This window comes from Sciurus vulgaris (assembly GCF_902686455.1).
Source record: "Sciurus vulgaris genome assembly, chromosome: 6".
In the NCBI taxonomy this organism is placed as follows: domain Eukaryota; kingdom Metazoa; phylum Chordata; class Mammalia; order Rodentia; family Sciuridae; genus Sciurus; species Sciurus vulgaris.
Window position 1 is genome coordinate 6,627,243 of NC_136466.1, and position 70,569 is coordinate 6,697,811.

General features: G+C 51.5%; 1 protein-coding gene across 6 annotated transcripts; it reads right to left on the reverse strand.

Moving 5' to 3' along the window:
* Positions 1 to 9,465: 9,465 nt before the first annotated feature.
* On the reverse strand, positions 9,466 to 45,963 carry SFXN1 (sideroflexin 1). Of its 6 annotated transcripts, XM_079143639.1 has the most exons (13): positions 45,759 to 45,953; positions 38,362 to 38,485; positions 33,610 to 33,782; positions 25,136 to 25,306; positions 24,068 to 24,166; positions 22,946 to 23,021; positions 22,344 to 22,429; positions 21,304 to 21,431; positions 18,999 to 19,048; positions 13,644 to 13,716; positions 12,827 to 12,876; positions 12,254 to 12,301; positions 9,466 to 10,193 (listed from the first exon to the last, which is right to left on the reverse strand). In XM_079143639.1, exons 3-13 carry the CDS (start codon positions 33,771 to 33,773, stop codon positions 10,131 to 10,133), a joined length of 1,008 nt encoding a protein of 335 aa, XP_078999765.1. In that variant the 5' UTR covers positions 33,774 to 33,782; positions 38,362 to 38,485; positions 45,759 to 45,953; the 3' UTR covers positions 9,466 to 10,130. The 6 variants fall into 6 exon arrangements, with proteins under 6 accessions (XP_078999765.1, XP_078999768.1, XP_078999767.1 ...); XM_079143642.1 differs by lacking the exon at positions 38,362 to 38,485 and having other exon boundaries at positions 45,760 to 45,963; XM_079143641.1 differs by lacking the exon at positions 38,362 to 38,485 and having other exon boundaries at positions 45,767 to 45,955.
* Between the last annotated feature and the right edge of the window lie 24,606 nt (positions 45,964 to 70,569).

The window sequence follows — 70,569 nt, forward strand, 5'->3', positions numbered from 1 at the left end:
GGAGGACTCTAATGGTAGGTTAAGGAGCTAGGAGTTTCTTTCAGAGGCGGTGGGGTGAGAGCAAGGCCTTCAGGAACGGAGTGCTCAGGCAGCACAGGGGGGTGGGCTTCAGAAGCGGAGTGCTTGGGCAGCAGGGAGGTGGACCAGAAGGGGGCGTGCAGGAGCAGAAGCCAGCAGAGGTGCCAGTGCAGATGACAGATGCTCAGCCCCAAGGGACCAGAAAGCAGACCAAGAAAGAGGTGATTTAGGTTCTCAGTTCTTACTGGAGAGTGCGAGGGGATGGGCCTGATGCTGGCGTGAACGTGGGTGCCTGCAGGAGACAGCGCAGTCCCCAGGTGTGTGACTGCGATGGGGAGGTGAACTCCAGGCCTCATTCCACTGACGGAGATGCAGATGGTGGCAGAGTCCACCCACCGTGTGGGGCAGTTGATTGGTTAAGTGGGGAATGAATGTGAGACCCCTCAACACCTGGTCGTCAGAGAACGCCAAATACAGTCAGCTGTGTCGCCGTCAGCGTCAGCATCGAAATGCCAATGCTTGGGTCCGCGACCTCTAGGAACCTGCTGTACAAGCGACACGATACGCCATACAAAGTGCACCTGGGGTTTTAGTACAGCAGCAGAAACATGGAAATAACCACGTGCCTGTCCAGTGAACACTGAAATGTCTGCATGCGTACGCAGGGGCAGGGATGGCCGCAAGAGTCACCCCAGTGACCTCTGCGAGATGGGGCGTGGGGCGGGACACTGTTACTTTACTTCTGTGTTCTCCTACTCTTTTTTCCCCTCTCTTTTTGGCACTGGGAACGGAACCCGGGGCCCCCACATGCCAGGAGGAGCTCCACCACCTCCAACCTTAGGAGTCTTCCAGGCCAGGGAGGGTGAAGCGCAAGGGCAGGCAGAGAGAGGATCCTGCTGAGCGGGGAGCGGGTGCCAGCCCAGAGCAGAGCGCGCGCTCCAGACACCGTTCCTCACTGCAGACTCCCTTCACGCCGGAGTCTTTTCCAAGCCACATTCGGCAGTGGCAGGGGAGTTGCCGTCTTGGGGACATCTGCTGCTGCATTCACTGAGCTGCTGTTCCTCTGCCCGGGCTGCTGACTGGAGTCTCAGTGTGTGAACTTGGGGACAGAAGCCAGCTCCGCCCGTCCCTGCTGTGGGAGGTGGCTGAGAGGCTCTGGACCCTGACAGCCAGCTGGTCCTTCGGCCAGAAGCAGTAGAGCTGGATGCCCCAGCTCAGTTCCGCCTCTGGCTGATCTTGAGCAACTTCGTCTGTGAAACAGGGATGACCAGAGCAGCTGATTCCTGGGATTGTGGTGAGGTTAAATGAGGTGCTGTCCAGGGCAAATGGCTCCTCCAGGGACGTCAGTCCCCTCTCTTAAACCGGGGCCCCTGGAGGCGGAATGGACTTAAATGAGATAATACAAGTCAATACGCTTAGCTCTCCAGGCTGGACACTCATATCACTGTGGTGCATTTTAAAACACCACCTGGTTGGTCCCAGCAGCTCCAGAGGCTGAGGCAGGAGGATCCCAAGTTCAAAGCCAGCCTCAGCAACAGCGAGGTGCTAAGCAACTCAGTGAGACCCTGTCTCTAAATAAAATACAAAATAGGGCTGGGGAGGTGGCTCAGTGGTCAAATGTCCCTGAGTTCAATCCCTGATACAAAAAAAAAAAAAAAAAAAAGCAAATAAACAAACAAGCAAAAAACAATAAACCAATGAAAAACAAAAAAACAAAACAAAACAAAAAAACCCACCAGCGGGCACTCCCAAAGTCATTAAAACATGTCGAAGTAGGTTTCTATCACGGGAACAGAAGCGCTCAGCCGTGGCTGTGCCTTGCAACAGGCCTGGGGAGCTAACATGCTGATGCCCAGCATTCAGACACAGCTGGTTGGATGACCCCGAGCCTCATCCTGGTCCTGAGTGAAGTGGTGACAGGAGAACTCACTGCACACCCAGCAGGGGCTCCTGCTCACCTGAAGTGACGCTTTCCTTCCCAGTGCTGCCCGTCTGGGCGCCCCTCCCTCCGTCTCCGCTCCCCACGCCAGGCCAGGGTGCTCTCTGCTCTCCACTCTGCTCTGTGGTTGGGAGCCTTCCTGGGTTTGCCCGGTGCCCAGTGTTTGCCTCTTGAAGGAGCGTGGGGAGGCTGTGGGTCCAGTGTGGGGCAGTCCCAGCTCCTCCTCCCCGCAGCCTCCTCACCTCTTCCCAGATGGACTCCTTGGACTGTCCTTCCCGCCTGGCCCTGGCCCACGCCACTGGGTGCCACCGGTAAGCAAGTCCTTCACCTCCACGAAGCCCTTCTCTCTGCTCTAGAAGTGGATTCCCAGAATCCCCCTCCCCCCAGTTTTGGACCAAAAGTCCTATTCCAAGTTTGTATTCCAAGGTTGATTTTTTCCTATTTCAACAGAGTTGGTGTTTTCTACTCTATTTTTAGTTTTTTTTTTTTTTTTTTTTTTTTTTTTTTAATTGTTCCCTGCATGTTACCATCTTTTCTGGAGATGTTATTTTTGTAATCAGAATAAAATACATTTTGTTACAACTGGGAAGGACAGGGCAGAACTTGATTGCAATCAATGTGAGGAAGCTGACTCCTGACTCTGGACACTGCTGGGCAGTCCTCCTAGACCCCAGAAGGTTGCTGAGCTGAGCCTGCAGCTACATGGCAGTGACCTGCCTGGCTGTCTTCCCACGTGGGTGTCATTACAGAGAAACGGAGGGACGAGACAAGGAAACCCACAAACTGGACACTGACTTAGGATCCTCCACTCATGGCTCTGAGCCTCCCAAGGTGGTAGCTTGGATTCTATTGTCCCAACTTTACACCTGAGGAAACCAGGCTCACAGAGGGGAACGGGCTTGTCCCCTGTCAAAAGCAGTAAGTGACAGAGCTAGGATTTGACTTATGCTTCTCCCATGCACAAAGCCCTTCAGAATGAGCCTCAACTTGAGGCTGACACCCACGCTCCTTTGGGGTGTTGTGGGGCACAATTTAAGAACAGACCGATCACCACTGAGAAGTCCAAATCTGAGAGTCTGTATTAGCCAGCCGGCTGACTGTCACACAGCACCCAAAATGGCTACTGGGAGAACAGCCTGGAGTACGGGGTGCAGGGGTTTGTAAAGGTAAAACCACAAGAACAATTGAGGCCCATGTAGGTCAGAAAAGACCTTGTTGAGGCAGATACTTTGATTACGAGAGAAAGTTTTGATCACACATTTTTTAGTTATTTGTGTTATACATCAGGGCCACAGTCAGGGACGGGGAAGGTCCCCCTGTCCTGTCAACACAGACACAGCTCCAGGAGGCTGAAAGGAACACATCGCCTGCAAGCATGCAATGGAGGCAGGTCAGAACAAGATGGCGTTACCTTGGTTCTTTTCCGTTTCCAGGGTTCACTGTGGGAGCCTCAAGACCTGCCCGCTGGTGGCACCTTGTGGCCCTGGAGGTGTCCTCCTGCCCACATCTCCAGGCCTCAGGGAAGACCTCCTGCAGGAACCTCGCTGCCGGCCTCCGGCTGAGAAGTGGCCCGAGGCACCCCCGGTGCCGCAGCCCTGGGCACCCGGCTCCCGGTAGGGCCAGGCTCATCTGTACTGCTGCAGCGCCTGGCGTGCCACCTGTGTTGCTGCCCAGATGGCAGCGAGGGCAAGGGCCGGGTCTGGTCCCAGGCATCCTGTGCAAAGTCCCCAGAAAAACGCACAGGGAAGGGGAGGGGACGGTCGGTTCCGTCCGTGGACGCCCAGCTCTCGCGCAGCGCGGGGATAATGTTCTGTCCCGCTCGCCTACTCGGCCTGGGAGCCCCTGAGTGCGCGTTCGCGGCGGGGCGGCGGCAGTGGTCGCGGGGCCACCTGCGGGCGACGCTGCGCCCTGGCGTCCCGGCCCAGCGCCCGGGCTCTGCCCCCTGCAGCGCGGAGGCCAAAGCCGGGTGCTACCTGGAAAGGACCCAAGAGGTACTGGCTGCTTCCACCGTTCCCGGGGGGCAGCTGGGATCGCGAGGGGCCGCGATGCCTCGGTTTCCCCAGGACGTTTGGGGTGGGGGCTGAGTTCACCCAGGGCGCTGAGCCCAAGCCGGGGTGCGATCGCTGCCCACCCCTGGGAGCAGGGGAGACAGGGGCCTGCCTCAACTTGGGCCCGACTGGGAGCCCTTCACCTAATGTTTTCTGTTCAAAGCCAGCCTCAGCAACTTGGCCAGGCCCTAAGCTGTTTAGTGAGCCCCTGTCTCTAAATGAAATACAAAAATGGGCTGGGGATGTGGCTCAGTGGTTAAGTGCTCCTGGGCTCAATCCCTGGGGCCCCCGCCCCACAAAAAAAAAAAAAAAAAAAAAAAAAAAAAAAAAAGGATGAAAAAAAATGGATTCCAGGAAAAGCTGAGAAACGCAAACTGCAGCAGATAAAGATCACCTGGAAGCTCAGAGACACCAACTGATAACCAGGCTGGCCTGCATTCTTCTAACTGGCCTTTTATAATGCCCCTGCATTTATTGTAACAGTGGGATTATGCTGTCCTAGGGATTTTAAAAACTAGCAGTTCCTATGTCGAGCTCAGAAACAACAGAAACTAAGTAACATTAGATAAGAAGGAAGGAGAGAATTTAAAACCACAGCTGACATTCCGGCCTAAGAGCCTTTCTCCCCAACTTAGTTCATATTTGTGTCAATCAACTGCAATGTGTGTGTGTGTGTGTGTGTGTGTGTGTGTGTGTGTAGCAGAATCCAAATTAAAAACTTGTAACATTGTAAAGGAAAAATTTATTCTTATATTTTCAATTGATCAATGTAGTATATTCACTTTCTTTTTCCTGGCTGGAAATTTCTCACCTCTTCCAACTTCCCTTCCTCCACCGCCCTCCATGCCCCCAAGCCCCTCCTCCACATGGCCGCCATGGGGGCCGCCATGCTCCAGCAATAAAAGCGTCTACTCTGTGGGGCAACTTCTCAGGGTGAGGCTGCTTTAAGAGGACACCTGGCTTTTTTTTTTTTTTTTAAGAACACTGCAGTTATACATAGTAGCTGGGTAAGTGCTGACAAAACCATACACATGTGGAATTCCATTTCGGTCTTCCTCCCCCTTTCCCTCCCCTCCTGCCTCCCCCACTCTCCTTCTTTACTCTCTTGGTCTTTCTTTCCCTCGTCTCTTTATTTTTGACTGGTTCTTCCTGCTTGTACATACAGGTGAAATTCCCTGTGCTATGTTCGCATAGGCACATACCATGCATGCCCCTCCCTCCTCCCTCCCTCTCCCTCTCCTCCTCTACGCTCCCTGCCCATCTTCCTTTTATCTCCATGATATCTGACACGCCCCTCCTTTTCCCCTTTTACTCTAGCTTCCACTTATGACAGAAAACATTCAACCTTTGATTTTTCGACTGTCTTATTTCACTTGGTGTGATGTTCTCCATTTCTGTCCATTCTCCAGTAAAGGGCATGTGCTTTTATAAATCTTGATAGACACTGCCAAACTCTTGCTGAGAAATGTCAGTTTGCATGGCAGCGGTCATGAGAGTGCCTGTTTCCCAGGAGGGTCACCAATGGAATGTTGTCAAACCTGTGGCCCCTGGAATGACACAGCTCCGGCTTAGACCAAGTGCACTGAGGGTGCTCTTGGGTCCGGGCAAAGTGCTGCCTGCTATTCACACTCACAGACTCCGCGCCATCCTGTGAGGGGGGACGTGGTATTGTCACCTCATGGATGAGAAGCTGGAGATTGGGGAGGGCAGCCCTCTTGGGAGGTCCTCCCAGCCATGTCTTTGAAGCTTGAATATCCTTTAGAATCCTCAAATGGCTTGTGAAAAGTAGGTGGGCCCCACCTCCAGAGTTCCAGATGGAGAAGGTGTGGGATGGGCCCTGGGATGGGGAGTTCTAGGTTCTCAGAGGAGAACTAGGGTGCTGATGCCGTTGTCCAGGGACCACTTTGAGAACCACTGTCCCTACTATCTTCATATGGGACCCTACCTGGACACGACCTTGCTGACCTGCCCTGGCCCTTGGTTGGGTGATCGTTGGAACTTTGTATGTTTATAAACCGTATGCACATGTGTAACTGGAACTTCCATGGTCTTCTGAATGTCCCAACCAAGGTTTGTGACCAATGATGTACTTCTCCAAGGCTGCTCCCTCAGGTCCTTATTGGAGATGATGCTCAGAAGACACCACAAAGTTGTCGCAGGAATGGAGGATGTAAACCACACTTGGAGGAAGATTGTAAAAGCTGTGCCAAGCTAGTGGAATTGTTCCTACTGATGGAGAAGCCATGAGGCGTGGTAGAAAGCACTCTGCAGTTGGGCAGACTGACTAAGATTGTGGTTCAGTCACTGTGTGACACTAGAGAAAATCCACTTCTCTGAGCCTCAAATGTATGTCAATTTTGACCCAGTACTTCCCTGGGATCCAGTGACGGGCAAACACTTGAATTCATGGAAAATCCCAAGTTGATCTCAAATCAACTTAATGAGCTCGCTGACTTCTGAGAACACCTGAAACATAGCTGTCACCAGAACTTCTCAAGCCCATGATGGGTACAGAGATCACCTAGGGCCCTTGCCACCTGATAATTCTGGCTTAGTGAGTCTGGGGTCCACCCAATAGTTTGCATGTCTAACAAGCTTAGCTGGTGCTGGTCCACAGAGGCCACCCCGATGGTCAGGGATTAAATGCCAAAGGTGGCTTGCTTTCTCTTCGATGTGAGTAAAATTCTGAACCTGCAGAGGAATATTAATTTTGTTAGGACCTCCCAGTTGCCCACACTTGCAGACAGGGCTGCAGATTTGGGTGGAGGATCCAGGCTCCCAGGACCTCCTTGAGCACAGCCTTCTCCCCTGTGAGCAGAGACCCTCCCGCCTCTCACTGAGGTGAACCCTCAGTGGTTAGACATCGTCAGGCTGGACTTGAGTGTCTCCATTTGACCACTTTAAAGTGACACTTAGTTAAGCAGAGTCGTGTCTGACCAAGCTGAAATCTTCCTCTCCCAGGGCTGCATGGCCATTCTGCATGTAGCCTGGGGCCATTCACTGTCTGCCACGTGGCAGACAGTGTGGCTGCTGGGCAGGTCCTCTGCCATCCTCAGGATCTGGAATGTCCCTCCCTAAAGGTCCATGGGCTAGGGCTTGGTCCCCAGGGGGTGCAGCTGGGAGGTGGCGGAGCCATCAAGAGGTGGCAAGGGGCACCGGCCATGAAGGCAGCCGCTGGCCCAGACTGTTCCCCTTCTCCGTGCACGTCCCCATCCACAGGGCAGTGGCCTCGCTCTGCCCTGTGGGCCCACCACTGCCATCTGACGCCACCAGAGGCAACAAGCAAGGACTCCCCTGACCATGGGCCTCCGACACCACGAGCCACAGCAGGCCCTTTGCTTTCACAAGCTGACCACTGCGGGGCTTCACGCAGTGTGGGGAAGCTGGCCGACGGGCACACGGGGACGCCGGAGCCCAAGGGCACTTGTCCCAGCAGCCGGTAGGGCACAGCCGGCCGGGGCTCTCCAACAGGCCTACGTGGCTTCAGTGAGAGCAGACGTAGCCCAGGAGGCTGAAGATGCTTGGCCCCTCACCTGCACTCCCAAATTCAGGTTAGACTTTCTCTGCTAACACAGCCCCCGCCAGGCCTGCGTGAGAGTCTGACTGCCAACGTGCCTCCACGCCTGGTGACGTCGGGCAGCAGTGTGAGTCATGGGGCCTGGAGGGACATCACTGCCCAGGCCCACCCTGACTGTGGCTGGAGTTCCATGGCTGCGGGGCTGGGCCCTGGCATGCGGTCCTTCTCAGCCTCGCTCTGGCTTTGCAGTTCCACTTATCCATGGTGCACCGCAGTTCAGAACTATTACAAGGAAAATCCCAGAAATAAACAACTCATAGGTTTTGAATAACTCGTCTCATGATATTTTGTTGTGATCATTGTTATTAGTCATGGCTGCTCATTTCTTACTGGGCCTGATTTACAGACTCATAGGCATGTTAGGGAAAACCAGCCTACACGGAACTCGGAGCCACCGATGGTTTCAGGCACCCCCAGGGGGTCCTGAAAATCGTGGCCCGAGGATAAGAGGTTGATAGTAGATGGGGTTCAAGAAGGCGGGACACTGGCAGCCCAAAACAGAAAGGCGTTTCTCTTGAGGGGATAATAGGAATATTTTTTCACTGGGAGTCACTGAGGGTACCACACTAGCAAGTCTGCCCGGAAGGTACCAGTGCCCACAACAAGCTGTTCTGTCCTCTGCGTGCAAATAAAAGACAGAATTCATTTTCATTCTGAGTTTATTTGACATTTCAACTGGTTGAACTGAAACAACACATCGACTCCAACACTGGCAAGAGCTGTGCTAATACTGAAATAGTAACTGCCAGTCAGTAACTGCTGACAAGGATGATTCTCTATACCACGTCCTCAGAAACAGTGACAAGATGTGCCATCGTGAGCCTACTGCACTTCATGTGGATTGTTTTCTTTAGAAAAGGTATTCCTAAAAGATGGGTTCATTTGTTCTTCTTTTATAAAACATGATCACACCAGACAGTTCATACTCCTACATGGAGGCACAGAGTCTGAAGCCTCGTAACAGGTTAAAAGGACACCCTCACCTCAGGTTCTCCACGCCTTTTGCAACTGGCTTTGGTCACGTCTTCCCAGTGTGGGCGACGTTCTGGGGACCCAGCTGGCTTCCAGTCAGTGCCCGGACTGTCCCAGAAGGTGCAGGCTCGCCAGAGCCCGGGCAGAGCTGGGTGTGGCGGGGAGGACCCGGCTTCTGACCAGCATGCTCTCGAGCACCTCACCCAGCTCTGCCGGGACTCTCAGGCTTTTTGCCGAGCTTGAGAGAGAAGGATTGATGGCTGCAAAACCTGCCCACGGCCGGGACGCCATGGGGAAGCCACTCTGCTGTGACAGCAGATCTAGCAGATTCCTGCAGTACCGGGAGACTCAGAGCTTCAGATCTCCTAACCCTTTCAGAGAAGAGAGACTCAGACACAAGGCACCACAGCTCTGCTCTATCAGGAAATTCAATCTGGACACCGTCAGGGAAAAGGAGCTATCAAAAGTAAATAGTGTCTGAATGTGTTATGCTTACAGGTCTCTGAATTACAATGACAGCGACGTACACTCAATCAAACAAGCGCCCTGTTGAACAGCTACAGACCGGAGGTCCTCTGCTACGTTAAGTATTCTACGTGAAATCACGACCGCGGTGTCAACGGCGGCCTGTGGTCCAGCCTTCACACAGGACGGAATGTAACGCACCACATCTGGCTGACTCACACGCGTGTCGACTCTGTATCCTTCGGAGAGCCACCGCGCTCTACGAGGGTGGCAGGGGGAGCCACACAGGGAGGGGGACTGTCACTTCTAGAAAATGCAGCCAACCAGATTCATGCCTGTCACGTAGCCCTGGCACAGAATGCACTTCCAAACGGTGGCACTGGTTATATTTAAGCTACTTGATTACTGGATGGAAGTCACCGAATATAAAGCCAACAACTGCAAAGTAAGATCAACATGTTTATAAGAATAAAAGTCAATCAAGAAAATGCACCGACGATACGAATGTGCCCACCGTCGGCCGCGGGGTGAGATGCCCTGGCCTGCGGCTGTGCTTCCGGAGGTCTGTGAAGGCGCCTTACCTACAATTCCAGAGTCTGCGCCACCACGTCAGGCCTGCCCACTGCCCGCACAGGAAGCAGCGCCCCTCAGCACCGGGAGCGAATGCCTGCACTGCCAGCTCGTGGCTGAGGTGGCCTTGTCGGAAGCACAAGTGGGACGGGGACTGGACTGGTCATCTGCAAGTATTCACCAAGCCCATCCTGAGCTCCCACTCAATGCCCACGGGACCTTTCTGAAACCCTTGGCACAGGCTGGGGTATCATGTTTGAAAAGCAGTCTCTGAAAGCTACGGGAAGGGTGCTCTCTAAGTTGAACGTGATTCAAACGTGAGGGGCCAACGGGTGTCAGGCGCTGGCCCGGGCCAGGGGCAGCGTTGTCACAGCAGGTTTACTCTAAAAGGCTAACGTGGAGCTTGGAGAAGCCGGGAGAAGCCAGGCTGACCAGGGCCTTCCTCACCGACAGGGCTACGGCGGGCTTGCAGCTGGCGGGATCAGCGGGCGAGGGTTCTGTCCCGCCTCACAGCCCCTTGTTGAAGTACACGCGCTGCAGTTCAGGATGGCTCTCCTGGATCCTGGCTTGCAGTTCGGCCTCCAAGCTTGTCACAGACATGGAACTGGGGAGGGAGAAAGGACAGGGTCGATGTGGGCAAAGCGGGAGCCCGAAGTAGAAGGAGGGGGAGCGGATACAGGTCTGGAAACCACGCTGGGTGGTGAAAACAGCCCTCGGGGGACGCCTCCCAGGGCTGCAGAACTACAGTCCTGCGCCTTCCACCAGCTCCACGGTCAGGAACAATCCCAGACACGCAAGCCAGCGCCACCCGCCTTGACCTCTCCTACCGCCGAGGGCCAGCCGTCTCCCCTGCTGGATCACAGCGATGGCACTCAGGCCCGCTGGTGCCGGGGAAGCAACGGGTGGCCGTGCCCCTCCCCAGGGAAATGACGACATTCACCACGGAGAAGAGGCATGAGCATGCAGCGGGGTGTCTGGCACCACACACGTGTACACTGCATAACACACGCTCCCACAAAACTGCAGGAAATTCCAAAGTGCACCAGAAGAAGAGGAAAGAAAAGATGGGGGAGAAAAGGAAAGGAAAAACCACACTGTGGCTGCACGGCCACTCCTGGGACCCCAGGCATGGGGACCTGGGACAGGAGAAGCGCAAGTTCAAGGCCGCCTCAGCAACTGAGCCAAGACCCTGTCTCAATGTAGAACAAAAAAGGGGGGTCTGGGGGTGCGGGCGGTGGTAGAGCACTTGCCGAGCATGCGCCAGGCCCTGGGTTCAATGCCCGGTCCGGGGTCGGGGGCAGAGGGGACTTGAATGCATTACAGCAGCAAATACATTAAACTTTATTTATTTCACATGTATGTATTTGAGATATGGTAACATGCGAGCTGAGAAGTCGGCATATAAATTTGAAAATATGCAAAACGAATAAAAGAAAAATTGTGAATATAGAAAAGGATAGAAAAAATATTTGGTAGAAACCCTACAGAGGCTGTTTTCCACCAGTGGGACTGTGAGTGCTCTAACACGCTGACAATGACGTGATTCCAGGCGAGGACGGCACTCCTGGAGAGCCCGCCCTGCCTCCCACGTCCGCAGCACCGGCGGTGCGGAGGAACACTGGAACAACCGAGGCTGGCTGGGGGTTCAGACCTGAGACCCCTCGACCTCAGGAGCAGACACCGTCTGCTTGGGGCTCCTGGTGGGAGGCACCCTTCCTCGGTATTCACGCGCACTCTGGCCCAGCCCGAGCGCGAGGGCAGCTGCTGGCCACGGGTGTGCTGGGCCGTCTCCCAGAGAAAGGAAAGACTCAAGCTGAGCCAGAGATTCTGGGGTCTGTGCAACTGGCTGGGCATGAGCCTTCCACCTAGAGACGAGGACCATCATCTGCTCTGGTTTCCAGAACAGTCGAAGGCACCCTCTCCAAAGGGTGCCTCTCTGTGGCTATCAAGGTGACGAGTGCTTCCCTGTAAGAATTAAACCTCTACCCACAGGCAGGTCAACGACAGAGGGCAGCAGAGGAACGGTGGCATCTGACAGGGGAGGGCTGAGGAAGTTCCTCCTAGAACAGAAGAGCTGGCCCGAGGCTGCCTTGCAAGGCCAGGGCAGGAGGACCCGCTGGCCACGAGGGAAAGAACAAGGCCAGGGCATGGGGCACAGCAGCTGGCCTGGTGCCCTGGTGGGGGCGAAGAGGAGGCCCAGGCGCAGACCGTGCTGACCTGTGCCAGCCAGTCCTGATTTGCCCCAAAGCAGATCTGAGTGGCCTGTGGCGAAGGCGTGGGCACCGCAAGCCTTTAAAGAGGCACTAAGCGGAAGCCCAGGAACTCCCCAGCCAAGCGCACACACCTGGGTCGGGGCTGGAGTCCAGCGTCTGGGCAGCGGCTGCCCAGCCAGCGGGCAGACCGCAGTGAACTGCACTTGTATTTGATGAAAGCCTTAGGCTGGCTCTCAGAACACGTGAACGCAGCCTCGGACCTAACACGAGAGGGAGGAAGGGAGCTGGCGGGGGCTCCGGGGACAGGCAAGGTCCCTTGCTTCCCGAGGCCCTGGCCTCACTGTCTCCTGGAGTCTCCGCTTCCTCATCTGCGAAACGGAACAACTGCCCCTTGTCTTCCCCTGGTCTTTAGGATCAAAACTCACCATCGTTCTCGACAACAAATACAGACCTTTTCTGAGGAAACAGGGCACAGCACAGGGGCGTGGCGAACACCAAGCTTAAAAAAAGAAAAAGAAGAAATCAGTGTTCTGAAATGGCCAGCTTCTCAGATTCTTGATTTTACTTTTGTAACGATCCCCTTTCTTACAAAAAATGTCCTGTTCGTGTATATTTTATTACCTAAATTGCCAAAATAATGAAGCAGAATGAACCAAACCAAATCAAACTAAAACCCAAAGAGATAACAGGAGTTTAAGAAGGTGTCCCACAAATTGCCCCAGAGGTTGCGGGTTTCTCTAGAAGCTGTTTACTCCTCTCTGATTATTGGGGTCATGAGCTCCTGAGGTTCTGGGTGGTCTCTTCTCCAAAGATCTGTGCCCCGTGTCCACCCTTCCTCTCGCCCTTCATAGGTGAGGTTTTGGGGTTTTATTTTTTTAAGAAATCAATGATCTAAAAGAAATCTCTATGCTAACCACCCTGGCTGCACTTCACACACGGTGTGTGCCGAGTGATCACACTGTTCCCCGCAGACACACCCACGATTAAAAACCGAATCTGTGTTTTACAAGCAACGCCCACTCACCAGAAGCCCACGAGGCTGACTTGGATGGGCGCGCTCAGCCACGGGAACCTCTGTGGAGAAACACAGGGCTGTGAGCTCTTCTGAAGGGCCGGTTAGCCGGAGGAAGCGCGCACAGCTCCAGAGCCAGGTGCACTGCGGTTAGTCGGCTGGGCCACGCGAGCATTAGTGCTGACTTCCGGGGCCAAGTCTGCAGGTGAGCACACGTGCACAGGGCCAGGGGCTGGCGGCTCCTTCCCGGCACACGCAGCCAAGTGCTGCTTCCTGCACCCAGAGGCAGATGCACAGGCCGCCTGATGGTGACTCATCTCCTGGCGGGGAGGCTACAGCCCGAGGCCGGGGTTAGAAGGCAAAGGATGCGCACTCAAGCCGGCTCCCTTCCAGCTGCTTCCTGATGGTGGGTGGGGAAAGGGGAGGCAGCTCCGGGTCCCCCTGAGCTTCCTTGTCCTTGCCAGGGTGAAAAACAAGTGTCCTAACGTTTCTCAAAGTGTGTGGACGCAGAGGCGCGGAGGACCCTCTGGGAGCACCTAGCAAGTCCTGGGTGGGGCAGACGCCCGCGAGCTCGCTGCCCCGCGCACCATGGTTCTTGGTTTTAGTTGCTGTCAGTATGGCTAGAACTCTTCCTGGCACAAACTTCCTTAGCTGCTCACTTCCTTTTGAGTGAAATACAAATGCGGTTAGATCTTTAGTTTTAAAAAAGGAGTGGCACCAAGTACACAGGCAGAGAGCAATGGGACTCAGTTAGCTCAGGAGGCTGGGTGCTGCGGCCACGCCTGAGGGGCCAGGGCGAGCCACAGCAATGCGTGCAGGGGAGGCATACCCTGGTCCCCACGGAGACTCCTCCAGGGAAGAGGAACAGCAGGAGGGTCGAGGTAAAGGGAGAAGGGCAGGGGCTGGAGAGAAAGGCAGAAGCGTCATGGAGGGAGCGGACCCACTGGAGGAGAGCAGTCCCTGCCACTGAAGATGGACGTCCTGGGCAACGCGTCCTCAGGCAATCCCGCCCGTACACCAACGTCACAGCAAGCTAACCCGGAGGGCTGTGACACCACTAGGGAACGTGACCCTGGGGACTGCCACCATTCACGCCCACTGTGGACCGGAAGGCCCTACTACCGCCCGGGAAGGGCCGGCTCAGGCAGCTGGCTGTCTGACGGAGGGCTCCCCGAGGAGGTGGTGGCTCTCACCCAGATGTCCCTGGACACTGACAGCTGGGCAGGCACATAGCCTTGGCCATGGGCAACCCTGGCAGTGGGCGTCTCCTGGTGGCTCATGTGGTTTTAATTTAATTTCTGCAATGACGAAAAGTACTGAGCGTCTCTTCTTTCTTTCCTTTTTGCTGGTGGTTGACCCTGGGGTACTTTTCCACTGAGCCTTACCCCCAGGCCCCCACCCTTTTCTTTGAAACACAGCCTCACCAAGTTGCCCAAGTTGGCCTTGAATTTATGATCCTCCTGCCTCAGCCTCCTAGGCTGCTGGGATTATAGGCATGCACGCCCCTGCGCCTGGCTGCCGGTTGTTTTCCTGAATGAGTACTGACAGAGTTTTTCACGCATTTAGATGCAAGTCCTTTTTTCAAAACAACTTGCTTTGCAAAAATTTCTTCCTCATCTGTTTCTTATTTCTTCATTTTCTGTAGAGTTTTTGAAGAAGAAAATTTTAAAGGTTTGACAAAGGCCAAAATTATCATTTTTTTCTCGGCTGGACTTGAAATTTGAGTGTTGTTTAAGAAGAAATGTTTGCTAACCTAAAGTGTTCCACATTTTCTCCTAGTAGTTTTACGATCACAACTTTTACATTTAGATTCTGTGAGCACTGAGGGCTTATTTTTGTTTGTGGGTCTAGTCCCCATATATTGCCCATCTCTTTGCCAAGCTAAAAAGTCACAGCTCTCCTAACACATCATGCTGTGCTCTCGGTAAGCCTGCGTAGACCACATGTCTTGGCTGGTCCTGTCCAGGTGACTGCCCAGCTGCCTCGGTAACACCCCCTCTGTGCTCCAGGTCACCGTGCATGGAGACCATTTGTCCTGGGCCCCTCTCGGCTACCACACTGCTCCCTGGGAGTGGGGCCTGTGCCCTGCTTCTGTGACTCAGGTCCCTCCCAGTTGCTTGGCATAGGACGGGCACGTGGGAACGGGCTGGAGGATAAACAGTGACTGAGTGAAAAATAAACGCTGTGTTCAACCAGCAGACAGCCCTGAAAAGCCACCTGGCAGGCTAGCTGTCAATTTTTGTTAAAGGGAAAAGAAAAGAACCAGATTTAAAAGGAACGAGAGCTGTCACAGGACGCATACCCTATCAGCTTCGTCCCCAGAGTGTCAGTGAGACGGCCCTACATTAAAAGTGACCACAGGGCCCGTCTTTAGGGAAACCATTTACGGAAGCACCACGTTTAGGCAGTGGACTCTGTGGTAGCTGCAAAATTTTCCATGAGTCACCTGCCCCATCGCGGGAGCCTTTTCCCAGTGCTCCACTTGGGGAAGATGAAGCGTGGGGAGGATGATTCACGCAGCCGCCCCCACGCACTGCCATTTAGAAAGCCCAGAATGCTCAGTTAGTTCGCGTCTGCAGGGGAGTTGGCCATGTGCACACGAGGTGAAAGCCCAGATGGGTGCCCTCTGAGGAGGAGGGCAGCAGGCCCAGGAGCCGGGCCTGGGCACCGTGTGCTGCTGCGGGAATCAGCTCTCCAGTCTTTGTGAAAGGGGCGCAGGAAAGGACGGAGCCATCTCTGCAAATGTTCCAGAACAGGCTGCTGTCCAGGGAGTCCAAGCCGCACCTCTACCTGGGCAAGACACAGCGTTCACCTGCCATGCGGCACGGACCCCGGCAGTGCTGGGCCATTATTTTTTCAAAGTCACTTCTTCCACTGAAATCTGAAGTATGGTGGCCACCAGACCCCCTGCCTCCAGGGAGGGGCTTGGGCAGACCCGGGGGCTGTTGGGAAGGCCTCTCTCCACCGTGCCACAGGGCTGCAACATCAGTGGCCCCTGGCAGGGTGCTCCGAGGGAAGAGGGAGCGAGGCGCCCCTTCCAGTCACTGAGGGTACAAAGCTCCGTGACGGCCACGGATTACAAGGTGGGGAGAACACCGTGTTACTCTTTCCAGTTCTGTGAAGGTCGAACAGTGTGGCCGTGGTGGCGGGCCCAGGATGCGGGTTTCATTCAATAGTTCCTTTCACGTGAGAAAACACCGGGACGCGTCCACAGCGACTCCGCCTGTCACAGAGAGTCCAGAAGCTGCAGGCTTCCCCACATGAAGGCCCCAGCGGCGCGAAGGTGAGGCCGTGCTGGCAGGAGTCCAACGGGAGACTCGCTGCTCGGCCTTAGTGTAGGCAGAAATGCAGACCGCAGGACTTCTGGACTTCTCAGCATGGTCAGGACACATGTTGGCAGCCGGAGGGCACCGAGGGTCCACTGGCTGGAGCCAGACAGCTGAATAATGTCCACCTGGCAGTGGCAGGTGTAAGATTCTCAGCCTCAACTCTACAGTCAAGCCGCTAAGATCCTTTGGCCAGCTGAGGTTGGGTGGTACCTGAGAGGCTGAGAAAAAGGAGCAGGGACGCTGAAGAGCTGAGGGTGCTGACACCGCAGATGGCTCCCAGCTGGCCTCCCAGTCACCCGCAAACCAGGACCAGAACCTGGAAAGTCCAGGTGAAAGATGCCTTCTCCACTCTGGTCTTGCAAAGGCTGTCACTTTAACGCCACACAAGCTACATAAGTGGGAGTTTCCGAGTTCTGCACACTCCTGGAAATCCGGCCCAGCTTTTAAAGTCTGATTTACGTGTGGCAGGAGGGGAGCTCTGCTTCATTAAGCATGCCTTTGGTTCCCTGCTGCTTCCAGAGCCGTCTGAGCTGAAACCTGATGGGTTAACGGGCCAGAGGGCTCCCTGGGTGACCGTGCAATCAGAGGGCTCCCTGGGTGACCGTGCGATCAGAGGGCTCCCTGGGTCATTGGGTGATAACTGGGTGGAAGTACTGCAGACCTGAGAACTTCTGGGATCCAGAGGGCAGAGAACGGCCCAGGCATTAGGCTTAGGACCGTCAGTCGCGTCACCTGTGACTCCAGTGCTGTGAAGAGCAATGTCAATGGCCCCAGTCTGCACTTACTTTAAGCTCTTCTCCCTCGGAGCCTGAATCACCTCTTATAAGTCAAGCAAAGATGGACAGATGGACTTTTTTTCTGGTCTCTTAAATCATGGGATGTCAAACCTGGTGGATGCCACAGTGTGGGTCCCTCCAGGACATAAATGAATCCTCTAGGAGCTTTAAACCACTGATCTTTACTAATCTTGGCACCAGAAAGAGATTTCGGCAAATCCTTTTTATGAATCCTCAAAATAAAGTTTTACTGAAGTAGAATGTGACATGAGCCTGCAGCTACCATCTGGTGCACACAGCGGTCCCCCTTGCCCAGGGAAATTCTGACCCCACGGGCACCTGCAACGCCGGGTGGGATGAAGCCCCCCCCCATGCGCTACGCTTCTCCTGTTCCTACGCACCCATGGCACAGCTTGATTCCAAAGTCAGGCACAGTGAGAGACTGACGGTAATAACTACCAACAAAACAGAACAATTGTAACAACACGCTGTCATAAAATGGCCAGTGTCACTGCTCTGTGCTTTGGGGCATGAAATAAATTAAGGAGCACTTAATGCAACCACTGTGGTACCATGTTGATCTGACGACGGCTGCTGAGCATGCTGGGTGGGCCGTGAGGGCAGAGTGGGTGCGCTGGACACAGGGCTGAGCCTCCTTTGGGGCAGGATGGAGTAGGACTTCTTCACACTGCTCAGAAGGGCGCATACTTCAAAACTCACCAATCGTCTACATCTGGAGTTTTCCAGTTAGTGTTTCTGGACCGTGGTGGACCACAGGTAGCTAAAACCAGGGAAAATGACCCCGGGGACCAGGGGCCTGCTGTTGCGGGAGACTGCTGCTTGGGCACACACGCAGCTGTTCGCGGTCCGCCTGCCTTGTGACTACGGCTGTCAGGAACCTACAGAGGAGACGGATGGACTCGGCTTTTGCGGGTCAGCTTCCCGGCAGGGCAGGGCCTGTGGACTTCCACTGGGAGCCGTCCAAGGAGCAGAGACGGTGTTGTCCCTGCAGGGTGACAGTGCTCTGGCACGCAGTGCACACTGACACGCAAGACTGCCGGGGTGGTGGTTCCCGAAACGACAGCGCGGGATCCGAGGTTCTCCCAGGTCTCCGAGGCTCTCGGGAACAGGAGAGGCGAGCTGGAGACCGGGTCCCTCCCGTAGGCGGGCATCCACAGGCAACGGTCCGAGTGTGTCCATCAGCTGAGGTGCTCTGGAGCACGGTTCTTCCACGGCAGTGTTTTCTAGCTTATTTTCCAAAGCATGCACTTGAGGAGAAAGTGCTCACCAAGTGCTCCCCTAGCACTGGCCTCGGTTTCCCCCCGGGCCCCCCGGGGTGAGACCCAGGGACATGCCTGCAGGTGTTCAGAGCTCCACTTGCCCCTGGCCTCACACAGGGGGGTTTGGGCTGTCGGTGGCCTTTCTGAAGCTTCACCGTGCCCCTGGCAGGTGCAGGTCTGCTGCTAAGACTCGGAACAGTTCACCCGGGGACCCGCCTCGCTCCCCGCGGCCCCGCTGCCCTTGCAGGGAGGACCCAGGCCACTGCTCCAGACACAACGTGCCCTACTCACTCGAGGACTTGGGACCGAGGGGCACCACAGTGCTGCTCCTCCCGCAGGGCACAGAGCGCAATCCGGAAAGGACCCTGCAGCGAGCGGGGACGTCTGGGCTACAGTGTCAGGCCCTCAGGGCCGACAGCTGAGAGACAGCGGGCCACCAGATACCACCACTTAACAATGCACACCAGGGCTCCGCGTCCAGTGTCCCGTGAGCTGCCATCCCAGGCTCGCTCTTCACTCCCGAGACTGAGGATAGCGAGCTACGAGCGGAATCCAACTCACGCCGCCTTCTCACGTGACCTAGCTGGGGTGCGATGGGGACCCTGCCTGCGGCTGTGAGGCACCTCTCAACAGAGGCGCTCTTCATTTATGAACGCTGCCCCAGACACCGAGATTGGGGTGCAAGGTCCTCGGCAACGTCACCACACTCACCGGCCTTCCCATTCCGTGCCTGCTGTGTACCCAGGAAGCACTCTGCACGGAGGGAAGGGGACCGAGGACTGGCAGGCGTGGGACTCACCTTCAGGAAGGCCTTCTTCTCCAGAGTGTTCATGATGAACGGAGGGATGGCTGGGAGAGAGCACAGAACAGGAGACTTCTGTTTAGAGACTGTGTGCAGCTCAGGGTTTCTCAACAGGTCAGCAGGAGGCCCATGTCGTTCGGGCTGCTTTTACTGTGGCAGGGTGAGAACTACTTGTAGCGATTCTTTATTAAACTTATTGATGATGACACAGCGTATGTGCATCACATGGTAACAGGGTGTCTCATGCATTTGTCCAATTAAACCAGTAAATATAAAATGAATTTAAACTCATTACACTGAACACTGTTTCCATTCTCCAGAAGTCTACAAAAATGACATAATGCTGTCAGCTGAACAGGTCTATAACCTTGAAAAGAATTCCAACTGAACTTTAAAAAGGCAACAGCACGTGATGTTCTCCCACAGCCTTCCTTGAGCGTCCACTGTGCATGCAGGACAGCTGGAGGATCCTGCCTGGAATCAGGCAGAAGTCGCCTGAGTACAGGCTGGAACACCTATGAGCTGGATGATCCTGGAAAGGTTGCCTGACTTCTCTGGGCCTTCAATTTCTGTTCTCTGGTCTATGAAATGGTGGGCACTATGCTAAGCTGGTGATCACAATGGGACCGAGGAGCAGGGGCTACATCTGGGACCTGGGCAGCAGCACTGGCTCATTAGCTCACAGCCATTGTCAGACTTAAGGCCATACCAGCTACATGGATGTGTCAACTACCCTGACAAATCCCCCTGGGACGGAAAGCCGGAGTTCTTCTCTGGAGACCAGTGTTTGGAGTACTCGAGTCACTGGAGATGGCCTGCATGGGGGCTGACGCCAGGCAGAGGCCAGAGCCGCCACTCGGTCCCCACAAACGTGGGCCAGGGCTCAGCAGGCTTGTCCGTGCGGCCCTGCGGCCTCCTGGTCTGGTTCTGGGCTGTGGGCACACTGGCCTAAGTTCAGGACGATGGCTTCCTGGAGGTCCCACAGAACACTCTGGCATCCCCACGGGGCCCAGAGGTGCCTGCGCTGAATCAGACAATGCTGACCCTGTCCCTGGGGACCTGGGGCGGACCCCTGAGGGTGCCCAGACCCTGGATGTGCAGGTCCCCGTACAGAGGGCCCGGTCTTTGTGGTGACCTTCTCAGCTCCTCCTGGGTGCTTCAGGCCATCTGGAGATTACATGTGCTGCCTGATGCCACGGAAATCTACGGGAGCGGCTGTCACGCTACGTGCTCAGGAAGAACCACAAAGGAAAAGGCTGCCATGATGCCTGCAGACGCCTCCTTCTGCATTTCCCCCCATGGCTCTGACGAGGGCGCAGGGTGCCAGCAGGGTGCCCCTCAAGGCTGCCCTCACCCGCTTTCCCTGACCTCTGCGGCCTAGTCCTTCCCGGCTGCTGAAGGGCATCCATGGTGACAGACGGGATTTAGAAGCAGCGGCAGGCGTGGTGGGGAACCTGACAGTGGCTGATCAGGGCCACTTCATTTGGGAGCGAGCTCTTAGAGCCACGTGCTCTTTGCATGTGGCTGAAGTGAGACACTGAGACACTCTAATATCTGTTCCTTGCAAAGACTGAGAGAGTCCGGGAACCTCCACCAGTGCTTGTCTGAAGGTAGTGTCCAGCCACCTTACGATGGGCAAGCCAAGAGCACCAAATGCAGGGCCTGCTGTGTTTCTGGTCACACTGACTGCAAGCCCTAAAGAGAAAGCAGTCGCTTGGCAACACTAACCAATGGCTGCTCTACGTGCTCCCTTTACTGTGTTCCAAGGGTTTCCAATTGATACGGATGAATCTTCAGGAGAAGCTATCTGTCTTAAGTTTTGGAAATTTTAAGATTTATACAGATCAAATACCTTCTCTGTAAATCTTTCTCACCAAGCAACCTTAAGGGAAGAAAGATGCTTCCAAGTGCAACACAACTTTGATGCACAAAATTATTAAAAATGTCGCACGAAATTACCTTTAGACCATGTGCATAAGGTGTATATGAAACGTCAATAAATTTCGTGTTTAGATGTATGTCTCATCCCCAAGATGGCTCGTCATACGCTCATTATATATATGCAAATATTTCCCCAATTCAAAGAAACCCTACATCTGGAACGTATTTGGCCCCAAGCCTTTGGGATAAGGTTACCCCTGCACTAGGTGTTTATTTACTTGTCTCTTTCTGCAGCCCCTGCCAGAGGCGACTTTCCTCAGGGTAATGGTTGCCCCCTGCCTCCCTGTGGCTGGGACGTAAAGGCCTGCCCAACCTCTAGTGCGGGTGAATGAACGGACAACGGAGACGGAGTGCCACTAACCCATGCCCGGGGCCGCCATGAGGATCCTGGAGACGACCACCTGGGAGATGGCCTGCTGGGCAGCGTGCGTCGACTCACCCAAGCGGGTCCCACTGTCGTCGGTGACCGGAATGCCAGCTTTGAGCTCCCTGCAGAGCAAACACAGGCCAAGGCACCACGTGAGCCTCCTCAGCGCCCGGGACAGCGCTCGCTGGCTCCATCAGGCCCGCTGCCCCCGGAGCCCACTCGGGTGTCACCTCTGGCACTGCCAAGTGCATTTGTAAATGCCATGAGCAAGTTCAATCCCCTCTGATAGACATAGAGGGAACATAACACCAGCACGCTTTAAAAAGGGTGAACCTTTCCCAGTAACAGTGTGATCCGAAGGCTGGGGGTGCTGACTTAGGGATGCGGCTGATTCCTATGCCCACATACAAACTGGAGCGACCCTCTAAAGCAGAAGCAAAAGAGACACGGGAGGAAGCCGGCCAGCGGCACCCACGGTCACTAGGCCACAGCTGCTGCAGAGGTATTAGCCAGGCACTACACCAGAACGCCTGTTGTTACCCTGTTTCTCGTTTTCTATTCCAAAATGCTTTTCCTTTTCTCCTTCTTTCTTCTCCTTTAATTTTTTTTTTTTTTGCCAATTCTAAAAAAATACTTTCAGAAGTAGAGATTAATATTACTTTAAGCCCCCCTCAAAAAACAAAAAAAAAAAACAGGGGAATAAAGGGAACCTAATTTGGAGCCGTCGTCCCCTGCGTAGACCTTCTCTGTCTCACCCGGGCTCAGCCCTGAGACCCTGGTTAGGCGGAGTGGGGAGCCACCCTGGACCGGCTCTCACCAATGGCAGGTGCGACCAGCAGCCCACCGCCAGGCCCTGCGCACCCATGCGCCTACCCTCACCCCAAGCCGGGATTACTCTGAAGCACATCCCAGGTCTCACTTAATTTCATCCCTACATGTGAAAACAGATTTCGGGGCATTTCCACGAAGCCCGAAGCTCATTACAAGAGACCCTCGGCCAGCCCAGTCCTGCTGGGAGCGAAGGCCCGCCTTACCTTTGCCGCATCAGCGGAATGTTAATGCAATTGGCGGCGGCGACAGCCGCGAAGGGCACGAAGCGTCCAATGAGCGGAGACACGCGCTGCAGGGAAGGTGATTGGCAGCGTCAGCTCCCCGCCCACGGCCAGCGGCTCCCCGCCCCGCCCCGTCCAGCCACGCTGCCAGCCTGCGGGCAGGAACTCGGCCACCAGCACCTTACACTGGTCTCCTCAGGGCCCTTTTATTTTCCTGGCGTCAAGGCACACCCAAGTCACATCAGCAGCTTGGTGTCCCTGCAGGCAGGAGGCTCTGGAGTGAGTCCCAGAGTCCCCACATGTGAGTTCAGATGCCGCCTCTTCCAGCTCTTCGGAGGCCATGGCCGCCTCGCTGCCCAGGGGCTGCCAGGACCGGGGCGCTCGGTGCTCAGCACGGAGCCAGGCACAGGGGCGGTCCTGGTGAGGCCACGGGTGATGGCCCTTCCCGCACTCAGAGCGGATATAACTAAAGCATGCGGCTGCACCCGAGGGTGTAACAACAAAGGCACGGGACCAGGTCACTCCTGAGCAGCGCCGGGCCTGGGAGCGACAGGTGCTCTGCCACCAGGTGGCAAGCCGCGTACCTTGGTGAGCGCGTTCAGCCCCAGCGCGGTGGCCACAGCGCCAGTTGTCGCAGAAACGTAAGCTGTTCCCAGTTCGCTGAAAAGGAAAAGGGAGAGCGCATAAGAGACAAGCGCTGCCAAGAAACCGGCGCTTCATCTGAAGACATGGGAGCGAGCATGATCAAAAACGGGGCGTCCACGACGATGCTCTTCACCACCCTAAGAGCGGAGGAGCCAGAGGGCAGAGGGGACCCCAAGAAAGGGCTCCTTCACGCACAGAGGCACAACCCCGGAGGGCGGCCCACGCTGAGCCTCAGGGTGCGACAGCGGGGAGCCCCAGGTGGGCAGCCAAGCATCTGAGGCCCGCACGCAAGGCGGAGGCTCCTCCAGGTTAACTCGCTAGGGAAACCAGGAGGGCATGCCAACAATGGCGCCCCGGTGGATAAATACACACGGCACAAGGCTCACCCTAAAAGGCAACGAGGACAAGCGCTGGCTCTCCCTCCTGACAAATACCGCTGGGTGGCAGATTTCAATACTCTTTGTTCCATCTGATGAGAGCGGAATGGAACTGTGGTCTCTCAAAGGCAATTCTCAATGATCAAAAGAAGAACATTTTTTTTCAAGTGTTACACACATTACACTGACATATTTTTCAACCTGTCTTCTGTTCATCTCTCTTGTTTTAACAGGAGGCAAACTTGTGAACTCACTGCTTTCTATTGGGCTCCAGAGACAGAGCAGGCGTAGGGTCACACCACCATGCCCTTGTGATCTCTGCAGAGACCACACTGCTGACTTCTCCTTCTTGATTGTGGGGGCTTTGTTGTATGCATGCTCAGGGGATGACATCATGTCACTTATGAGTGATCAGACCTGAGGACTTCCCAGACTCTGCTGTGCAGGGGCCCTGAGCTCCAGGGAGCGGGAGAGAAGTGCCACTAGCAGCAGAAGAGACAGACGGCTGGGTGGAAGGAGGGGCTGTCTTGACCCAGAGGGAGGAGAACCTCTACCCTAAAAGATGCCACACAGATTTCTGCGGCATAAACAATTCGAACAAACACACCTTCTGAACAGGAGAGTATTACCACTCAATCTAAAGGGCACTGGGGAAGAGGGAGGAGGCTGAACCGGCCAGCTTACTTCACAGTGAGAGGGGCATCTCCGCTTCTGTTGGTGTAGTTGACGACGGCGTTGAAGGACTGGTTAATCCACTGCCAGAACAGCACGGCTGGCGTGGTCCTGAAACAGAGCAACCGTCTCATACCCACCACCTGGGACCCAGCCCAGTCCCGGAACAATGTGTGCACGCGACCACCAGGAGGCGGGGGCTGCAGGAGAAGGCTGGGGCAGAGGCGCCGGGGCCACAGGCTGGGGACCCATGATGGGCTTTCCCGTTGTCGACTCAGAGGACCACCGTGATGATGGAGACAGACTGGAGGCTGGCGCAGAGCAGATAATAAATGGCAGGCTCCCTCTCTGAGGCTCAGCAGTCCTGGACCTCCCAGCTGCAGTCCCGGTCGAGACCTGCGCCTGTGCTCATACCCCTACGTAGATGTGCCCGCACATCAACAGGTTAAAAGGAGGATTTGCTCTTAGACTATTTTGGGTTTAAGTTTTAGGGAAAACTTTCACCTCCCTTGAACAACAAAGAAAATGCTAATTAGCAAGGGAGAAGGTACTGAATCTTTAAAGTGTTTATTTAAAGGCATCAGACAGTTCTGCTGCGGAGCAGAGGTCAAATATTTACACAAAATAGAACTAAAAGTGAAATGACATTTTTTTCTCCCCAAAACAACAATATTGTTTTAATTTTTAATTCTGAGACAGGGCCTTGCCTAAGTTGCTGAAGCTGACTTTGATCTTGCCATCCTCCTGCCTCAGCCTCCTGAGCTACTAGGATTACAGGTGTGCACCACTGTGCCCAGCTCCCCTATTTCATTTTTAATCATTTTAAATGTTATTTTTGTTGAATATGTTCATAGGGTAAAACATGATGTTTGATATCCTTTTGAATAATTAAATCAAACTCACTGACATACCCATTATCTAGTATACTTGGGAAACAGCATTGTTTTAAAAACTTAACTAAACACATAAAAACATACTTTGGAAAAAAAAAAAAGAAGACAGGAGGGTGTACAGCCGTGCCACTGCAAAGCCACTGCTGCGTGTAACTGAAACGCGCCGGTCGGCAGGGGCCCAGCTCACCTGTAGAAGGTCATCATGCAGCCGGTGATGGTCATGTTCATGGGCACCTGGGCCGACATCCGCCCGATCAGGACCATCTTTTCTCCGGTGTCCGGGTGGAAGGCAGACTCGTACACGTACTTGGCTCTCCACAGCTCGTTCTCTGTAAGACCCGGAGGGACAACTCCTTGTCTAGGGACAGGACCACAAACAACACGGTGGCTCACTTCAGGTCCCCACAGGTGCCCTGCACGGGCGCCCTGCATGCATGCCTGCCTGGCACGCCGTGTGGGGGTCAGCGGCCAGCTTTGCTTCTCAGTGGGCACTTACGTACTTGTGTGCTTATTTACATATTTATGCATTGTTGATGCTGGGGATTGAACCCAGGGCCTTGGGTGTGTGAACACACTCCACCACCGAGCTACATCCCAGCCCCTGTCAGTAAAAACGTAAAATGCACAAAGGATAATAAGTGCTTAAAACGAACACTTCAAACCTATTCATCTCAAATTATCTGTAATTTGAATTTTTTTTTTTTAAAACTTGTATACCAAAGAAGTATTCAACTTGGAAATATTCTTTGTTTTAAATGACATTAAAAACTGTAGTTTGAACTTTGCAAACTCTAAAATATTTTAACCAATTAGACAAAAGCTATGGCAATCAAGAATAGTAATTGATTTTAAACCTATAATTTGCAACCTAGATTAGGAAGACTCTTTGAGTGAAAAAGAAATGTCAGGTACATCAATTATTATTTCTTCTCTCTGTCAAAGAAATACCTGTTCATTGCCAGAAATTCGGAAAATGTACAAATTCATTAGAGCGATTAAAATCACCCCAGCCTTAATGCAGCCGTTGCCCCTAGCAAAGCTGGGGAACAGCTTTAGTCTCACGTCTAGGGCCCATATAGAAAATATTCATTTAAAGGAAGTACACCAGACCTGCTGCTTCAAAACCACCTTTGAAATCCAACAATATTTTGTGAATGTTTCTGTGCCTACAGATATTCTTCTAAGTCACTTCCACTGAGTGGGACAGTATTTTCCCCACCTGGAACAACAGAATGTGACCTTATTTGGAAATGAGGTCTCTGTGGATGCGACTGGTTAGGACGAATCCAACTGGATTAGAGCGCTTGCTCAGTCCAGTGATGAGCTCCTTATAGGATCGCCTTGCCAACGCACTGGAAGACTGGAGGGGGTGGAGCTCGGAGCACACGCCCTCGGCCCCAAGGCACGCTGGAGCCAGCGGGGTCTGAGGGGATGCCAGGCCCTGTCTCCCCTCTAGTCTTCAGAGGGTGTGGGGCCTGCTGGCATCTGGATTTCAGACTTCCAGCCTCCAGAAACCAGAGGCTGAGTTTCTGTATCTGAAGCCACTTAGCTGGTGGTTAAGTTGTGGCAGTCTCAGGAACCAAAGACACCACCTTTTAAATGCGCTTGGCATATCCTGACTAATTTTAATACAACGTATGACTCCAGCCTGGCGTGGGCATCTGAATGGATAAAGAGAACTTTCCCCCTCTGTGAAGGATGAGGAAGTACAGATAGCTCCCTGGCAAGTAAGTCTCCCCACACGCAAGACTGCCTAGCAAGGGGTGTGCAAATTTTCATACTCAGAAGCTATGCAAAATGTTAAGCCTCAGACAGCTCTGTCTTGGCCATCAGCATTGCTGTTTAAGTAACTTGTGAGTGTGCTGTATACACTGGGGATCACGAACCTGAATTCTACTTGCTAGTGTGTTTTCTGCCATCCTGGATGATTCTCTTTCCTATGTGGCTGCGGGGCAGGTGAGGCTCTTGCCTTAAAGTCCTGCAAACATTCACTGGTGCTTCCGGCACTTTCGGAACACTGGTTTCCTTTCTGTGGTTTGTGTTTTTCATTCGTTTGGAATGTGTCTGGAGATGTGACAATGTGAACCTTGTCAACCCTCATCTCCCAGGTGGCTGCTTGCTCTGGCTTGAGATTTTGTGAAGACCACCTTGCCTCCTAGACCTTCCACTGTGTTCCCATTTATCTGCAAACCCTGACACCAACACCCACAACTTAAACTTAACAGTCCATCTTCATTCTTGCTAAAGCAATTGTCACTCTGATGGGGGACAAAAAGATGTCAGTGGTGGGAACACGAGGTTAAGGGAATAATTCTATAAAATGGGCCCCCTGTGCTGACCCCACATGCTTTCTCTTCCGAGAAGCAATTTACTCACAGCCCTGCCTGGCCTAAGTTGGACAGGATGCGTTAACATCTCGACAAACCACCTGTTGTCTGCAGGAGACGTGCAGGCCCAAAACAACACTGGCAAGAGGAACCCAAGTCACCCTGAAGGGGAGACCTTGGTGATTCCTTTCATAGACCGAATCCCAGGACTCAGGGAGATGAGGCTGATTTCTCGCAACCATAACATCTGTAAGAACTTACAGTTAAGAATCCCATTAGAACTGGTCAGCGTGGACCAAAGTGACCTAGAGTTGTCATGGTGGTGGGGACTTGAAAGTCTGATGTCATCCTGCTGTCAAAAGTCAAGCAGTAGACCTGAGCAGACTCTGGAAAGTTCTCTGGGATCCCCAATAAAACTGGAGTGCAGGAGAAACACACTGTCCCTCTCCTCCCTGAGACTGTCCCCTTTTCCATCCTTTCAGTAAATTCACTGCCTGTCATTCTGAGCAACACATCTGAAATCTTCCTGACTGGATCACAAGAGTCAGGGTTGAGGGGGGTCTTCGTGCGCCTGTTTCCCAGAAGGTCCAGCTCTGTAACTCACTCCGTTGTTCTTTTTTTTTTTTTTTAAATGCCTTAATTACACTCCTTATTTATTCTTCCAGAAAAACCTTACGAATTTCTTGTACATTTTATAGGTGTCACGCCATGGCATACCCTGACAGTCCCCGTCGGCTGGAGAGCCGGCAGGCCCAGCACTGCTTCTAGACTAAGAAGGATGCGGGCGCAGGGCCTGCTCCCCAGCTCCAGGGCGAGCACCTCTGGGCGCCCTCCGGGTCGTGAGTGGGTGTTACGAGGAAGGCAGGAAGACCTGTGCTCGAGTTTGGGAAAAGAAATCAAACAGCTTCTTCACTCCTCGACTTTCTGGAAACTTTAAGAAGTTATGGGATGTGACACCCTCGGGGACGGAATGTGAACTTCTCCAAATCCAACTACAGAAGCCACCTTCCTTCCCCTCTTCTCCTCCCGCGCCACGTTCTGCAAAGCCACTTTGGGAAGTTCTCTGGCGGCTCGCTCCCTGCGGTGGTGCAGCGGTGGGCGTGGGCTGCGTGCCCTTTGCCGCCTCCTCTTGGGTGGTGCTCTCGTGCATGCTGGGCGAGCGCCCCGCCCCGGGGCTACACCCACAGCCTACTTTAGAGAGGCGCTCTACAGCATCCCTAGCTGCGGCCTGCAGTACCTTCTTTGGGTGCCATGGGGATGGGGCTTTGTTTTGAGACACTGACAAGGAGTCCTGCGGGGGCCTGCGCCTGTGACTCACGCTTGCATCTGCGTTTCTCTGGCCACTCCCAGCCCTGAACGTCTTCCCCAGGACCGCTTGCTACTCCTGGCGTTTCTTTGGTGAAGTGTTGCTAGTCTGCTCAAATCTGTCGCCCATCCTTAAAAATTGCGTTGTCTTATTATTATGTTCAAAGAGGTTTTTTTTTTTTTTTTAAATTTTATTTTCTGGATACAAACCCTTTGTGAGATAAGTTTTGCAAATACTTTCTTCTGGTCTGCGGAGTGCATTTTTGCTTTCTAAACAGAGTCATCTGCAGTGGAAAGTCTTTGACGTATGAGGAAGTTCAATTTATCAATGGTTATGTTCCTTTTACTGTTTTCCAGGATCATGATCCCCCTCCCCCCCAAAAATCTTGGCGTTTCCCAAAGTCACAAAGAATTTCTCCTGTTTCTTTCTAGACATTTTACAATGTCAGCTTGGACGTTTAGGTCATTGTCCACTGGAACCTCCAGAACCATGGGCCAAATTAAACCCTTTCTCCTTCTAAGTTGATTATCTCAGGTATTTTGTTATAGTAACAGAAAGCTGCATGATAGTCTACACGTCTGCCTTTTTACCAGGGCTAGCTTGTCTTCACTACTGGTGCATCAGGTCTTGAGATCAGGTAGTGCAAGTTCTTCGACTTTGCTCTTTCTCAAAAGTGCATTTAATAATCTAGGTCCCCTGATTTCCATGTAAAAATTTAAAATTAGCTTGTCAATTTCTATAAAAACCCTGCTGGAATTCTGCTGCTACACTGAATCAACACCAATTTGGGAAGAAATGACATTTTTGGGGTCTTCTGAACCATGAACACAGTATTCTCTTTCCAAGTAAACAACCAACCAACCAACAGATCCCTCTCTGTAATTCTGGTGTGGTATGTTTTGGTATGTATTTTACATTTTACATGTGTTGTTAAAGCCATCTTGAGCATTTTATATTCTTGTTGTTTTGGAAAGTGACATCATTTTGATTATTTCCAGTTCACACTGTTAACTGCCGCTGGACAGAATGAAATTGATTCTGAACACCCATCTTGCCGTGTGACCTTGACACGCTCACTTCTAGTGTTCACATGCTTGTATTTCCTGTGGATTCTCTCCACATGGATGGCTCTCTGCTGTCTGATTCTGCTGCTGCTCTTCTAGTCCTCTCTGTGGCCCTGGCTGGTGGCACAGTGCTGAGCCCTGGGGCTGGACACCTGCCTGCTCCCAGCCTGGGGGCTGCTCTCATTCACCACCAGGGACGTTGCTCGCCTCCCCTGCTCTCATTCACCACCAGGGACGTTGCTCGCCTCCCCTGCCCCTGGCTTGAGTCTTACCACAGAAGCCTGCTGGCGGGCTCTGTCAGCGTCACGGGCCTGCTGCACCTGGCTTTCTGCTCTGTGGTCCCTGACGGGGACTGCAGATGTGGGGCCAGCATTGCTCATGGGCAGCGTGGGCACTGGTCTGGGAGCTGTGGCCAGCTGTCACCCGGGCTGTCTGAGGGATGCCATCCAGAACTGCGGCTTGTGACCCCCGTGTGTCAGGGACCTGCAGCTTCATCCCATGGCAGAGGACGAGCTTGCCCCCCTGTTTCCTGACATAATTTGAGGGCTATTAACTGCTATTCTTCCTGTTAAAACGTTTTCACCTGCAAAGCCCAGCAGCCTTGGAGATTTCTGAGAAAGACTTTTGATGGTTGTGCTTTTTATTTTTCTATTTATTTTGTCTCATCTCCTGCTTATCCTTTCCCCCTCTTTCCCTGCCTTCTTCTGGATTGAAAGAATTCTGGTTGTTTATACACTCTTAGAAAGTTAGATACTGCACTATGATTTTCAAACTTTTTAGCAAAAAAGCTCCATAATAGGTTTTATTTATTTTGGTGCCAGAGATTGAACTGAGGGTGCTTAACCACTGAGCCATCCTCAGGTCCTCTGATATTTTATTTTGAAACAAAGTCTTGCTAGGTTGCTTACGGCCTCACTAAGTTGCAGAGGCTGGCTTTGAACTTGTGATCCTCCTGTCTCAGCCTCCCAAGTTGCAAGTTACAGGCATGCGCCTCTGCACCCTGCAGTAGGCTATATTTTAATATCTCCATTTCTTCCTTGGGTAACTTTCTTTTTCTCTTGTATACTTGGAGTTCTCTTTGGCTGCTTTATGTTGATTAGACTTGCCAGAGGCTCAGCCTTCTCTTACTCCTCGAGGAACTGATTCTCCCACTTACTTTTTGGACCCTATTAGTTGATTTCTGACTAGGACAACTAAGTCCCCTCCATCGTCTTTGCAAGCCTGTGTGCATGGCTGTGCACTGCAGGGACGCTGTGGCGCGCCCCCGAGGTTCCTGGCCTGGCTCTGGAGGAGCTGCAGTTTGTGCCTTTGCTCCTCCACCTGAGGCGCAGGAGGACGCCGCGTCTGCCTTTCCCACTGCTGAGCTGTGGCGGGCAGCGGGAAGGGCGTTGCGGAACCGGCCGCAGGCGCCGCTCTGCTGAGGTTGGGTTTCCAGGCTGAGGGCTCAGCCCTTCGCTGTCGGCTGATGCGGGACGCGGGACGGAAGCCTCGGCGCAGCGCACTCAGGCGGTTCCTCCAGGTTTCCCGGGAACTTCTCGCCGGTCTCGCCTGGTCATTCTACCCTTGTAAGGAGAGTTCCACGTGCACACTCGTCAATGCCGCCTTTTGCTGACCTCCTGGATCGCGTGGCATCCGACCTCCTGCAGAACGTCTCTCCTCTCACTCGCCTTGCCTTCCGTCTCTGGCGCGCCTGCGCTTCGGTCTCCTCTGGGACCAAGCCTGCTGTGGACCTGGCGCCCGCACGGAGGAGCCGCGGCCACGCTGCTCTCTAAGGCCCGTCCTCCCCCGCTTCGCGGACGCCCGCAGCACCTCGGGTTTGCTACAGGTGCCGTAAGCACCGCCACGCGGGGTCCGCAGGCCTCCGGGATCCCAGACCTGTCCTTTCGAGGACCCGGGGTTCCTTCCGCAGCGCGTCGCGGCCGCCGCCCCTCCTGTCCTTACTCCCCTCTGCGATCTCCTCCCCACTCCCCTTCCCGCTCCGCCGGCAGGGCAGCCACGGCCCAGCCTGGCCTGCGAGCGGGGTGGGCTCGCCTTTCAGGGGTGGCAGGAAGCCGGCAGACTGAGCCGGCTGCGGCCTGAGACCCTCTCCCCCGCGCCGCAGGCCGGGGAGGGCCCGGTCACTCCCGCCTGCGGTCCACCGTCCACAGCGCCGCTCCTGCCGCTACACCGTCCCTGGCGCGCTCGGGTCCTGGCAATCCTCCGGACGCCTTCTCTTCCGCCCACACGGGTCTTGGCATCTCCATCTTTCCTTACGGCTCCCGCTCCGGGTTCTCCGACAACAGAGACTGTTCCCCGACTCTGAAACGCGCCTCTGCGAGGTCACCCTTACCTCCTTGTTCACAGGGCCGGCTGTTCTGCGGCCCTGTTGGCCACGTCCGACCCCCAGCCTGAGGCCGACCGCCTGCCTCGGCGGTGACTTAGGACATTTGGGTGCAGGGCTTCCCACGGCCCAGTCCCCAGCCGCTGGTGCCTTTTCCTAGAGCAGGGGCGGCACCACTCCCCCGGCCAGTGTGCCCTGCTGGACCAGGAGACTTTCATATGTTTAAAGAGAATTGTTTTAAAAAAAAGGGGGGGGGGGGTGCTAAGATTAGCTCAGGGGCAACGTGTTCACCTCACAAAGCCCTGGGTTCCATCCCCAGTTCCGAAAAGAAAGGAAAGAAAGGAAAGAAAGGAAAGAAAGGAAAGGAAGGAAGGAAGGAAGGAAGGAAGAGAAAAGAAAGGAGTAAGTAATAAAAAAAAATTAATAATATGCAACAATGTGTTAACTTTCTGTCACTGTGACAAAATACCTGAAAGAAGCAACTTAATTGAGGAAAGACATATTTTGGCTCAAGGTTTCAGAGGTTTTGGTTCATGGTCACTTGGTCCCCTTGCTTTGGGCCTGTGGTGACAGAGGCCATCATGGTAGGAGGCTGCTTACCTCAGGGCAGCTGGGAAACAGAGAGGAAGTGGGTGGGGCCCAAAGCCCTCTTCAGGGGCACCCAGCTTCCTATCCTAGCACCTCCTGAGCAGAGGCGCCAGCTGGGGACCAAGCCTGGAACACATGAGCCTGTGGGGACACTCCAGAGTCAGAGCAGAGCGGAGACCCACTCGGTCCACAAAGCCTGAACTCTTCGTCATCTAGTCTTCTGGGAAAAACTGCCAACTGCTGCATGAGAGCAGATCATCCCTGGGAACCCATGGGGACTGGTTCCAAGACCCCCTACTGATGTCGGCTCTGTGATCTTGAGCCCCTGATGTAAGGGGACTGTGTTCACTTGCAGCCACACCCCCCCAGGTGCTTCAGGTTCCCTAACACCTGCGATCCTAACGTGATACATGTGCCTCGTGAGCAGCTGTTACACTGCAGTGTGCAGGGAACATGGACAGAGCGCAGGTCTGCATGTGCTCGTACGGACACAGGATTCTGCCTGTTGTTTTTAATACCTTCGGCCTGTGGCTGGCTGGATCAGTGGCTCAGAATGGGTGTCCTGAGGATGGACTGTGTCCACCCAGGTGCTACTCTCACCTCACACCTGGAGCACATCCCAAGTCCACCCTGAACCCTGCTCTGTGCTCCCTGACACCTCCCTACAAACTCCTATTTGCTGGGCTGTATTTCAGAAGCAACCACCCTGACCCTAATTCTTGGTAACATGTTTTTTGCATGATGCTGTTTCTGTCCAGAAATGGAAGAAAGCATGGGGTGGTTATGGTCCCAGGGGTGACAGTGACAGAGGCTGGGTGGGTGGGGGCTCACACACTGATACCAGGGCATAGGGTCTCACTATAGCTGCTGAGTCCTGGCGAAGAGCTCAGGGGGCCAATGAGCTAAGGCTGAGCAACAGACCTCCCACTTTTTTTTGGTAAAGATTTCATTGCAAAAAAAAACAATGTTGCAAGATCACTAAGTGAAGGTTTAAAAACCACCAATATGACAATCAGTTTAAACATTAGGCCAATAAAACATAGTCGCTGACGTTACCTGTAGTCATGTACTATTTTCTTTGCATTCTCCAGTTGTTCATTTGTTAACAGAATGTTCCTGGGATCCGTCACGGTGAAGAAGTGATTGGCTCGTCCGACAAAAGTGCTCTGATCCCATCGAGGTTCCCGGATGTTGATGTTCAGTGGCAATTCCCCAGACATCGTCCCGAGCTAGAGGCAGAAGACAGACCAGTGAGGCCCACCGCCACTGCACAGACTCCAGACCAGCAGCTCGGTCTTCACGGTGTCCTAGATCTTTCTGCTCACGAACATCATTCTGGCACAAGCGGCAGACAGGCCACCTCAACCAGAGTCGTCACTGCCCATGGTCCTGAGGCATCTTAACCAAACGCCAACCATTCTCCACACACTTCTCTCTATAGGTACACGGCACTACGTATTCCTAACTTGATGGGAAACCTGAACTACTTCAGGGAAAACAGAAATACCAAAGGGTCTCACGTGACATCCACAGCAACAAGGTCCGAGTGGGAAGCCCTTCTCCTGAGGGAAACGCCCCACGCCCGGCTCCGCCTGCCTTCTGCCCCAACGGGTGCCATTCCCCCACATGTGACTCCGGATGCAGAGGGCGTAGGACCTCAGGGGGTCCAGCCAGGAGGCAGGTTCTCGCCTGATCAGCACACCAGCCGCTAAGAGGAGCCCACACACCTGGGCACGGTGAGGAGAGCACCCGCCTCAGCCCCAGATGCCCATGAACATCTCTCCTTTTATAGCAAAACGGTGTTTATACACAGAGCCTCGTGAGCTTTACTCTTCCCCACGGTAATTGACCCTTTCTCTGGGTAACATACGCTAACTTTAGAACTGCACTGTGGTGCTGTAGTACATGCTTACTGTTCTGAGAAGTACAAGCTTGTTTTAGAAAATAAAGTCTCCCATGACTGAGTCCCTGGGAAGTAAGCACCACAGATGTTCCCATTTGTTTCCCTGCAGACGTCATCTAGATACGTAGTCATGTGGTTTGAAAAAAAATTAAATGTAATACCCTACTTTAATATCATTTATGCCATGACATCTTCTACGCCACTGAATCATCATCTGAGGTATAAAATAATGTTCACGTTGTCTGTTTTCCACCATCATATAGAACACTGCATCCTTGTCTGAGAATTTCTTCACCCAACTGACGATTTTCTTGAACTTGACCTTGCTGCCTGACGTTAAGAGTCAAAGGACCTAACCTCTACGAGGGCTGGGAACCACGGCTTTCCTGTACCCATCTCTCTTCCGGGTCTAACGCCTGTTCTGGTGGAGCTCTCTCTCCGGGTCACCGTGACTTACTTCTTCAGTGCCTCCTAAGCCCTTCCGTGTGTTAAGACGTCAGGTGCACGCCAGGCACGGGGACATGTCAGTGGTCCCGGTGACCCAGGAGGCTGAAGCAGGAGGACACAAGTTTGAAGTCAGCCTGGGCGACTGAGAGAAACACTGTCTTGACAACAAAAAGGCTGGGGATGCAGCTGAGCGGGAGAGCAGCCCTGGGTTCCATCCCCATTATCTCAGGAAGAAGGAAAAAGGGCCGATGTAAACACCAGCCACCGTGTGATCTGCACTCGGTCAAAATCTCCATGAAACGCGGCAGAACTGAGCCTGTAGGTTAGGGCCACGGCTGGAGGGATCTAGAGTGCGTGAAGCAGCGCGGGCCTTACAGCAGCAGCGGTGACGGTGACAGAGAAGTCGGGCCTGCCACTCTCCAGACGGCTGGTGACAGACCAGACAAAGCCACTAAATGCTGTTGGGAACACTTCCTCCAAGGTCATGAGGTACCTAAGCAGTGCCACACGGCTCCCTCTGCCGAGTGACCACTGCTTCGTCCTCTGGTGGAGAAACCTCGTTCTGTGACCCCGGGATCACACACTTGGCTACCTGGAATCTCAATGAGGAGGTGGGAGTCTCCGCCCCGGCATGGAGGGGGCAGGCTCTGCAGCCCAGGAGCAGCTCTGGATCGGGGCTGGTGGCCCCAGCATTCCAAGGCCACCTTCGCTCAACAGTTTCCAAGGACACAGGGATGTGGGACCACACTGTGATCCCTCTCTGAGCCCCTCAAGATACTGCCTCACTCAACTCCACACAAACCTGGCAAGGGCACAGGCTCCAGCACGCCGCTCTCCGCTGCGGCCAGCCAGCGAGAAGGGTCTGTGGCCCGCGGCTTTCTCCTGCTGGTCTGGGCAGGCCAGGTGGTGAGCAGAAACCCAGGGACACACGGACTCAGGGGAGCAGGTCACTGCCCTCCACCCCCGTGTCTTCTCACAGGGCTCTCTGCAAAGCGGTCTCTACTGCTGGGGAAATCGAGAAGAACGCTCCTTAGCAGAAGACGACCCTAGGACCGGGGACGTCCAGGAATGTCTGGAGGGCCTCGTGACCCTCGGGTCCTCCTCTCGGCTTCCTAAGTTAGCCCTGGCGTCCACCTGACGAGGACATCATTAGTGTGGGGAGGACCGCGTGCCTTTTCTAATCCCCAACCCCATCAGAGCCCCGATTTTTATGATTAGAGTCGGCAGATTTCCAGCGACTCGGTCAAACTCTTGTCTGGCGTTCTCAAAGCTAATTTCAGCAGCTGGACCTCATGATGGACCTGTGGCGACTCAGACTCGCCCTTCAGGCCACACTTTGAACTTACTGTCACGTGTAGACTGAAAGTTGTCCATCCTGAAGGATCACTGAATAGAGGCCGATCACACGGCTGAAGCAAACCAGAAACCAGCACGGCTCCCTCCCATTTTCTCATGGCCCAGGAGGCATGATTCCCTCCCCTCCGTAGACCGTAGTTTAAATAAAGAACAGAAGAAATTCTTTGCAGGAAGTCTTGTGCCTTGTTTTTCTAAAGGTCTACCGAGCCCTGTCATCTCTGGGATCACTGATGGCACAAGGACTCCGTGAGGGATTCTTCAGCTACGTCAGTAAATGAGGAAGACACTTCCTGCCCCGGAGTTGCCACTGGGGAAAGGTAACGAGAGGCACAGACAGAAGCAGACCGCTCGTCCCACTGGAAGGTGACATGGTTTGGGCAGAACCAGAGTGGACATGAAGGATCATGAGTACGGCAGATTGCATGTCCAACAGGCGGCCTGAGCAGGCCTCGGTGGGAAGCCAACGCTGCAGCAAGACCAGAGAGCCATGAGGGGTTAGGTCCTGTGGGAATCTGGGTGAAGAGCCTTCCAGGAAGGGGGAAGGGACCGTGCAAAGGCCCTGAGGCAGGCACATGTCCCGAGTCTTCAAAGAACAGCAAGAAGGCTTACCCTGGGGGAGGTGAAGAAGAGGAAAGTGACGAGAGGGAGAGAAAGGGAGAGAGGGAGAGGGAGAGGGAGAGAGGAGAGAGGGAGGAGGGAGAGAGGAGAGAGGGAGAGGGAGAGGGGGAGGGGGGAGAGGGGGAGAGAGGGAGAGAGGGAGAGAGGGAGAGGGGGAGAGGGAGAGGGAGAGGGAGGGGAGAGGGAGAGGAAGAGGGAGGGGGAGAGAGGGAGGGGGAGAGAGGGAGGGGGACAGAGGGAGGGGGAGGAAGTTGGAGGGGGAGGGAGGGGGAGGGGGAGGGAGGGGGAGGGGGAGAGGCTCCACAGGAGGGATCTGGGCTGGGTCAGACTGCGGGGTCCTGTAGCTGCTGACCGCCTTTGCCTTCTGATCAGAGGAATGAGGTCATCTGACTTAGAATTTAGGGCATCTCTGGTGTCCCATGGGGACAGTGGGGAAGTCAGAAAGGGAACAGGGGAGGTGACAGCCACCAGGGGAGCCAAGGCAGGCAGCGCGGGCTGGAGTGCAGCAGGGAAGTCCCGGGCAGTGCTGGCTGCTGGGCGCCCTGTCCACGGAGCCAACAGGCCTTCCCGACAGCTCCAGGGTGGGCTGTGGCAGCAGGACTTCCGAGGATTCCGGTGGAACGACTGGAGGATGGTGAGCCTTAGAGGGAAAATGGGAAGCTCCGACACGGACGTGTCAAAGGTGAGATGCCGAAGGGCACCCAAGGCAGGGGAATACTGAGCGGAGATGTGGAAGTGGTCAGCGGGAGCGGGCAGCAAAGGCAGAGAGCCAAGGGACCCAAGGGCTGGACGGGAAGGTCAGGAAGGCAGTCTGAGCAAAGGAGGCTGGGGCGGGCTGGGTGGGAGGTCAGGAGGGTGCGTTCTGCAAGGCAGGAGAGGCGAGCGCTCGGTAGCCTGGTGTCCTGGCAACTGTCACCTTGGTTTTGGGTAGTGAGGCGGGGCCACACCTCCCGGGGTCAGTCTGGCAGACAGGACACTCTGAAGACAGCTGCCCTGCCTTAGGATTCTAAGCAGCGGGGGCAGCAATCGTGGAGAGACCCTGGCGTCATCCGAGTCCCTGCCCGGGCCTGACAGGAACTGGGCCTTCCTGCAAAGCCTCTGGCACAGACCAGCGGTTCTGGACACACCAGAAATCACCCGGACAGCTTCCCGAAGACAAGCCGTACCCCTCCTGGCAGCGATTCTGACCCTGGAGCCCTGGCACAGGCTGGGCGTGGGCCTCCGGCTGATGGGGTCTGCAAAGCTGTGAGCGTCCCACGTCCTGGTGCCCCACCTGGGCCCTCACCCAGCCTTGAGCCAGCTGTGATGCCCGCCAGGGGCAGCTGATCCCTAGTTTCCCAGAAAATCAAGCACGTGATCTTCTTTCCAACTGAAAGTCTCAGTGCACACACTGTGTAGAAGAGGGAAGCAGGAGTTGAAGCGCCCAGCAAGGGAGGAGCAGAGGGCCTGCGCGATCGCTGCCTTCAGACTCCTGGTTAACCCACCTTAGTGCAGACGCTGGAAAGTCCTGTCGATGACCTTGCACTTGTGATGGGCAGAATAATGCCTGGGAACTGAGAAAATGCCACCGCACACCTCGAGGGACTTGGGTTGTGGTCAGGCGAGGACCTTGAGGTGAAGAGATCACCCTGAGTGCTCGGGCAGGACCAGTGCCATCGCAGAGCCACATAGGCAGAGGGCGGACAAGGGGGCTGGCGCCCCACCAGGTCACGGGCCAAGCAGTGCGGGTGGCCCCTGGAGCCAGAGAAGGCAGAAAGGGACTCTCCTGAGGGCGTAAGCAGGCCTGCCCAGTCTGGACAGCTGGCTCCAGGGCAGTAAGAGGCAATTTTGTCATGAATTTGTGGTCATTTGTAAAAACAGCACTAGGAGACAAATACAGCACCCTTTCGCCGACTTGAAAGGATTCCAAGCCAGGTGTGGTACAATCCCTGGGGTCTGAAGCAGGAGATCCCAAGTTCAAGGCCAGCCTGGCAACTCCGCCAGACCCTGTCTGGGAACACAGCTCAGGGGCACAGCAGCCTGGGTTCAATCCCAGCAACGCAAACAAACAAAACGGGATTCCAGTGGCACCATACTGGCACGAGACATACCAGCTAGACTCGACTACTGCATTCCCAGCCTTGGAACTTAAAACCTGCAGAACAATCAGAAACGCCAGGCTACTGTTCCTACAGAAACAGCTGCTCTCAAACCAGATAAAGTCTCAATTGACTACGACCTCTCGCTCCAATTACACAGGCCTTTTCCACTCACAGCTACGCCCATGAGCACACGAACAGCTTTCCCTTTCTCCGTGCCAAATGAATCGTCTTCATCACCAGTACGCCTGCCTTTTTAACTTGCCCTATTTCACGTGAGTCAGCAGGCACAGCAGGGCAGGGAGGGCTGTCAGGCTTAGGACCAGGCACAAAGCAGAGCAGAGGAGAGGGCCCCAAAGTGAGTCTGGGGTCTCCCTTGGCAGGGCCCCGGCAGCTCCACTTTGCGTCAGATGCTGATGGGGGACAGGGAGCGGCACTGGCTGCCCCGAGGTGGTGGAACATACCCACCTCCTCCTGCCCATCTGGTCAGGAGGCAGCATCCTAGGCACCCGCTGGCTGCTGGTGGGTCTGGGCACGGAGGCTGACCCAGGAGATCAAATGCCTTCGTAGAGAAGTGCATTAAGTGCCGGCTTGGGGGTTCTGACATATTCATGGCAACACAAGCTGAGGGTCCACAGCAGCTACATCTTGACTAGGAATAGAGCGAGCCTTCGGGTGGCACACCCTCACGGGCACAGCGGACGGCGGGAACTACCAGGCTGCTCTCTGCCGCTGGACCGCCGGCGTGTGGAAACAGAAAGCTGGTAGTAAGGAACCAGGTCTGGCACAGGGGAGGCTCTGAATGAGATGGAGGGGTCTCCTCAAAGGCCCGTCGGGAGGCAGGGGGTGCAGGGCTCTCATAGGAAGGAGCGGAGGAGCAGGCGGGCAGGCTGCAGGCTGAGCGGGGCCTCTGTCGTCCAGGACACGTGCTCTCCTCTCTTCTGGGAACACAGCAAGGGACCACGCCTCCCAGCTAGTTCCTGTGGCTCTTCTTAGGCAGACGGAGCTTTTACAAGTTGAACTACAGGCCAGTTCACGTGCTGCCTGTTAGCTGACGCCCGGAACTACCTACCTACCGTGGGAGGGAGTCCACAGGCCACCCGGGGCTCTGGGTTCTAAGATGGAGAGAGTTAGCACCCTAACGAACCATCAGAGCAGGTGGGCTTCTCCCTAGAATTAGTACGCTGGGCCAACGGCAGGGGACTTGAGGGTCAGGGAGAGGCAACACCCTGGCAGAGGGGCAAAGGTGATCCCTCTGCCCAAGACAACAGCAAAGGAGTGGCCCTGTCACCAAGCCACCGAGGGTCAGAAAAGGCTTCAGAGAACAAGGTACGTCTCTGCCACCTGCAGATGTGGCCAGGATGATGGAAACCACCACACCGCGGGGCCGGGTGGGGCTCGGAGGGAGAGCACTCGCCTAGCATGTGGGAGGCCCGGGGTCTGAGCCTCAGCACCACATACGAATAAAAAAACAAAATAAAGGTATTTGTGTCCCTCTATAACAAAAAAATATATATTAAAAAAAAAAAGAGAAAAATACCATGTCTTAAAAATACCATGTCTCAAAAATACCATGTCTCGTTCTTTGGCACACGATGCCAAAGAATGTTCAAGAACACAGTGCACGTGAGCCCAGCAGCTCTGTACCAGGTGCCACGGCGGGGAGGGTGTTCACTCTGTCACGACTACCTGAGGCTGTGACCATTTCAGCCTCCAGACACTCGGAGAGCCCGCGAAGGAGGCCACCAAAGGCATGCAGCGCCACTTCCAGGGTCCCGCTCAGGAGAGCCAAGGACGCGGCTGCCCGCCAGAGGCCAGCTGATGAAAGAACGGCAGACCCCGGCCACAGAACCTCAAGCTGGCAGACTGCTGCTGCTCCACACATCCATTTTCCATGGTCGGAAAGGGCAGCGGCTGTGGAGTGTGGAGAAGCCGTGGAAGCCGTCCAGGCCCAGCTGGAGGCAGACGGGGAGGGGAATGGCGTCAGGAGACAACAGGGCGCATCTCTTCCAGACGTGCGGCCAAGCGAGGCGTGAAATCTGACCTCAGAGTCTCCTTCACAAATGATTTTAAAGAAAAAATGGGATTTTAAAGGTATTAAAATATTTGTGTGAGAAAAAAACGGGATTAGAAAATTTCTGTGGTTGGCTGATGCCACTTGAAGCAAAGAGATTTAAGTGACTTGCCCACTAATCCCCGTCAGCAGCTCCTGATGGCTCACTCTGACACTCGCAATGAGCCAAGGACGTTGGCTATTTGGGACCGTGAATAACTGCAGCATTATGTGTGTTAAGATAAGCCAACAGATGACTGTGTGTGTTACATTTGTCGAAAGAGTCAACTCTTCACAGGGGAGTGACATCACTGGTCTGGTCCTGCACTTGGAAAGACCTCGAGACGCAGAGGTCGCTAAGTCAAGAGAGCGAGCAGCCTGTGAAGCAGAGCCTCTCCCACCCCCGAGGAAGCCCTTCGCGGAGTTACTCGGCTGCTAACCCAGGCAAAATGGACTGCAGAGCTCTCAGAGACGCCCATGAGATCAACGGGCTAAACCTGCTTTGAAATCTGCACTAGCTTCAGTCACAGGAAGGCCCAAAGGCGCGGCAGGAGGAAGATTCCGCGGTCACGCTGTGTCCATGCCAGGGGCCACTAGAGAGCCTGGCTAGGTCCACCTTCCTGAAGGCGCTGGTGCAGCTGCATCCGTCCTGGGGGGCGCTGGCCGCCTCTGGCCGCACACTGTCGGATCACACAGGGTGCAGGCGGAGGACCAGCCTGGGTCCCGTGCAGGGCGCCTTCCGCCATGAGAACGCTCCCCGCAGGAGAACACCGCCCCAGTTAGGATCACCCAGACGTGCCACAGAGCCACCCGGGGACTAGCCTGGCTTGAATGCCAAGCCACACTGCCCCAAAGCTGGCCTCCAGTCATGTCACCTGGACGCCCCGTGGAGGGGCGGGAGGGTGCTAGAGGGCGACCTGGGTGGGGGTCACAAGCCTGTGCTTGTAGAGACGACAACCCGAGTTCACATCAGCTCCCAACTACTCGGAGCCCCACCTACTTTAACCAATGGCTCAGGGATCTGCTCTTCATCCCCAGCTGAGGACACGGCCTGCTAGTGACCTTCACCATTACCAGCCACCTACTCCAGAGCGTCCCTGGACTCTCGCACCCACACCTCACCATCGCCCCGACAGGAGGGCAGCTGGCTGGGGAACCCTGCTGCCTGGGGAAGCGCCGGTGACCTGGGAGAGCACCCTCTTAGGGATCTGAGTCAGCAGAGTGAAGTGAACCCAATCCTCAAGCAGCGTGCCACGAACAGCCCGAGACCAGGTAAGTCCGGGCGCCATGATGTTGGAAAGAACATAAACGTGAAAACCACGGGACTTGAGGAAGCCGGCCTGCCCCGCCAAGTCACACAGGCTTAGCAGAAGACACAGGGTGCCCCCACAGAAGGCTGTGGTCCCACTGGGTCCCTGGCACTTCTGACTCCATGACCCAAGACTGCTCGCACTGCACGCTGAGCCCACTCCTCTGGCTGGTTCCTGTCCCAGGGAGCTCTCTGCCAGGGGACCCCTCCAGAGAATCTACCCTGATAACCTACGGATTGGGAACTGGAACAGTTCAGACTTGCGTTCTGATGTCTCCCGCCTTCTCTGGGTGAGCTGCTTTACACCCCTGGGCTTCAGGTTTCTCACTGACAGAATAAAGATGGGAAAGGGCTCACAGCAGTGGACTAAGAAGCTGGGGTATGCAAGAGGGCTTTGTGATCCCTAGCAGAGGGAAGGCTCCAGGACAGTCAGCTACCAGCAAGGAGCCTCCTGGAGCAGCTCTGGTCCACCCTGGCGGCGGCCTTGCCCCAGGATACCACGGCTGCGAAAAGTGCAGTTTGCTGCCCCAGCTTCCCAGACATGAACAGAAAGGGCTAGGAAAAAATACTCTCCTAGATTAACTGCACTGCAAGCTTTTAGCTACCGGCCAAGGAAACACTTAACTACAGGGATAAAACTAACTTTCCAAAATCACAAAACAGGTTAGCAGGGAATGTGCTTTCTCAGGGAATTAGTAACAAAGACCTTTAACTTTGGCTAAAGATTAACAATGACAACCAAGTTATTAAACTGGAAACTTCTTGTTGGTTAAAACTACTGTTTTTTGGTTTTTTTTTTTTTAATTTTTAATGTGTGTGTGTGTGTGTGTGTGTGTGTGTGTGGTACTGGGGATTGAATCCAGGGGCACTTTACCACTTAACTATATCCCTAGTACTTTTTTATTTTGAGACAGGGTCTCACTAAGTTGCTAAGGGCCTTGCTAAATTGCTAAGGCTGGTCTTGAACTTGCAATCCCCCGGCCTCAGTGCCCACCCCCACCAGCTGCTGGGGTTACAGGCATACACCGCTGCATCTGGCAAAACTACTGCACTCTGAAGCATTTAAGAAATCATCCTATTGCTATCTGATCAGCTGGGGGCAGGCAGGTATAAAACCGCCTACTAAGATCAATGCTGTCCACTGTGTGGGGGACAAGACTGGGGCTTTCTTCGCATTATCAGACTGCCAAGTTCTCATTTGCGGCCTTCCAGGATATTTCCCCTATCTTACAGAGTTGCCTGGAGAAATTAAGCTCCATGCTCAAAACAACGCAGTCCAGAAATGGCAGTTCTGACTTTGTATCACATTCTTGACCCTTTGGAGGCCAGAGGTGATGTATCTGCAGAGGACCATGACAATAACTCAAGGAACTTAAAAAGTAGTCTATTAATTTCTCATTGGCTTTGTAGGCCAGCTGTATGGGTATTCCTTTCTCTTGGGTGTGGCCACACAGAAGATTAAGTGATAGAAAGTGAATCGAAAGCCAGGAATTGCATTCGGCCAAAGAGCATTTCCACTTAGCAAGGGATCTGTGCCGCATGCTCTTCCCTGCTCCTGGGATGGCGCTGCATGGAGACACAGGGCTGTCTGGAGTCAGGGAGGCACGGAGAAGTACCGCTGTCCGACTAATCCCCCTCCCTCAGAGTGGCTCTCACCTTTCACTGCCTCTGAAACCCCCACAGGACAATATGCTTAAGGTTCATATTCTAGTCTTCAAGACCAACTTTCAGTCGCTGAAGCTCTTAGGACAGGTAAAGTTCTTGCTCATTTAGAAAACTAAATGTACTACCCTCCACTTGAGACTGGCACCAGTCTAAAAATGACAAAGGCTACCAGACCACTCTGGATGTTTCAGCTGAACGATAGAACACCAAAGAATCAGCTCAAAGACTAGACATGCCAAAGTCCACGAGGGGAGAGAGCTGCTCCCTCCAAGCTGCCACTTTCTGTACCCATCCCCCGGGCATCCCAAGAAGGGCTCACAGAACATGACTCTCAGATTCTGCAGGAGGACCACCTCACTGTCAGGTTCCTCTGACACCTGAAACCACTGCTGTCCCTTCCCCCATCCCCATGGGCTAAGTGCCTGTTCCCTCCATCTGACCCAGAATACACACCCAGTGATTTTACAGGGGGCAACTGACAGAGTCTTCTTTCCAAACAGGATCCGTTTTGCAAATGAGGCACCTGCAGTCCCGGGAGAAGAAAGGACCTGCTGGAGGTCTGAGAACTTCTCCACAGGGCTTCCCTCATCCTCCTCAACAGTCCTCTCTCCTTTCTCCCTAAGTGCAGAGTTGGAGAGCTGCAAAGCCCCTCTGTACCTGCATCCTAAGAGCTGTCCATGCCCCCAGCCCTGGCTCCTATGACAACACCTGGACCAGGGAAGAAGCTCAACCGAATGGGGATGGACAGAGAAGAAATGGTCCAGAGGCAGCCAAGTCCAGCAGAGCCAGGCTTCTGCATACCAGCACTGGGCAAGGGCTGACTGCGGCCTACTTGGCAGAAATAATTGGCTGGTGGGGGGAAGTGGGGGAGACAGACTAAGCAAGACCAGCACAGGCCCTGTAGGCAAGGAGAGCCACAGGTATTCAGTTTATTTCAACCAGTGACAGGTGCTATTGGCATAATGAGGGTGTGGGAGGGGCAGTTTTAGGCAGCATTCCAGGGAGCATACCTTTGAGTTATGCTTTGAATACCTGAGTTAGAACTCAGATGGCCTTGCTCTACCAAAGGCCAGCTGTGCGACCTAGGGCAGGATACTCAATCTCTCTGGGCCCGTTTCCTCACTTGGATTATGACAACAGCAAGCACCTCGCAGGGTTGGAATAATTTCAAAGTCAAGGGCTCTAAACGCCCTGGCGCACGCTTCCTGGTACCTGGGTAACTGACATTCTGGGGAGGTTAGCGCCCTGTGACACGTGGCAAAGATCAAGAGAGAAGGGCACGGTGCCCAGGGGAGCCTACAACTCCAGGAGTCCGCTTCCCAGCACGTGTCTCCCCACCGGACTGAGCTCCAGGGCGGAGGCCGGTGGTCTCCTCGCAGACCTCCGAGCCCGCCGGGCGCCAGGAGCCAAAGGGCACGGGGGTCGGGTCACCTGGTCACCTAGCGATGGCTCGCGCCCACCCCGTGGTGGCGGGTCCTCGTGGCAGCCATCTTGGGCGCCTCCCGCGGCGAGTTTCGTCAAGCCGTCGCGGGGGACAGCAGTGCAGGGCGCGCGGGGCGTGGACAGAGGAGCCCCCTCCCACTGGGGGCCAGGGCCGCCCCCGCCGGCCCGGGGGTCCCGGATGCTGGCGACGGGGGCGGCCAGGCAGCCGACGGCAGGGTCCCCAGAGCGCGGGAACCCCGCGCCGAGCGTCCCCAGCCCCAGGAGGCGCCTCCGACCCCGAGCGCGCCGGGCCCCCGCCCCGCCACCCGCGCGCCCCCGGCCCGCCCGGCCGCACCTGCGACTCGCCGCCGCCGCCGCCCTCGCCCTCGCCGCTCTGCGCCGCCGCCGCCACCGGAAGCGCCACGGGCCGCGCCTCGCAGCGCGTCCTCGGCGCGCGTTCCCGGCGCGCGGCCGGCCCGGGAGCCTCGAGGCCCGGCGGGGCCCCGCGCGGAGGCTGCGCGCGAACTTGGCTCGCGGCTCCCGCGCCCTTCCTGGCGCCGCGCCTCGGCCAAGCCCGCATTCCGGTTCCCGCCCGGACCCCTCCTCCGTCCTCCCCGCCACCCCGGGGCCATCGTGCACGCGCTCACTCCAGCCCGCGCTTCCCAAAGTGCGGCGCGGCACCGCCGCCGCGGGGTGGTTCTAGGTGGTGCCCGGCCGGGAGCGCTTGGTCTTGGAGGATGAAGGGCAGGCTGCCACGGAGGCCCGGACAGAAGGCCCGCGATTGTGGGGACCACCGTGGCCAGCCAGCGGAGAGGTGGTGTCTCCGACCAGGTTGGCGCCGGCGCAGGAGCGAGAACAGTTGGATCCTGGCATATCGTCAATGGCACATTGCATCGTGTTCTTGGGTAGAAAAATTCCATTTCTAAAGACAGGAATTCAGCTGGACACGGTGATAACTTCTCTGATCCCAGCTACTCAGGAGGATGATGCGGGAGGAGCTCAAGCTTGAGCAACTTAGCAAGTCCCTGTTTCAAAATGAAAGTGAGGAAAGGGCTGGGGATGTCGCTCAGTGGAGGACACCCCTGGGTTCAACCCCAGTGCCGCCAACAAACAAATTAGGTACATGTGTGCACATATAATGCACACGCTCCCTTCGCCCTAGGACCGGTGAATGTAGTGCACTTGCAGCAAAATTCCGGCTGCACTAGCGTGTGTGACGGTGTGTGTGTGTGTGTGTGTGTGTAACTTAACAAGTTGACTGTAAAATGTATATGGGGAAAATAAAGAGCCTGAAAGGAGCTAAGCAATTCTGAAGGAAAGAGCAAGGCAGGGTGACGACCTGGGGATAGTAAAGATAATTAGGACAGGTAGTGCCTATGTAGCAGGGTCAACAATCCTGGGCACGGTCAAATGGAGGTGTGGCTGCCCTGCACCCCTGCGTATGTAGGAACCTGCTGTGGACTGGCATCACAGATCTGGGGAGAAAGGTTAGGTATTTGCTAGACAATGCTGGCACAGTTGAATCCCGACCTTAGACCACATTGAAAACTCAACTGCAGATGGATCCCCGTATGAAAAAGCGAACTTCCAAAATTGAAGCAATATTTCAGATCTTCCAGGTGGTATTCCTTGCCCTCAGAATTCCTATGAACATCTAATCAACTTCTGTGCTAGCATCAAAAAGATTGACCCTGGGCACCAAGGGTGTGGTGGCACACGCCTGTAATCCAAAGGACTCCAGAGGCTGAGGCAGGAGGATGGCGAGTTCAAAGTCAGCCTCAGCAAAAGTGAGCTGCTAAGCAACTCAGCCAGGTCCTGTCTCTAAAAAAAAAAAAAAAAAGAAAAAAAGAAAGAAAGAAAGAAAGAAAAAAAAAAAGAGAGAGAGAGGAAAAGAATAGAATAGAAAAGAGAAAAGAAAGGGCTGGGGGTGTGGCTCAGTGGTCAAGTGCCCCTGATTTCAATCTTCTGTTACCGCTAACCTCCTGCCGAAAGAACAAAAAGGATTCCTTCCTTCAAGAGGCCATGGAAACATATAGAAAATAAGTGAGTCTTGTTAAGGGAGTCAGATCCTACACGACTTGGTGAAGATTTGGGCCTACTTTTTCTTCTGTTAGGTGCAGGGGCTCTGGTCTAGTGCCTAAGCCTTTGATCCGCTTTGAGTTGAGTTTCCTGCAGGGTGACAGATAGGGGTTTAATTTCATTTTGTTACATGTGAATTTCCAATTTTCCCAGCACCACTTATGGAATAGGCTATCTTTTCTCCACTGAATGTTTTTGCTGCCTTTGTCCAGTATGAGACTCCCAAAGTGCAAGAAGTAAAATCAAGAATCAATAAATGCGATGGATTCAAGCTAAAAAGGTTCTCAGCAAAGGAATCAATAACATGAAGATAGAGCCTATAGATTGGGAGAGATCTTTACTATATGCACCTCAGGTAGAGCATTAATCTCTAGGATATATAGAGAACTCAAAAAACTTAACACCAATAAAACAAATAACCTAATCAAAAAATGGGCCAAGTAACTGAACAGGCACTTCACAGAAGAAGAAATACAATTGATCAACAAATGTGTAAAAAAAATGTTCAACATCTCTAGCAATTAGAGAAATGCAAATCAAAACTACCCTAAGATTTCATTTCACCCCAGTCAGGTTAGTAATTATCAGGAATACAAACAACAATAAATGTTGGGAAGGATGTGGGGAAAAAGGTACTCTCATACATGCTGGTGGGAATGCAAAAGGGTGCGACCATTGTGGAAAGCAGTGTGGAAATTCCTCAGAAAACTTGGAATGGAACCACCATTTGACCCAGCTATCCCACTCCTTGGCCTATACTCAAAGGACTTAAAATCAGCATACTACAGTGATACAGCCACATCAATGTTCATAGCTGCTCAGTTCACAATAGCTAAATTATGGAACCAACCTAGGTGCCCTTCAGCAGATGAATGGATAAAAAAAATGTGATATGCAGACACACACACACACACACACACACACACACACAATGAAATATTAGTCAAGAACAAAATTATGGCATTTGCTGGTAAATGGATGGAGCTGGAGAATATCATGCTAAAAGAAATAAGTCAAGTCAAAAAACCAAAAGTGGAATGTTTTCTCTGATATGCTAATTCAGATGCTAATTCACAATTGGGTGGGGGTTACTTTAGATTAGGTAGAGGGGATTGAAGGGAGGGGAGGGGATATGGGGCTAGGAAGGATAGTAGAATGAATCAGACATTATCACTCTGTGTACATATGTAACTATAGGACTGGTGGGATTCTACATCCTGTATAACCATTATATGTGATAGATCAAAGTGCATTCTACTATCATGTATAACTAAAACATTTTAAAAATTAAAAAAAAAAGATATTATTGAATTGTTGTCTGGACCAGAAGCAAAAGGAAAGAAAGATGCCTCACTTTTTGGACATGAGCAGCTCCACTGTTACATGTGAGGAGCTTGGTCCTTTTTCTCTGCAGAGGCAGATGCTTGGGATTCCCCAGGGAGTCATCGTTTCCTCTGTGGTTTTTCTATTTCCTGGAAATGTTGTTTTCTGCAATAAAAAGAACCGTTTTGAATTGTAAATTAGCACATGGAGTTAAAACTTAACATATAGGATCTTATTATGGACTATTAAAATTGAGTTTGCAGCATAAAACAAAAAAACAAAAAGAAAGAAAATAAGTGAGAAGAATCCAATGTCAAACCTGCACCAGTGTAACATGGGTTGTATCAGCCAGGTCTACACAGGCACAGGGAAGGAAATGAGCAGGCCAGCCGGGAATGGGCAGAACAGGCAGCCCTGGAGGGTGGTCGATACAAATGTGTGTTATCTATCACCGCAGGAATGCCACCTCTCAAAAGTTCATGATATGCAGCAAAAGACATTGTTCCTGAGTCCCTGATCTGAGGGTTGGTGGGCAGTTCTGCAGACCTGAGCTGGACTCTCAGAGCTTAGTAAGGTGTCCATGGCTTGCTGAGGGCTGTGGATGGCTTTGCCAATCTTGGCGGAGCTCTGACATGTTTGGGGCTTCCACTGGAGCAGCTTGGCCAGCTTGGCTCTGCCCCAGTCTCATTCTTCCTGCTGCCTGGCCATAGCCTGGCCTGACAACTGAGGCATTTGTACCTAGCACACCCTTTCTGTTGTCAACCTGGTGTTTAGATTTCCAGCATCCCAGTTTCTTTGGGAGACGATCCTCCTTCCCCACTTGGTTTGATCTGTTCAGATGGTCAGCCTTGGGACTTATCTTCTCACGTCTGCCCCAGTCATGGGTACATGACCTGAGCTGCATCACACAATTCCGAATTGATGTCTGGACACTGGGACAGAGATGTCATCCCTCCCCTGGTCCTCTGCCACCCCGAGCACATCACCAGGGCTGCAGTGTTGCCTCTTTGCTAGTCTGCAGAAGGGAAGTGGGGCTGAAAGGTGAAAATTCAAATGATATCCGTTCATGTCTTGGTCTCAGCCGGTCCTGGAGCTAGACCTACCTCCCAGGCCTCCAGTTATGGAAGCCACGAAATCTGCCCTCCTTTTCTTTCTTTCTTTTAACTCTTTTGAGTTAAGAACTCCCCTGAGTGGAGATTCACAGAGGTGGTGCATTGAGTGCAACTGGATTTGCAAAACTAGGAAAAGGAGGTAACAGAGGAAGGAGAAATGACACGAGGTTTGGAAAGCAGAAGGCAGGTGGATGTGTTCCCAGCACTGAAGGTCGTCGGAGACAGCCCCCGGGGAGCTACGGTGCTATTTTTGCTTATACTGAAGCTGAATGTTTGGGGATGCTGCTCGCCTTGCGTTGACGGGGTTGTAAAACCTCTGCACTTGCATGTGGACTTTGAGCTGCTCAGGGCTCCACAGAAGCAATGCCTGGTCAGCAGAGAGGAGGGGCGCTCTGGGCACAGTGGGAGTTCAGCCCGCTGAGCCAAGGCCCCCTGAAGTCCAAGACCAGGCTTCATCCTGGTGGAGATCCAGCGAGAGCCGATCTGTTTCTTCTGAAGTAGCTTCAATAAACACTTTAGCTTATATTGTCCAAGCCATATTTGATGATAAAAGATACATAATCATAGCAACTTGGAAAGCATGGAAAAGTACTGTGCACCCTCCATGGCATCCCCAGATGTCTCCCGGAAAGGAAGCTTTGGGTCTATTTCCTTGCAATATTTTTTTCTCTTTTCTGGTCCATCAAACCTCCACTGGTCCTGTGTTTGCGTTTCTGTCCCGTGGTTGTGGCTGGGATGCATGTGGCACAGTGCCCTAGGCCCCAGGCACTTTAGGCAGACCAACCTGATTCTGCTTCCTTCTCTGACCTGCTGGGCCACGAGACCCCTGGACAAACCAGTCCCTTAAGCTCTGGGCCTTGGTGTCTTCACTTCTGAAGTGGGTGGAGGCTGGCATTGCCCCTGGAGGGACGGTGAAGGTCGCCTGAGATCACACAGAAGTGAGCTCGAGAGCTGTCACTTACCAGAGTTCCAGCCTTCTGATCCCCCAGTCCTCCTGAAACCTCTGTGGACACTTGCCTCATTGCGTTTAAACCAAGCTTGACGGTCCTCTTTTCTCGAGCCTATGAACCCTTTGAAATAAGAAACTCACTCTACTGGGCTCTGCCACCAGGGTCGAGCGGTACACCTAGTGGACGTTGCGTGTTTGCAGGAGACGTGGTCAGAATCAGGGTCCACGGCTGCGCTCTGCTTTCCTGTAGCTCACCAGCACTGCCTCAGTGCGCATTCCATCCCCTGTTCTGGGGTCCTGAACCCTCATTCTGCACTAGTTCTTGCAGGTGCTGCACTGAAGGGAATCAGTCTGCCCCCACCTCACGCAGGGGACGGTCCAGGAGGTGAAGACAGACAAGGACACAGAATAGGCGAGGGGCGTGTGTGTTAGCAAGTGAGGTAAGTGGATTGAGAAAGGAGGGATGCAGGGACCTCAGTCGGGACGACCCTGGGGAAGACGCCCTTCCTCGCATGGGCTGCTGGAGAGCAGTGGCGCCACCGTCCGCCCTGCCAGGACTCCTGTCCCCCATCCCCCGACACACGGGATCCCAAGTGCTCTCCTCAAGTGATGGGAAGCCTGGAGATTCTGGGCTCAGCTACTCTGCAGAGCTGTGTGGAAGAAAGGAGGCAGAGGATGACCGTCATGGAGTGCCCACTGCGGCTGGAGCTACCACCCACACCAGTCACTTGCACACCCGCCGCCTCTGTCCTCACTGCAACCCCGAGAGGCTGACCTCTTGTGCAGGTCGGACTTCTCCAGGGAAACCAAAGTAACAGTATCTCTGCATTTGTCTTTCTCTGAATGCTCCATCTCCGTCTCCCCATTCTGTCCTGTTCCTCCCATGCACAACCCATCCTTCCATCCACCCGTCCATTCCATCTGTCTGTCTGTCTGTCTATCTACCTACCTACCTACCTACCTACCTATCTATCTGGAAAGAGATTTACTTTGAGAAATCAGTTCATGTGATTGTGGTTGGCAAGTCTAAAATCTGCAGGGCAGCCTGGAAACTCAGACAAGAGTTGCTGTTGCAGCCTTGAGCCTGACTTCATTGAAAAAGTTGGGATTTACTCTTAAGGCCTTCAACTGGTTAGGTGAGGCTCACCTACTTTAATCCAGGGTAACCTCTTTAAAGTCAACTGACGGTAGATGTAAACCATATCTATAAAACTTCTTCCCAGGACAATGTAACTTAGCATTTGATAAATGACTTGCTCAGTAGTCTAGCCAAGCTAACCTGTAAAACTAGCCCTCTCCTCTAATTTTACATCTGCATTTCCACCTTGTCTAAATCTCCAGTCTCTGGTCTTTTGGAAATGTGAATTGCTCCATGTATCTGCAGCTTCCAACAGCTTCCAAGTAGTTGCTGAGCAGTTTCATACATGCACCTGATATAATTTGGCTTGATTTCATTCAGCTCTTCCTCCCCTTCAATTTCACAATGAAGCCTGAGGTCTTATGGCACCTATTGTATTTTTTTTTTTCATATGTTTGTTGGCCATTTGCATTTCTTCATATGAGAAATGTCTGTTGGGTTGTTTTGCCTATTCACGGATTCAATTATTTGTTGATTGGGTGTTAAGTTTTTTTGATTTTTTACACATATTCTGGATATTAATCTCTCATTGGAAGAGTAGCTGGCAAAGATTTTCTCCCATTCTGTAGATTCTTTCTTCACACCCTTGTTTCCTTTGCTGTGTAGAAGTTCTCTAATTTGAAACCATCCCATTTATTTATCATGAGTTTTATTTCTTTTTAAAAACTTTATTTTTTTATTGACTTTTTTTGGCAGCGATAAATATTTTTTTTAAAAAATTCTTTTCATGCATGTATGTAGGGTACCAATACCTGTCTCATTCTACTGCTCTTCCCATCCGCACCTGCCCTACCCCTCCCCTCATTCCCCTGTGCATAATCCAAAGTTCCCTCATTCTTCCCTACCCACCCCCACTATTGATCAGCATCCGCTCATTAGAGGAAACATGTGGCCTTTGGTTTTTTGGGATTAGATTATTTCACTTAGCATAATATTCACCAGCTCCATTCATTTACTGGAAAATGCAATAATTTCATTCTTCTTTAAGGCTGAGTAATATTCCATTGTGTATATATACCATAGTTTCTTTATCCACTCATCTGTTTAAGGGCATCTAGGTTGGTTCCATAGTTTAGCTAGTGTGAATTGAGTTGCTATAAACATTGGTGTGGCTGTGTCACTGTACCACGCTGATTTTAAGTCCTTTAGGTATAAACCAAGGAGTGGGATAGCTGAGTCAAATGGTGGGTCCATTCCAAGTTTTCTTAGGAATCTCCACACTGCTTTCCAGAGTAGCTGCACCAATTTGCATTCCCACCAAAAATGTATGAGTGTACCTTTTCCCCACATCCTCACCAGCACTTATTATTGCTTGTGTTCTTGAAAATTGCCATTCTGACTAGAGTGAAATGAAAATCTTAGAGTAGTTCTGATTTGCATTTCTCTAATTGCAAGAGATGATGAACATTTTTTCATATGTTGTTGATCAATTGTACTTCTGTGAAGTGTCTGTTCAGTTCCTTAGCCCATTTATTGATTGGGTTATTTGTTTTTTTGGCATTAAGTCTTTTGAATTCTTTACATATCTTGGAGATTAGTGCTCTATCCAAGATGTGGTAAAGATTTTTTCCCATTATGTAGGCTCTCTCTTCACATTATTGATTGTTTCCTTTGATGAGAAGAAGCTTTTTAGTTTGAATCCATCCTATTTATTGATACTTAATTTTACTTCTTGAGTTTTAGGAGTCTTGTTAAGGAAGTCAGGTCCTAAGCCAACATGATGAAGATTTGGGCCTACTTTTTCTTCTATTTGATGCAGGGTCTCTGTTTTAGTGCCTAGGTCTTTGATCCACTTCGAATTGATTTTTGTGCAGGGTGAGAGATAGAGGTTTAATTTATTTTGTTACATATGTATTTCCAGTTTTCCTAGCAGCATTTGTTGAATAGGCTCTCTTTGTCTAGTATGAGATAACTGTATTTATGTGGGTTTGTCTCTGTGTCTTCTATTCTGTACCATTGGTCTACAATTGATCTATTGGTGCCAATACCATGCCATTTTTGTTACTGTTGCTCTGTAGTTTAATTTAAGATCTGGTTTTGTGATGCCTTCTGCTTCACTCTTCTTGCTAAGGATTGTCTTGGCTATTCTTGATCTCTTATTTTTCCAGATGAATTTCATGATTACTTTTTTAATTTCTATGAAGAATGTCATTGAGATTTTAGTAGGAATTGCATTGAATCTGAATAATACTTTTGGTAGTATGGCCATTTTGACAATATTAGTTCTGTCTATGCAAGAGGATGAGAGATCTTTCCATATTCTAAAGTCTTCTTCAATTTCTTTCTTTAGTGGTCTGTAGTTTTCATTGTAGCGGTCTTCCCAAGTATTTTATTTTAGTTGAGGCTATTGTGAATGGAGTGGTTTTCCTAATTTCTCTTGCAATGGATTCATCATTTAGGTATAGAAATGCATTTGATTTATGGGTATTGATTTTATATCCTGCTACTTTGCTGAATTCATTTATGAGTTCTAGAAGTTTTCTGGTGGAATTTTTTGTATCTTCTAAATATAGAATCATGTCATCAGCAAATAGTGATATTTTGGAGTTCTTTTCCTATTCATATCCCTTTAATTTCTTTTGTCTGTCTGATTGCTCTGGCTAGAGTTCCAAGGACAATGTTGAATAGAAATGGTGAAAAAGGGCATTCCTGTCTTGTTCCAATTTTTAGCACAAATTCTTTCAGTTTTTTTCCATTTAGGATGATGTTGGCCATGGGCTTAGCATAGATGGTTTTACAATGTTGAAGTATGGTCCTACTATCCCTAGTTTTTTTAGTGTTTTGAACAGGAAGAGGTGCTGTATTGTGTCAAATGCTTTTTCTGCAGCTATTTAGATAATCATATGATTCTTAACCTTATGTCTATTGATGTGATGAATTACATTTATTGATTTCTGTGTGTTGAACCCACCTTGTATTTCAGGGATGGACCCCACTTGATCTTGGTGCACTATCTTTTTAATATGCTTTTGTATGTGATTTGTCAGAATTTTATTTAGAATTTTTGTGTCTATATTCATGAGGGATATTGGTATGAAGTTTTCTTTTCTTGATGTGTCTTTGCCTAGTTTTGGTATCAGGGTGATATAGCCTCATAGAGTGAGTTTGGAAGGGTTCCCTCCTCTTTTATTTCATGGAATACTTTGAGGAGTATTGGCATTTGTTCTTCATTGAAGGTCTTGTAGAACTCAGTTGAGAATTCATCTGGTCCTGGGCTTTTCTTGGTTGGTAGGCTTTGGATGGAATCTTCTATTTCATTACTTGAAATTGATCTGTTTAAATTGTGTATGTCCTCCTGGTTCAGTTGGATAGAGCATGTCTCTAGAAATCTGTTGATGTCTTCAGGTTTTTCTGTTCTATTTGAGTATAAATTTTCAAAATAGTTTCTAATTATCTTCTGTATTTCAGGAATATCCATCATGATATTTCCTTTTACATCATGAATTTTAGTAATTTGAGTTTTTTCTCTCTGTGTTTGTGAGTGTGGCTAAGGGTTTATCAATTTTATTTATTTTTTCAAAAAACCCAAAATTTGTCAATTTTTTGAATTGTTCTTTTGTTTAAATTTCATTGATCTCAGCTCTGATTTTAATTATTTCCTTCTTCTGCTCCTTTTGATGTTGATCTGTACTTCTTTTACTAGGGCTTTGAGATGTAATTGTATGTCATTTATTTGTTGACTTTTTATTCTTTTAATGTATGAGCTTAATACAATAAACTTTCCTGTTAGCACTGCCTTCATAGTGTCCCTGAGATTTTGATATGTTGTATCAGTGTTCTCTTTTACCTCTAAGTACTTTTTATTTCCTCCTTGATTTCTTCTTTTATCCATTCATCATTAAATAGCATGCTCTTTAGTCCTCAGGTGTTGGAGTAGCTTCTATTATTTATTTTATCATTAATTTGTAGTTTCATTCTGTTATGATCTGATAGAAGGCGGGGTAGTATTTCTATTTTTTTTTTTCTTTTTGTATTTGCTGAGAGTTGCTTTGTAGCATAACATATGGTCTATTTTAGAGAAGGATCCACGTGCTGCTGAGAAGAAAGTGTATTTGCTTGATGATGGATCAAATACTCTATATATGTCCATTGAGTCTAAATAATTGTGTTATTTAATTCTATAGTTTCTTTGTTTATTTTTTGTTTGGAAGATCTATCCAATGGTGAAGGGAGTGTTAAAGTCACTCAGTACTATTGTGCTGTGGTCTATTTGATTCTTGAAATTGAGAAGGGTTTGTTTGATGTACAGGGATGCTCCATTGTTTGGGCATAAATATTTACGATTGTTGCTTCTTGTTGGTGTCTGATTCCCTTAAGCAGTATGAGGTGTCCTTCTCTGTCCCTTCTAACTTTGGTTTGAAGCCCACTTTGCCTGATATGAGGATGGAACCCCTGCTTGTTCACGCAGTCCATGTGCGTGGTAGGTTCCCACACTTACACCTTCGGTCTGTGGTTGTCTTTTCATTGGAGGTGAGTCTCTTGAAGATGGCATATTGTTGGATCTTTTTTAAAATTCAATCTGCCAATCTATGTTTTTTGATTGATGAGTTTAGACCATCAACATTCAGTGTTGTTATTAAGATATGATTTTCGTTTGCAGCCATTTTGGGGTTTTATTTTTGGTTTTAAACTTGACTTGGTTTCTCCTTTGATTTGCTTTTCCTTTAGTGTAGTTCCGACCTTTCTGGTTTTCATTGTTTTTTTTTTTTTTTTTTTCCCCATTTCCTCCTTATGGAATATTTTGCTGAGAATGTTCTGAAGTGCAGGCTTTCTAGTTTTGAATTCTTTTAACTTTTGTTTATCATGGGTGGTTTTTATTTTATCTTCCAATCTGAGGCTTAATTTTGCTGGATATAAAATTCTCAGTTGGCATCAATTTTCTTTCAGAGCATGATATATGTTACTTCATGACCTCCTGGTGTTGAGGGTCTGGGTTGAGAAATCAGCTGAGATCTGAATTGGTTTCCCTGTATGTATGATTTGTTTTTTTTCTCTCGCAGCCTTTAAAATTCTATCCTTATTCTGTATGTTAGTCATTCTCATTATAATGTGACTTGGTGTGGGTCTGCTGTAATTTTGTACATTTGGGGTCCTATAAGCCTCTTGTACTTGGATTTTCTTGTCATTCTAAAGATTTGGAAAGTTTTCTGATATTATGTCATTGAAAAGATTTTGCATTCTTTTGGTTTGTTTCTCTGTGACTTTGTCTATTCTGATAAATTTTAATTTTGGTCTTGGAAGTTCCGTTCATGGTTTCTTACCATCTTCTTTGTGCAGGAGACTTCATTTGCAATAGTATATCTTTTGTTTTCATTGTCTGAGGTTCTGTCTTCCAAATGGTCTAGTCCATTGAATTTTTAATTTGGTTTATTGTTTCCTTAATTTCCAGGATTTCTGGTTGATTCCTTTTTATAATTTCTGCCTCTTTTTTGAAGAGATCTTTCACTTCTCTCCAATACCATCCTTTATTTTGAAGATCAATCTAACTATGTATTTTCTAAACTCCATCTCTGATATTTCTTCTATTGCATTGTTTATGGATTCTATTGTTGGAACATCTTGGTTTGTTTGAGGCACTTTGTTTCCTTGTTTTTCCATGTTTGTTTTGTGTCTTCTCATCTAGTGGTATGGAGCTGAGGCAGTACCGATTCTACCCCATAGTCTTTTAGTGTCCCCGAAGGCTTCCAGCACCTCACCTTTAAGGGGGAGACCAATATTAGCAGCACTAAATGCAAATCATATGCCACCTTAAACCAAATGGCTCCTATTAAGGAGTTTACAGTTTTGTAACAATAGACAGAAATGAAGTGATCAATTATTGTCTACATATAAACAGTAAGTTTGCTAAAAGGACTTTCTGTTTCAAATGATGGACAATGAGGGAACAGAAGTAGTGTAAGATGTGATGTTTATGAAGGAGAAGGAGAGAAGATAGAAGTAAAAATTTATAGTAAGGGTGAGGGAGGAATTAATAGAGGATGGCTTGTATTATGAGAGCTGATAAAGAGAATCCAGAGAGACAGGGAGGTGAGAGAAAAAAAAATGTAGATTTTTATACAAAAGTAAACAAATAGAAAGACACAACAAAACTGTCATATACTATTCAAACATCCCATTCCTTAATACATTGATGCATGAAAAAATTTGGATCGAAACCTGGTAGAGGTGTGAGACAGAGGGTGAAAAAAATAATTAAATCATTAAATAAAGGAGGAGAGTTTCAATGGAAAATTGAATGATTGCTTCTGTTGGCTTTCAAAATTGTTCTCAGCTTCCCTTCTCCACCAATACCTGGGGAATTGAAGTTTGATGTTAGCTCCAGTCCAGCGGGTGCCAGATGGGTTGGGTGGGTGAGCTGCTAGCAAGATGCCTCACACCCTCTTCCAGTCTTCACACCTGATGTGGCCAGCCCCTTCCATCCCACACACGTCAGGACTCACTCAACCAGAGAGAGTCCCTTTTTCTCCAGTTTCTTCAACCTGTGCTCCACCAGGGAACTGCCCCCAGCCTCCAGTTTTCCATGGGCTTGCCAGACCCAGACTGGCCCACACAAACCCACCTGTGGTCTGATGGTCCTCAGCTTCATCTTCCCCAGACCCAGCTTGCTGCAGTCCCAAGATCTCAATGCCCTTTCAACTTGCAGAGAGACCACCACATGCACTCATACAAAGCAGCAACCCTGCAAAGAGGCAGCCACCACCACATGAAGCAGAAAGACCTCAGGTGTAACCAGACCTGCAGGTACCACAATATATCTCCAGGCCCTGGCTTGAGTCCCCAGACCAAGGTGGCCATGCCCTGAGATGGCAGTGGCCATGTGACAAACCTGCAGGCCCTGGCCAGTGTCCCAAATTAGTGGCAGCCATGTGTAACAAAACCTGCTGGTACTGTGACAGTGGACTTCCAGGCAACAACAGGCAGCAGGTGATCTGCTGATGGTCTGCAGGTGGTCTGTAGGCTAATGTGGATGGTCAGTGGGTGGATGTTGGGCAGTGGGTAGTGGGTAGGTGAAAGGCAGGTGATGGGCAGGCAAGAGGTGGGCAAACGGGCAAATGGCAGATGTTAGGCGACAGTGAGTAATCTGCGCTCAAAAAGCAGGCAATGTGCTGGCAGAAGGCAGGTGATCGCAGTGGACACTTGGGGTAAACAGCAGGGTATCGGTGGACGGCAGCTACTGCCTCACAGAGAAACAGATTTTCCTCTGCTTGAATCCCGAGTTTTGGAGTGCCAAGGAACGCCGCCTCCCTCTGGTCCACCATCTTGGAATCCCTGGTGTTTTATTCCTTGGGCTTTAGGAGTCTCACTGAGGAAGTCACACCTGCGCCAGCGTGTTGGGGTGCTGGCCCCGTGTTGCCTTCTAGTAGTTGCAGTGTTTGTGCCCAAGCCTACTCTTTGTTTCACTTTAAGTTGACTTTCATGCTGGGTGAGAGACTGGCATCTAATTCATCCTTCAGCACAGGAGTTTCTAGTTTTCCCAGCACCATGTGTTAAACTGACTGTATTTTCTCCGACGAGTGTTTTTGGCATCTTTGTCAAGTATGAGATGACTGTAGGCTTGGGGCTGGTCCCTGTGACTTCCTGTCTGTTGGTGCCAGTGCCATGCTGTTTCTGTTACTACAGCTCTGGAGTATGATCTGAGGTCAGGTGTTGTGATACCCCCTGGGTTGCTCTTCTTGCTCAGGGTTGCTTTGGCTATTCTGGGTCTGTTTTCCTTCCACAGGAATTTTAGGACCGTTTTTTCTAGTTCCATGAAGAAGGACATGCACTCAGCCTGTTTTTGAGATTCATCTAAATTGCTGGTTTTCGTTGTAGTTTGCTTTGTCCTTGTGCAAAAGATTACAGGGATATGACAGTTTTTTGTATCCATCTTCCAGTTGATGGGCACTTCCAGTGTTTCCAGTGCTTGGCTACTGTGATTTAAGCCTGCTAAGTGCATTCATGGACAAACTTTTATGTCTACAAGAGCAGTTATTACCTTTTTAGTTACATTATTGTTATTTCCTCTAGTCTCGGTGTTTGTGCACTCTTATGCCTAGTTTCTGCCTACAGAGTTGTCTTTCCAAGAGCAGAAGCCCACCTCCCCTTTCCTTGCCCCCAGGCAGAAAGCATGCTCCCTGGGATGGCCTTCAAGCTCTTGATACTGGCCCTGACTCCTGCTCAGTTTCCATGCCTGCCTGACACCCAGTGGATGCTGACACCTGCGCTCACTGTCTCTGAGACGTGCCAGGCTCCTCCGGGCCTCAGAGCACACTTGCCTGGAACTCTTTCCTCAGGGTCTCAACTCTTGGATGAGCCAAACCACATCCTTGAAAGCCCACCTGAAAAGACTCCTTCCTCAGGAAGCTCTCCTTAAATCTGCGGGCGTGGTCTGTGCCCACGGCTGGGTGCATAGTCTGGCCTTGGTGCTGGTATTTGTCGGCTTTGGTGTTAGTGTTGTTATGGCTCTGTTTCTTCATGTATGTTTCTTTGATCATGATCTGTGTCCACTTATTGCCTGTGAGCTGCTGGAAGGTGGTGGCGTCCCCAGAGCTGTGACACGCCCTCCTGATGCCACCAGCTACCGTGACTCCACTCTGCCCGGCTGGGGCTAATGCTCTCAACGCCGCGGCTCACGAGCTCCCAGGCAGGGGGCTGGCCAAAGTCAGTGGTCAGAGGTCAAAGGCCAGGTGATGCGAGCCTGGAGCTGGGCCAGGTGTGGAGTGCCCACCCAAGGGCAGAGTCTGCTCAGCCTGGGAAATTGTTGCCGCAGAAATTAGGGCTCTGGTTCTGTAGGCATATCTATTGATTTGCTTCAAGAGAAGCCAGAAATGTGGGTTTTTGTGTGAGACTGACTGATTTTTGAAGATCGATAGCTAAGTCATTATTTTAAACACAAGATAAAACAATCTAAAGTGACCTGTGGGATGGATTCAGCAGATTCACTAATCTGCTTCTTGCGCATGAAGCTTTGCTGTGCAGAATCTGCATCCCGACAGCTTTTACTTTGGAAGGTGAAGGATAATATGATGCAAACCGCAATGCTTTTCATCAAAGCCCAGCTCCACCAGAGCCCAGCCCCAACCTCCCAGCTCTCCCTAGGGTCCCACTTCTCTGTTTATTCGCTCACGATGTCCTCTGAAGCTTGCTTTGGGTGAGGCTGGATGCAGGGTATTGGGCACGTGTCCCTGCCATCAGGACACTCAGGGTCCAGCGAGGAAGTGAGCAGAAGACAACCCGGGGAGCCAGGCAATCCAGGCAGCAGATGTGGAGCCCAGGGGAAGGACAGCAGGCTCCTTCTGGGTCTGCATCCAGGGAGGCTTCCTGGCAGAGGTGACAGATGGACCCAAGCTTGAAGAATGGGAGGCACAGGGAGGGAACAGTGTGGGTGACTGCCCCTAGGCCCAGCCACGTGGGTGCAGGGAGGAAGCTGGTGGCAGTGAGGAGCAGAGGTGGACCTGGTGGTGGAGGGGGCAGGCGTGGCCCGCTCCCACCAACCTAGAGGTGATATCGAGGGGGCACGTGGGAGTTCTACCTTGGGATGGGTCAAGGTCAAGGCTAGAGTGAGGACACTCAGGGGTTCCTTCACTGAAGTTAGGGAGGGACTGGGCCATGGCCAGGGGCCAGAAGGAAGATCTAGGGAGACCAGTAAAGTAGAGAGGCTGAGATGGCAGGGAAAGGATGGGCGACCAGGGCTGATCCGCAGGACGCTGCTCCAGGTGGGGCAGGGAAGTGCAGGTCTGCACGCATCCTCGCAGGGGGGCTTCCCAGCAGTGTCCTTCCACGCTGACCACTCCCTGGAACCACTGGGTGGACTCTGAACGTCCCCCTGCCATTTTTGTTCAATTTCCAGTCCATACCCCAGGCAAGCTACATCAGAATCCTAAGGGATGGGACCAGGAATGTGGATTTTTATAATGTTCATGTGCAGCCGGAAGCTTCTGCTAAAAGAGACAGGCCAGACATTAAAGAACCTGTGGAGTCACTCCTCCAGGGATTTCAGGGGCTCCTGCTGTTGGAGAGTCTTGGAAGCTTTGCTGCGGGATCTTCCTGCACAGCCGACCACTTGCCCCTAGTGTGGTTGGAGGTTGCTCAGCCTCTTGCTGGACAGATGCAGACTGTGATCCTCAATCGTCTGGCTTCTGAGTGAAATCCCAGCATGCCGCACACACAGAGCATCTGAAAACACACCAAGGTTGGCTCTTAGTTTAAAATAAAGCGATACTAAGTATCTCTTAGAAGCCCCTTATATTTTCAAAGTAGGTCCTGGAGGTTGAAGGCAGTGTTGATTATTCCGAGAAAATGGAGTCACTTGATTATGGGTTTAAAGAACTGGTTCATTGGTCAAGCTAATCTTCATATCAGAGGGTAGAATCCCGTAAAAATAACACTTTTCATTTTTTGTCTTCTTTCCTTTTCTTTTTTCTTTTTGCCCTGGCTGACACTCACTGTTCTAACTTTGTACTCTTTTGAGAAGAAGATCAGTTCATCCATTCTTCCAACGGGCATTTACTGGGCACCTTGTCCATGCCAGGACAGACAGGCACCAGTTGGTAACATGATTCTCTTCTTCCAGGTGCTCACAATAAACTAATGCACACTTTCAGGGAGTGATCAGGGGAGTGAAGACAGCGGGCGGAGAGGGCAGAGCCAGGCAGGTCTCGTTAGCACAAAAACACCCGGACAGATGCAGACTTCACGAACCAGCCAAAGTCTTTATTTAGGAATGGAGTCACGGTTCTGATGGACCCACTTTCCTGGTGGAAAATGAGCCACTGAACAAAGAGGGGGATTGTGTTTACATGTTATTTTGAGGGGTGGTCTAATGAGCATCTGAGTTTTCTTGGCACTCAGGAATTTGAACTTTTTGGGTTGGGGGTCTGTGGGCAGTGTCTGGAGAGGATTTACTTTGGAGGAGATTAGCGCCTCCCAGAGACGGTTACTTCAGGGGTCACAGAACACCTCCTCCCGTCTGCAGCCGCTCCTGGAAAACACACTTGTCTGGGGAGATGAAGGCTGTCAGGGCATGGATGCCTTTTTCACTCCCTTTTCCTGGGTCGCATTATCTTGGGAATTTTTCATTTTCCATACCTAATATGTCTGCGGGTATTTTATAGGGGATGTCAAGAGAGGCCTCTATGCAGAGATGACATTGGAGAAGAGACCGGCCAGAAGGAAGGAGAGAGCCATGCAGGTATCAGGCAGAGGGAAGAGCACATGAAAGTTGCCTCTGGTGTGCCCTCAAAGAACACTTTGAGTTGACGTGTGAATTCCTGGAAAGGATCTTCTGCTTGATTTTTCTACCCAGAATCTCCACTGAAGTGCTCTCTCATTTCCTGTGTTTTCTCTCTGATGTCACTCCTTATGTCATCCTTTACCTTGCAGATCAGTGTAACTAGTACACGCTAAACTCCTTCTCTGACCTTTCTTACACTGTGGTGTCGATGGCTCTGCTATTGAAGCATCTTGGTTTGTTTGGAGTGATTTGTTCCCTTGCTTTTTCATGTTTGTGTGTCGACCCATCTAACAGGAGGATCTAAGGCAGTGGAGTTTCTTCCCTGTGGACTTATAGTGTCCCTGAATGTTTCTAGTGCCTACAGTTTAGGGGAAAAAAATAGCAACAACTCATGCAAACAACATACAGCATTAAACCAAATAGTTCCCACTGTGATGTCTACAAGGTTAATTGTCACAAGAAACAAAAATAATGTGATCAGTTATGACCCATGGTGAAAACAGTAAGTTTACAAAAGGGTTTACAATTTTGACTGGTGAACAGGGAGAGAAGAGAAGAGGTGGAGGATATGATGATTATGACGGAGAAAGGGAGGAAATAGAAGTAAAAAACTTAAAGGAAGAGTGAAAGAAAGAACAATAAGAGATTGACCATTAACAGAAGAAAAGAGAGAAACAGAATCAAGGGCAACAGATGAGTGAAAGAAGAAGAAAAATCTATAAAATAAAAATTTCAAAAAATAAAAAAATACAAGAACAAAAAAAAAAACCAAAATATATTAGTATTTGATTAGTCCTTGGGGCTCAGTGGCAGAGTGCTTGCCTAGCATGTGTGAGGCACTGGGTTTGATCCTCAGCACCTCATATAGATAAATAAGATATCATGTCCATCTACAACTAAAAATAATAAAAAAATCCTAGTCCTCAAAATACTGATCCATGAAAAATAACTACCTTCAAAAAATGCTAGAAATGAGAAAAAAGAAACAAATATGTATAAGTGCCCTTAAAATATTCAGGCCACATTAAACAGAGAAAAGAAAATCGAGGGGAAAAAGACTTTGATGGAAAGCCGGAGGGTAATTGTTTCCTTTGGAGTTCGAACACTCCTCCGCCTCCCTGCTCAGCAGCGTCAGGTGGGCTGGGGGCTTGTGCTGCTGGCTGGCCCTGGCTGGGCTTGCTAGCGGGGAGGAGACCCCAGGCGGAGCTCCGGGAGGCAGGTTGAGGCTTATACAGGCTCCAGGGGCGTCACTGAAGGGCGACGGGTCTGAAGGTCTTAAATCAACCCACCTCCAGGGCCCAGTAGTTGTGGCCCCTGCTGGGAGACTGCGCCCTAGGAATCTCCCCTGGGCTTCACTTGTGGGACGCATAGCCAATCCTTAGTCCCCTCCGTCACCCACGGTCCCCACGTTTCCTGGTCTCTTGGGTTCAATCTCCAAACCCAATCACACCCCTCCCCGGCTTTTGAGTTTCCAGCCAGGCGTGTTTCTCCCAGTTGGTCCTGCAGGCCAGGAAAGCAACTTCCTCTCTTCTGCCATCTTGAAACAGCTGATAAGCATCTCGACCACAAGGAGACTCCAGGAGGCTGAGAGTCAACGAAGACCAGCAGGCACATGCCCAACTTCGAAGGAATTTCAGAAGGAATTCCTTACTGATCCATGAGTTCAAAAAAGGCAATCCTATCTGGGATTGAAAGAACCCCGGGTGCTGGGGAGATAGCTCAGTTGGTAGAGTGCTTGCCTTGCAAGCACAAGGCCCTGTGCTTGGGTTTGATCCCCAGTACTGCAAAAAAAAAAAAAAAAAAAAAAAAGAACCTCAGGCTGGCGCAGATTACAAACAAATTCCTGCAGGATTTCAGCCCCCACCCACTCCTTTGAACAGCAACATCTTTGTGCAGTGCACAGACTACCCAACTGGGTGTCACAGTCCTCACTGCAGAGTTGCACAAGAAGACACAGGCTCAGGGAGGGGATAGGCTTGCTCTGAGTCAGTGACCCCCACGTGGCCCAAGGCTGGCCCAGGTTTTGTCCCCTCAGGCACAGGGCATTTCCTCTTGTTTCTTTCCCCTGTTCCCTACATCTCCATCTGCATAGGAAAAGGTTTGCAGTATGACTTAACTCAGCCCTTCACCTTCTTGGCTGTGCACAGTGCGGAAACTCACTCAAGGAGGAACACCTGGATCTGCCTTTGGTGAGCAGACAGGGGGAGAAAATCACACACACTCTCTGAATTACATCAGAGACAAAAAAGGGATATATAGAAAGGGGCTTGAAGAAAAGGTGCGGCAGCAGGGGCGAGGTGGGGCAGTTTATCCATGTGATTCCTGAGGCACTTGGACTTCTCAGCATGAGTGTTTTGCCTGTTTAAAAATGCTGATAGTTAATCTAGCTGGAAAGAAAAAACTGTATCATTCTAACTGATCTGAAGGTAGCTAGATTCCCTTAGCCACAGCATTGCCTGCCAGGTGGGCATCTGAGGTCATTTTACGTTTTTGTTTAGAGGTACGTTTGTGTGCTGCAAAGGCTAACGTGTGGTTTGACTCATTTAGGGGAAATGCCACACTGAAGCGTGGCAGAGCTTGAAAGACGCATTTGGATCTTATTTCTGCTTCCCGGGTGTGGGGTGTGCTCCCTGTGGCTCCGCTCTCGCCAGAACTACGCCCCTTGCGATGCTCGTAGCAGACAGCAGCAGTCCTTCTCCTCGTGTGGACATGGGGTTTGTTGAAGGAGGTTGGACAGCTTGAAAACTCCCAGAGTGTCTCAAGGATCAGACACAACACAGTTGGGAGCATCATACCAACCACTGTTGGAGCCCAAACCGTGCTGCAGTTACCACCTGCCCTGGGCACTGTGGTGCAGGGGGCTCGGCCACAGAGCTGGCTGGCCAGGGAGGCCTCCCTTCTGCTGCTCTGGGTCCTTGCCCAGTTCACTGATGCGTCAGCCAGGCTGGAGCCAGACCACACACCTGTACCCCACAGCAGAGGAATCTGGGGAACACGCTCAGTATCTCTTCAAGCCCCTCAGCACAGGCCAGCTGGGAGGGCTGGGATGGATGCCCGAGGAGCTGGCTTTCGGTGTCTGCCAGATTCCAGCCCGAGTTTGGCAGAGAGCATGAAATTCGAGAGTTGGAGCAGAGTCTATGCTGTCCCTGTTCAAGGAGAATCTTTCAAGTGATCTTGAGCCCGATGCCTACTTTGGCTAAAACTCCCCTGTTCCAGGGCATGGTGAGCTGCCGGGATCTTCCCTCAAAAGGAATCTGCCATTGCGCTGTGAGAAGCTGGTCCAGGGACAGCTGCAGGACTTTAGGACTTCCTTCCCTTTGGAGCAGGCCAGTCTTTCCTGGCCCCAGCCATGCCGAGCTCTGTGGAAACCCAGGCCCTGTCCACGTCCACCCAACGCAGGAGGCAGCTAATGGCAGGTCTTGGCTCTGCAGCTCCCGTTGGGCGGTACTGGTGGAAACCTGTGTGGGTCTGCATGGCCGTCCAGTCCCTGCTCCCTCTGGCTCCCTCCTTTCTGAGCCCCCAAACCTCTTGCTTTCCTAATCCTGTCTCAGCCTCTGCTTCCTGCAGATCCGAGTGACACACGGGCTTTGGCAAAGATGAACTGGCAATAATCCAGAAACAGATGGAGTGCTTATTCGCAACTTCAGTAATTTCCACTTTGATCCCTCTCCCTTTTCATCTAAGTCTGATCCATACAAAATTCCATCATCTCCAGGTTCAACAATGCATCTTGAGTTTATCTTCTCTTTCCAGTCCAGAGCTACCCCCCACTCAGAGCTTTGCTGCTCTGGCCCTGGATAGCTTGGTGAGGATCCAGTAACCAAGTGCCCCAAGCAGGAGCGCAAGGAACAGATGTGCGTGGTGTCACTGTTCTGAGGTGCAAGGTCAAGGCCAAGGTCAGGATGGTCCCAGGGTTGCTCCCCTCTGGGAGCTGAGGAGAATCTGCAGGGGTGGTTTGCTGACAGTCTCAGCTGGGCCTTCGCTCTACAGGTGTCACCCCAGGGTTGGCTTCATCTCCACGCAGAGCTCTGTGTGTGCCTGTAAAAAAATTCCCACTTTTTTTTATAGGCACCCCTCATGTGGGTCCTCCTCACTCCAGTGTGGCTTCCTTAGTTCACGTGTGTGAGAACCCAATCTCCACGCAAGGTTGCGTGCTGAGCAACAGGGGCTGCTGTAATAATAATAATAATACATCATTATCATGATTGATTTTGCAGTGCTGAGGATGGCGCCCAGGCCCCACTTATTCTGCAAGCTCTGTCACTGCAGTCTGTCCCCAGCCTGGCTCGTCTTTCAACCTACAACAGGCCTGGAGGAAGCCTCTGGCTGTTCTCGCTGCTTCCTTTCCTTCGTTACAGAGTCCGGGATGATCTCGTAGATGCTTGAACCGGATCATCAGCACCTCATCATTGCTACTGGGAATCCTCGGGTGCATTCCAATCATGCCAGGACAGGATCCCATCCTTGCTGGGTTCTTGCTGTCCTCTCTCAGGCCCCTCTGGTGACAGCTCTCCTGCGCCTGTCGGCTCAACTGCCCGGGACCTCACTGGAACACGCTGAGCTCCTCCCAGCTCAGGGCTCCTTGGCTGATGGCTCTGCCTCCTCCGGAAGCTCTCCTGACAACTGGATTCTTCTTTTTTTTCAGGTCTCAGCAGAAATGTTGCCTTTTCAAAGAGGTCCTCCCTGACCACCCTGTGGGACGCCAGTCAGGACAGGTATCGCTGTGCCGTGACAATAGGACCCCAAATCCCAGTGGCTGACACGTGCCACACAGACGTCTTCCAGGACCCTGCATCTCTGACAAGGTTCGTGGAGCTTTGCTCTGGGACATACACTGATGGACACCCTTTGCCTGGGACCTTACTGGACTTAGGAAGAGAGGAAAGAGATGGTGACTGTGAGCCGGTTCTCAAGGCTTCTGTCTGGCAATAACGCACCTAATTTCCAGCCACACGTCACTGGCCGAACAAGCCTGGTGGACACTCCTCAGTTCCACAGGGCACTGGGTGGGGCAGTTCTCAGGCAGCATGGCAGGTCCTGTGGCCTGCGGTCAGCAAGCTGGGAGCCAATGCCCCCTGAGATACTCCGAGGCTGCCACAGTCCTCTGGGAAGGAGGGCCCTCCTGTGTTTTCTATTTCCTCTTGTTTGCTTTTTTTCATAGTAATCATTGTAGTTGAAAATTGTAAATAAATCCACATTTACTTAGAAATGATGGGTCCAGGGATGTCACTTAGTGGCAGAGCACTTGCCTAGCATGGGTAAGCCCTGGGTCCCATCCCCAGCATCACGAAAAACAAAGAACAAAACAAAGCAGAAAAGCCAACGACAGCTGCAAAGCAAAAAACTGTGTGTGTGTGTGTGTGTGTGTGTGTGCATGTGTGTGCATTAATAAGTGGACACACACACTTGAAGTAGCAGGGCAAGAGCCCAGGTATCCTTACCAGGTAGAACTGCTTGTGAATCCAGCCAGCCTCTTGCTAGAATGTGAATCAGCTCGCTGGACTCCAGCTTGTTTCTTTTTAGAACAGGCTGATAGCATTTTGCCAGACTGACCCATAGAGGGCGCCAGGAGAGCACGGTTCCCCTACCGGCTGCTGCTCTCCCGCAGCGTATGTTTTCACACATGTGAGCAATAACATCACTTTCATTATGCTGCAGTAAATACAGAACAGTGTTTTTATACTGGCTTGGATTCAGAAACCCCATCCATTTGGGACTGACTGTGTTTTTCAGTCATCTAGCCCGGCTAATTAATTTTGTAATTTATAAATCAATTGCAGTAAATTAATTTAATTTAGTGAGCTCTTCCTGGGCTATCTCATCTCATACGTTCTAATTAATGAATCGCGTTTGGCTTTAAAAATGACATCTGTTGATAGAGTGACTTTTGTTTTGATATATGAATTTGTTTTTCATGCCTGTCAGTAATAATAAGCATCCATTTTTCATAGTGGTGACGAGTCCTAGGCTCCAGCTGGTCGGTGTGACTTGGGAGCTGTTGTTGGCTGTGTTTGGTCAGCATCTACTGTGTGGGACACCAGCCATTGCTGTTGGGATGTGGTTCCAGTGTGTCCCCAAAGGCCCAAAGGCCCAAAGGCCCAAAGGCCCGTCTGCGTGGCCCCCAGTGTGGTGATGTTGAGTTGGTAGAAGTTGCAACAGGTGGGGCCTCCTGGGAGGTCATGGGGGCAGGAGGGCAGTCACCCTTCGAAGAGGTCAGCAGCTTCTCATGGGTCTCCAGTTGGTTCCAACAAGCATGAGCAAGACTGGGCTCCAGACTTCTCTCCCCCAGACCTCTCTCCCTTCCTGTCTTCTGTGTGACCTTCTCTCTCCTATGCTTCCATCTTGATAACCTCCAAAATGTCCTTGCCAGAGCAAACCAGACACTGGTTACTTGCTCTTGAATCCCTAGAGCTGTGAGCTAAATAAACCTTTTAAGAATATAAAATACCCCAAATTTATAAAGAACTTAAACAACTGTACACCAAAAATACAAAGAAACCAATCAATAAGTGGGCTAAGGAACTGGGTAGACACTTCACAGAAGAAGATATACAAGCAATTAACAAACACATGAAAAAGTTTTCAACATCTGTAGTAAATAAAGAAATAAAAATGAAAACTACCCTAAGAGTTCTTCTCACTCCAATCAGAATGGTTATTATCAAGAACAATAATAGGTGTTGGTAAGGATGTAGGGGAAAAGGCACACTTGTACATTGCTGGTGGGGTTGCAAATTGGTGCAGCCACTCTGGAAAGCAGTGTGGAGATTCCTTAGAAAACTTGGAATGGACCCACCATTTGACCCAATTATCCCACTCCTTCATTTATACCCAAAGGACTTAAAATCAGCATATTACAATGACACAGTCACATCAATGCTTATTGTAGCTCAATTCACAATAGCTAGATTGTGGGACCAACCTAGATGCCCTTCAATAGATAAATGGATAAAGAAACTGTGGCATATATACACAATGGAATATTATCCAGTCATAAAGAAGAAAAAATTATGGCATTTGCTGGTAAATGGATGGAATTGGAGCATATCATGCTAAATGAAATAAGCCAATCCCAAAAAACCAAAGGCCAAATGTTTCCTCTGATAAGTGGATGATGATACATAATGGGGGGGTGGGGAGTAAGGGAAGAATGGAGGAACGTTGGATTGTGTAGCAGGAATTGAGGGGTGGGTGAGGGTGGGGGAAAGGAAAGATAATGGAATGAGATAAACATCCCTATGTACATGTATGATTACGTAAACAGTGTGACTCTACATCGTGAACATCCAGAGAAAGTTGAACCCCGTTTAGGTATAATGAATCAAAAATAAGTAAATGAATGAAGTACCCAG

Coding starts and splice junctions, on each gene's coding strand:
- SFXN1 (XM_079143642.1), bottom strand. CDS start 33,773: ATGTCTGGGGAATTGCCACTGAACATCAACATCCGGGAACCTCGATGG. Junction 25,307..33,609: donor AAAATAGTACATGACTACAG/GTAACGTCAGCG, acceptor TCCTGTCCCTAG/ACAAGGAGTTGTCCCTCCGG. Junction 13,717..18,998: donor AGAAGAAGGCCTTCCTGAAG/GTGAGTCCCACG, acceptor CTTTCTCTCCAG/CCCCTGCCCTTCTCCCTTTA.